At 50.6% G+C, this 52,286-nt stretch overlaps 1 protein-coding gene across 1 annotated transcript; it reads right to left on the reverse strand.

The window, feature by feature from the left end:
* Positions 1-1,174: 1,174 nt before the first annotated feature.
* On the reverse strand, positions 1,175-50,288 carry SYT12 (synaptotagmin 12). The gene is made up of 8 exons (XM_074997941.1): positions 50,014-50,288; positions 39,123-39,190; positions 37,288-37,481; positions 33,656-34,048; positions 10,076-10,291; positions 9,282-9,402; positions 7,875-8,008; positions 1,175-4,535 (listed from the first exon to the last, which is right to left on the reverse strand). The coding sequence occupies exons 2-8, from the start codon at positions 39,154-39,156 to the stop codon at positions 4,362-4,364; spliced, it is 1,266 nt and encodes a 421-aa protein (XP_074854042.1). The 5' UTR covers positions 39,157-39,190; positions 50,014-50,288; the 3' UTR covers positions 1,175-4,361.
* Positions 50,289-52,286: the final 1,998 nt, after the last annotated feature.

Genomic DNA, 52,286 nt, shown 5'->3' on the forward strand with positions numbered 1-52,286 from the left:
TCTCCAGCTGAACTGCTCTGGGTTTACAGTGCAGGGCACAGAGCAGACTGTGGCCCCTCTACTCTGGCTACAGGACCCCACTTGCTTCTATTTCCAGCACCAAGGTGAGCATAACAGATGTGCAGTGGCCTTTCCCTTTGCTCCCAAGAGCACGAAAGAGCATCCCAGCTCCTACCTGGATGGTTTCTACTGGCAGGTGTCCCGTCCTCACTGTCCTGACCCCCCGACGTCTGAACACTGACAGATGCTTGTTTGGAATTTTGTCTTCCTCTTCCCTGTTAGTGGCGCAAGTGGCTCAGGGAGGTGCTAGGGAGCCTTCGCATTTGTAGCATTGCTCTGTGTTTGCCTGGGAGCCCGAAATCTTGACCATCTCACAGCTCTTTGGTGGTCCACATAAAGAGTTGTTCTTGTGAGGGGATGGCTCTAAAGAGGTGCACCAACTCCTCAGCCCTCCCCTCAGGGGGCCATTTATCCCAGGTTTTTCCCATGCTGATGAATTCTAAGAAGAGGGTCTGTCCCACAAAAGCTCATCAGCTAATAAATCATTGTTAGTTTGTAAAGTGCTACAGGACTGCTGATTTGTTTTGTTGAGATACAGACTAACCTGACTACCTCTCTGTGACATTTAAAATGGTTTTTAAGGGGGACATTCAAACCAAGAAGCAAACAGTAATTAAGACTTTGCTCCTCTGTGATGTCTTTTATCCAGAGAATCATAAGCTTTCATGGGCAAAGACCCACTTCGTCAGATGCATGTAGTGGAGATTGCAGAAACAGCTCTATATATGCAGGCTCATGAGAGGTACTCCCTCCTTTTCATGATCCTGTTAATTTAGAGCTGACTCTGAAACCTCCACTCCATGCAGCTGTTGAAGCAGGTCTTTACCCACAAAAGCTTATGCCCCCAAAAAATCAGTCTATAAAGTGCCACAGGACTTCTTGTTTTTGCAGATACAAACTAACACAGCTAACCCTTCTGATACTAATCCAGAGAGCGTTATAGACTCTGATGAAGCTGGCCTCACAACCCCTCCTGGTAAGGATTACTGTCCCCCTTTTAAGGATGGGGACACTCAGGCCCCCTACCTCTGGTCACACTCCCACAACCCCACACACTTTATAATTGCTGTCAGGTATTAGCACCTGGTGCCAAAGAAAACAACTCTGATTGTTTTACTCAGTCCCCTTGCTGTTTATTTCTGATACACCCAGCTGGAACGAAGGGCAGGTGCTCTAGTGTTACACAGCGAGGATGACAGGTCTTTAAAGTGATAACAACCATTTAAATACATATCACAGCTATGGCATGATGCGAGATACACTTTTCATATAAAACCTCCACTGCTGTCATGTTGCTTTACTCAGCTATGCTGAAAAAACAGTGGCGTGGAGAGAGCAGAATATTAAGCATTCGAAGTACAAATCTATAACTACAGCCATTGTTCCTTTTTAATTTTGTTTTGGCCAGTTCCATGCTTCTGAGCTGAACATGATCACAGCCGGCGTTTTGGCCCTGGTCTTCTGTTCCTGAGCGGATCAGGTGCTATGGGAAGGGCCTTTACAACACACATTTCAAAGCCGGAGACCATCGTGATGGCTTTTTCTGACTCAGACAGCTCCAGGAATCTCACCCAATGGCAGCTGAATAAATAAGTTGATGGTTGGATTTCAGCATCTTGCTTAAAAAGCCAATGGGACAGACCGGCTGATAGCTCAGTATCACGTAGCTCTGTACGAGAGCCAGGGCTTTCCCTGGGCTCCAGTCACAGCCTTAATCGTAAGACATCCTTGTTCTGCTTCCCTCATAGAGGGAGCCACACGTGGGACAGTGGGCCAGGGAAATAAAAAGGTGTCTAACCTTTGCCTGAATGCAGACATGGGGCAGAGCCCACTGAAGGCAGACTTTAACGGGCTTGGGATCAGGCTGATAGCGACCAAAGCTCAAACCCAACAAAATGTACCCTAGAGATGTGCGAAACACATTCACGGGCAGGAAGAAGGTGTTTCACACAGGGCCAAGCCCACAACTCAGTGCTAAGGAACAGGGGGAACCCACTGGAAAGTCGGCGAGTCTCATAATCACAAAGCCGCAGTTGTTGGGACCTGACAGCTATTTGGCAAGGGTGATTCACACTGAAAACAAGCCTGTTTCTCGAAAAGGAGGACATTCACCCCTGCTTGGGGAAGTGGCGCTAGGGATGTGGCATGCTTTAAAAGCTTGGCCTTGCCCTCAGGCGGGTAGATGCTGCTGTGTAAGAACCCAGGAAGCTGGGTCCTTGCACCACCTCAGGTAAGATGAGGGGATAGGGGGCTTCTCTCAGAGCGCACCAATATCTGGGTCTCATCTCCTGTAAGCAATGAGGCCACAATCTAATGATGCATTTTGGAGCAGGGGAGGATGTTAGTAGCTTCACACGTGCCAAGAACTGCGTGCCTCCTCAGTGCCCACAAGCCATCCAAGCAGCAAAGAAACTATGTGCAATTTCTTTAATCACCTCTCCCTCAACTAGTTTGGACATTCCTGGCCCCTCTGTACTTGGCAGTACAGCCCTATCCACATGCCCACCCACTGTCATTCCCTCCCCTCAATTCCAAAGTGAGAATAAGGAATCTTCCCGGGAGCCATGAAGCATGACTCTTCAACCAAAACAATAAACTTGTGGTTCTTTGTATTTGCCTGGTGGTACCTGAGTCCCTGGTGCTCATGTTTTCAAGCTTTTCTCCATTACCATGAGGGCTACAAACTGAATTTTTGAAGCGGGGGAGAGGGAAGGTTCCAGGGTTTTTTTGGCAGGGGGAGGAGTTAAGTAAAATTAACAAGTAACAAAATGATTCCAAGAGCCATGGCTTTGTGGAAAAACACCTAAAATAATAATAATAATAATAATAAAATAATGAGCTGAAACACTGTGAGAGCTCTCCCTAAGGGTTTATCTTGACTAGGGGGTAGTAGTTGAGTTTAGGATGGGATTAGCTGCCATGTGCTAAACTTGACCTCTAGGTGGGAACTGAGTAAAAACTGAAGCCTGCACTGAGAGATGCCAAATAAGAGAGCTAGGTTCCCGTGGGCCTGGCTGCCAGGGGTACTGAGCACCTATAATCCCAGCTGAAGGTCTGCCGAAGATGAGGAGCTCTAGAAATTAGCACCAGTGTGTCTCAAGTTGGGCTCCACAATTGGTTGAAAAACGGGAGGAAAAAAGAAACCCATTGTTTTGTGTGCGGACATTTTCCCCACTTTTAGGGTTGGTATTTGAAATTTAAAACATTTCCTTCCATTCCAGAGCTCGTCAGAAGAACAGGAGGCCCCACTGTTTTATCCAACTCCACCCCTCATGCCCATCTGTTGCCCCAATTGGATTTAGATAGCATTTTTAATTGCAATTTGAAGGATTCCAGCCCAATGCAAGCATGGAGGTTCCCAGAATCCAAGCCACCAAGACAGCCTCCTGGTTGATGCTGAGGTCCCTCAACAGCTACTGCCTTCTTCTGACAGCAGAACCTAGCCTTGAGGGAATGGAAAACAGTGGCTTCATTGAAAAGGTAACGTGCAGTAGTGTTTTTCCTGAAGGAACTCTCCTCCACGCTCATATTTGCATTGGGGAACACCGTTCTTTGTTAAAGAGGCTGCTCCTCTACTAAAAATGCCAACATTTGCATTCCCATGGCTCACAGTTTAGCTCAGCCTGCCCCGTAACTGGACAGGGAAGACAAGCACCTGCTATTTATGGAAAAGCTCACTCTGCCGGAAGCCAAATTTTTAATGAGGAGCCATCCAGTGGAGGACCCAAAGCACCCTGCTTGGAGAGGGCACAATTGTAAGGGCAAGACTACGTTAAAAGCCTACATTTCCCTTTGAACACTGCACTGAAAACAGCTGTTGGTTAAATGCCAGCTTGGCCATTCATTTGGCTAAACTACCCTCAGGCCCGGTGTTGGAAATCTGTGGGGTGGAGCCCACCCTGGGTGTGAAATCAGAAATTTAGCACTAACTCTCTGAAGTCAGTGGACAGACCACGCACTCCTGGGTAACATTAACTGGAAAATAAAAATCACAGGGCTGAGGGGCTCTCAAGATGGTGTCATGGGAAAGGAAGTGCCAGGAGGGAAGGGTTTATGCACAGAAGTAGGTTCTCAGCAATCACACCTGAGTTGCTGCTTCTCTCAAATTTTCGTCCGCTGAAGCTTTTCTCAAGCATCTGATTCAGTGACTCCCACTGCTGCTCCTTCTTGCTAAATGGAACTTATGAGCATATGGAAAAAGTAATGTATGTCCCATGTACCACTGTCCATTGGCCAAGAATATTTGCTTATGGGAAGAGTCCAGGCACCAGGCAAGAGGCCCGCAGGGGGTAACTGTGCTCTTAGCTTCGGCGAACTGGGTGCCACATGGACACCGGCTTCCTTAAGGTGGCCAACATCTGGTTCCAGTGTGTGATGCCCATGCCACTGGCTGATGGGCCAATGATGACATGGCCAACGTTTTCAGCTCTTCCATCTTCACAACACTCTGCCACTGTCACCCGGAGAGACAGATCCTGGAAGGGCCCAGAAAACATGATCAATGTTCCATTGTATTATTCATTTGTGCTGAGGTAGCACCTGGGAGCACCGGTCATGGATCAGGCCCTATAGTACTCACCCCTATCCTGACCCCTCCCTTCCAGATCATGCACCCCAAACTCTCCTGCACCCTTTCTCCCACCTAGATACCTACACCCTCAGCACAATCCTGCACCCCCTCCCACCCAGGCCCCCTCCCTCTCCTGTCCCCTGACCAGGCCCCCCCAATCACCAGCTTGCTCCTGCGCCCCCCTACCCAGACCCCACACTACCAGCCCACTTCCTAGCAGTCCCCTCCCACACTGAACCCCTTATTTTGGCCCCACCTTAGAGCCCTGCAGGCCCCCCAAAGTAGTATCTATACATGCCCCGTCTTATTGAACACAGAATATGCTAATGAGGCACGGATGTAAATTTCCCCCACCTCATTAGCATATGGCCACATCATTTGGAGTTCTGAAAAAGCTCTTCCAGACTCCAAAATAGACATGTATACACACAGTCTGCGTGGATCTTGCAGAAGGAAACCCTCCTCCCAGAAGCCCTCTCTTCCTCAATCTTTTAGAGGGTTTCCTTCCGGAAGGTCCCTGTGGGCTGCATGTCTACACATCTGTTTTGGAGTGCAGGCTTTGGAGTCTGGGCTGCATTTTCCAGGCTGCTCATTACAATGCCCCTCCCAGAAGAAGGGGCATGTGTAGACACAGCCAAAATGTACTAGCTCTGGCCCCCCTGGGCTCCAGTGTTCAGGGCATTTTTTTTCTCACTTGTGTGGCCCTCGACCAATTTTTCTGTGTGTCTGTGGCCCCTGACCCAAAACAGGTTCCCCACATCTGGCCTAAGGGCATAATTAACATTGGAGAGCATAACTCAGGCCCAGTCCAAGGAGTATTTCCACTGTGTACTAAGACACAGCCTCCCCTTTTCTCACATGAACTGTGCCAGGCAACTGGCTCTGTGTGAGCCTGCATATGACGTGAGGATTACTCGGAGAGTTCAGCAATCCAGCCCAGCTTTTCAGCCTTCCCTACGCTCCTTCCAAAACCATCACTAACTAACAACTTGCTTTCACTTAAAAAAAGTCTTTTCTCCACTGGAGAAAAAGGGGAGGGAAAAGTGGGACCAAGTGAGTTCCTCCTCCACGGAAACAAAACTTTGGACTCGTTTTTGGATCAAACAAAAAAACATTTTCCACAGAAAAAACATCTGGTGGTCAATTTCCAACCAGTTCTAATGAACACTCCTCTGATTCATGTCTGCCTGGGCCATCCAATTTCTCTGGGTGTGCCTCAGTGCACATAACAAAATGCATTCCACCCATCGACGGAGAACGAGGGGAACCCTGAACCCAGCTATTCCACGTACTGGGCGCAGCTGATTTCATTCCAACAGCCCGTCTCTCCCGAGCATTCACCCACAAATTCCCTCACCGCAGGCTAGAATCGTTTACGCAGGAGGGACATCAGGCTAAGCAGAGGGCAATTTCCTGCATTCTCCTCCCTGCACAAAGCCCCAGCCCCAGGTTTGCTTCTTCCCAGCCATGAGGGGCTGTATCTCCGCCCATAGGTGACATGGGGGGGGGCATATGCCCTGCAAATGCCATGAGTGGGAGGGCAAGGGGCTGGGCAACAGCCAGTGGGGCCAGAGTCTCTGGGTATCCAGGGGAAGGAGGAGTGGGGCTCGGTGCCCTCAGCAGGGGTCCAGCCCCCCACACTCACCAACAGTGTGGGGGGAGCAGAGCAAGGCCACCCCAACCCACTCTGCTCTCCCAGCCGCATCACTTGGGGCAGGGGCGTGACACCCCCACACCCACCATGCAGAAGCAGAGCAATGGAGCAGAGTCAGCCATCGTTCCGCTCCCCCACACTGCCAGTGAGTGCACAGGGCTCCTCAGGGGAGGAGTAAGGGCAGGGAAGAGGCAGCAAGAAGGCAGAGCAGGGGGCAGGGCCTGGGGCAGATGGGATTTGGCCCAGCCCTTCCCTGGGCTGGGTGGTGTGGGGGGGTGATCTTGTGGCTGGTAGCTTCCCGCGGTTCCCTTCAACAGTTGGCCGTCTGTCTGAGAACCTTGCCCAGCCCCACCACTGCAGCACTCCCAGCCTATAATGGACATATCCTTATGGCCATTTCACAGATGGGTACTCAGGTGGCACAGAGACACCAAGCAACATGTCCCAGGTCACGCACAGTCTGTGGTGGACTAAGGCACTGCACCTGGGTTTTCTGAGCCCCAGCCTGGCTCCCTCACCACTGACCCATCCCTGAGCCCTCGGACTTACAGAAGCTGATTATCTGAGATTCCTTCTCGCCGTTGCTTTGGAAAGTCTCAAGTGTGTTTCAGTGGCAACTGCAGATCTCTAGGCTGCAGATCCAGCATTCACTCACTGCCTCTCTAGCCATTATCACCAGCACATTCATTTCCCTGCTCTTTGTCCAGTTCTCCCTGATCTCAGCACTATCACCGACATGGTGAGAACAGGAGGAGACCCCTAGAGATGTTGTTATGGCAACCACCCCTTAAAAGGCTCTTTCTTGTTGCCATGCCAGTGAAGAAAGCTTCCTCATTATCTGCCCTTTGTAGTCTCAGAGGAGTAGCGGTGCTAGTCTGTAGCTTCACAAAAAACAAGCAGTCCTGCAGCACCTTAAAGACTAACGATGTATGTTCTGGGTGTTGGGCTTTTGTGGGTAAGACCCACTTCTTCAGATTTTAAGGTTGGAGAATCTGAAAATCTGAAGAAGTGGGTCTTATCCACAAAAGTTCATTACCAAATAAATACATTTGTTGTTTTTGTTATTCTTTAAGGTGCTCCAGGACAGCTAGTCCTTTGAAAGTGTCTTCTTCAGACACTTTGATTAGCTGCTAACACCCAAACCTCTGACTTGCTAAATAAAATTACTCTCTGCTTCCAAACTGCAGTGATCCTGGTTAGATCTCAGCCACCGGCCCTCCTCTTTCAGCAGCAGGATTTCATTTGAATGTTCCTGCTCTGCACCTCAGAACTCACAGCCCAAACTTCTTCCCTGGTATAAGCAGCACTAAAACTCAGGGCGATTTCAGCAAAGCTGTGAATGTCAGTGCAGTTAAGGAGGAGTGAAGAGTTACAGTTCAATCTGCCATTCTAGCTACATGCCCGGGTCCTGGTGTACTGTCATTTCCTTGAAGGGGGAGCCCAGTTATTGACAGCGAGTCTTGAATGCACCTTGCTGGGGAGAACCAAGAGGCAGGTTTGGGTGGATCTCACAACCACTTTGAAGTTTTCTGGCTTTAAAAAAAAAAAAAGTGACTGCCCTTCCGTTGTGCCGGACTGGGAAATACTCACCTGTAGGACAATGGCAGGCACTGAGAAAATCATGGCCTCGTTAAACACCGGGTTTGTGTCATCTCTCTTGACGGCCGTCTTCTTCTTGCTGATCTTCCTCCCATCCTGAAGCAAGTACACTTTGACGAAAGGATCTGCTTGGACAATGGGAAACAAAGGACCATCACTCGCCAACTGCTCCCCCGCCCATAAGCAGAGGCTGAGCCCAGGGAACATGGATCTCAGGGACAAGGGTTATATGCACATTAGCTCAGAGATGTCGTCTAGCCGGTGAGAGTGGGACAATTTCAAGACTATGGACTGCGCCAGGCATAACCTCTGCAGGGGAGGGGAGTGCCTGGTGGTCATAGGAGCAGGCAGGCAGGGACAGACATGTTCCTGGCCATTTGCTCTGCTCTCCCCTTCTGCCTAATGGCCTTGACAAGGCCCTGCCTCCCCCACCATTGCTCCCCATTGTGCCTCCGACCCCAGTCAGCCCCACAGCAGCTAACCCAACACATACCAGCCCCACCATGGGCTGCCTCAAGCAGAGAAACCAGAGATGCCACCCCTCTCCCAGTGAGGCAGGGGCTGGGGCCCTGCACAGCAGGGGACAGCATTTGCCACTAGTAACGAGGCTGGAGCCCAGCTCTCCACGCACCGGGGGCTGTTGGACGTGGGATACGCTGACTAGTGGGGCTGACAGCTGAGGTGAGTTGGAGGTGGAGGTGGCGCTCTTTCCCTGCACCCGGCCATGCAGGTCAGGCCTCGCTGCTCAGCTCCCTGACCGTTCACCACAGGGGGTTGTGGCCCTTTGAAAATCTCTCAGTAGAAGCTGTTATTAAATGGAAGGCCAAAATCTGTGGGGAAGGGGGTAACGCTCTTGTGTGACCCCATAGCCCCACCTCTGCATTAGCTCTTGGGGGCAGGGACAATCTGTGCGCTCTGTGGACGTACAGCACCTAGCACACCATGAGTGGGGCTACCAGGCACTGCCGCAGCAGTAAGTAACATAAGGCGTTAGTATGCCAGCGATGGGGAGACTTGACTCAACTCCCCATTCACCTGGGGCAGAATGGGCCCTGCCGATTTAATAGGGGGCCTGGTGCGACCGTAATGAGGCAACAGAAAACCTGTGCCTGTGCGCGCTGCTGCCTCCTAGCGGTGATTAAGCGCCATTGCTACCAGCTTTCCATTGCCACCTTGGCTCAAGTGGAAGAGGCTTGGAGCACAAGCCCTGAGCTTCTGGTCTGAGCTCCCCAGAGCCACAGATAATTTAAGTGTGTGCCTGGACTCTCTGCAGCAGTTCATGCACTAATGCCAGAGATGCATCCTGGGCCGCAGTTCTAGCAGGCAAGCCGCAGGCAAGCAGGAGCTGCATGGAACTGGCCCCTCGCGGGAGCGGCTCCTTCCTGGCCTCACACTCACCTGCTGTCATTTTGCCATCAGTCCACACAAGGTTTTTGGCTTTAACCACAACAACTGTCAGCCTCTCCGCTGTGGGCAGGTAACTAAGAGACAGCAGGATCTCTCCCACTGAGTCAACTACCTGCAGGGTACATAAGGCACCATCCGTCACCCAACAGCAAACGTCAGCAGAAACAACTCGCAGAGAAGAGGGGAAGGAAAAACACCTATCTAGCCGGGCAAGTTTGTCTCTGACTGCGGGCAGAAGCCAGGCAGGGCTATAGCCTACAGCGGCTGGCTTACTCCTTAGACCAGTGGCCCCAAACTTTTCAGTAATACGGCGCACTTCCATGAGCCAAGCAATTCCACAGCAAACCCACTCTTCTCAGCTCAATCGATTGCTCAAACACTGCCCTCCCTGCCAGCCCACTGGAGCTGGGATGTGGTATTTAAACCCCGTCCCAGCTCCAACAGGCTCCCTCCCTCGCGCCCTCCCTCCCTTGTGATATCAAGAAGTACAGGGGTCGACTCTCTGCACAGCAGGAAATATTGCCCAAACCAGGGGTGACGGCATAACCTGCTGAACCTCCAGATTCTGTGCCTGAGCATCTGCTCTGGTTTCCCAACTCAGCAGTAACGATGCAGTTCTCTTACTTCGTGCACTGGATAGCGCCCGCTGGGGAGGTAATCTAACCTGGCAGTACCTGTGGCTGATCCAGTAAGTACAGAAAATACAGCGCTTAGCTTCTGCGCCCCACTAACTCTCTTTTCCAGGGAGCCCAGAAAGCACCAGCATGCAGACAACGAGCACTCACCTTGTTCATGTCCTGCAGATAGAGCCAAGCATTGAACGGGCGGCTGGCCAGATCAAGGTCTAACAGCTTCAGCTCTGCTACCCCAGTGCTGATGTTCCTCTCATCCTCGTCAATGCCAAAGACAGAGAATCTCAAGCTGTTTTCCTCCAGTGCAGAAGGGTCCAAGGGAATTGAAAACTTCTCATCAAAGAAGACGGAAAAGGCACTCCTTTGAATCTGCCGAGAGAACTGGGGGCATTAATTGGGGACAGGCATGTCCCTTTAAACAGCTGCCAATGCCACCTGGATAGCTTTGAGAAAGATTCCTTTCAATGGCAGGAAATTAGCTGTTTAGAAGGTCTAAGTGGACAGAGCCCTGGGTTCAAATTCCACCAGGATTTACCCAGCCCTTTGTGCTTTCCGAGAAGAGATGGACAGAGCTTCATGCATTTTACTGGGTGGGAGACAAGATCTTAACAACCAAGGTTCTCCCAGCTTGGTAGAAAGCCAGGGCAAAGTTTTCCAAAGGGCTGTCTGCTGACAGTTGTTCTGCCAGCCTCACAACTATCCCCCATTCCCAAGTTAGCTATGTGCTTATACTGCTGTGGGTGCACCCAGAAACCAGACACATCTGTGGCCAGCTTTACAGGCAGCAATGAGGATAAGGCAATGCCTGTGGGTGAAGCGCTTTGATGAAAGGGGCTATCAAAGGTAGGAAAGTCCCTCTGTAAGGAGCAGAATTAGGGCCAGTTACTGCATCTAAAAGATGCTCTAGGTGGCACATAGATGAAGTCGTGAGGGCCAACAGAAGGGCAAACATTGTTTCTACCTTTAAAAGGAGGAACAAAGAGGATCCAGGTAATTACACGTCATCCAGCCGAATTCTGTTATCTGGAAAGATGCTGGAACAAAACATTAACCAAGCAATTTGAAAGCACCTAGGGGATAATAGGCTGATAAGTAATAACCAACACCGATTCGTCAAGACTAAACATGCCAAATCAACCTCGCTCCTTTCTTTGACGGGTTACTGGCCTAGTGTTATTTGGGAAAGAAGTCGACACAATTTATCTGGGGCAATGTGGTCTAGATGAAATTGCTATCAGGCGGGTGCATGGCTGGTTGGAAAAGAGGGCCTGACAGATCATTCTTACGCTGAACTTAGCGTGGGCTGTGAGTGCTCAGAACCACGCAGGATGTGGGCATGGGCAAGGGAATGGGGGAATGCAGGGGCAGAAGGGAGGACAACTGTAAGGAGTGAGTGTGTGGGGGAATGGAAGGGGAGAAATGGGCCCCTTCCCCACGGAGGTGTGGTAACAGGCTAACCTGTCCCACCAGCTGCAGAGCATTGGATGTGGCTCGTCAGACAGTCTCAGGGACACTTGGGGAGCAGAATGGTTCCAGGGTGAGAACTCCCACTGCCTCCCCATTGCTCCCAGGAATGCTTGGGACCAAGAAATGGACTTCACTGACAGGGCAGGCAAGAGCACATTGGGTTCACCCTCACCAGCCGCACGGGGTGAGCAGCAATGAAACCTGCCCAACCAAACTGAACCTTGCCCTGTGCTTGCTGCATCCATTTCCACTCCCTGAGCTGCTGGAGATGGGGCCCTGCCCCAGGGCTTCCCACAACTCCTCTAGTTACCATTTTAAGCCATCCTAGGAGGGACTCAATGGTCAGAATCTGACCCTGGATTGTTTTCCCGTCCCTGTCGTAAAGCCAGGCCTGGTCCTACACACCCTTAACCCCTGCCCACAGCCCCTCACTTGGGGGAATTGACTGAAGAGACTATGTGACTGGATAAGGATTTGCACGACCAGACCCCAGGTGTGCAGCAATGCTGGGCACTATTAAGCACCTGCCACCAGAGCCCATAGGACAAGGTGGGGCAGCTGCCCCAGGCCCCACGCTTTTGAAAGCCCCACGGTGGCTGCCCCAGCCATCCTATGGATCGGAGGGGGAGGGTTACTGGGGCAGGGTGCAGGCAGGGGGGCGCAAGTGGTGGCAGCAGCCACCTCAGGGGGTTGCCTCCCCGCCTCCTCCCCCCGTCCTGGACTCACCCTGTGGAGTGAGCAGCAGCCTCCTCCGTGACACCCCTGAGCCCTTCTTCTCCACAGGCCTCCGCCCTCGGAGAAGCAGGGCACAGCGGCCTGTGGGGCATGGTGGAGTGCAGGTGACCCTTGTGGCTGCTGCCGCCGCCATCTACCTCCCACCGCTTACCACAGGCAAACCCCGGCCAGGCTGGCTGGGGAGTGGGGCCAGGGCGGGGCGGAGCAGGGAAGGGGTGGGCATGCAGCATGAGGGGGGCGGTTGCCCGGGCGCTGCCCTGGGCTCTCGGAACAGCCCTACCTGCCACCCTCCTGCATGGCAGCAGCTGGATTTTTCAGTGGCAGGCAGAGACACTCCTGCACGCCTGGGTTGCTGTAGCAGTCTGGGATCCTCGGGAAAAAATCTGCTAGAGGAACAGAGCTCTGTGATAATGTACAGAGCTGTCTGTCTTGTGAGAAGGGGAGCTGGACCCAGCCCTGTGCTCTCTAGCTTTAGCACCTGCAGCGCTAATGGGTTTTAATATCACAGTTCACGAGAAAGTGAAAGTAATTAAACGAGGAGCAAACCAGCAGCCAGCAATGGGCTAATGCTGATTTTGTCAGACCTCTGACAGCAGGTGTCCCCGTGAGCCTCTCCCGGCCCTTTCCCTGGCAATGCCTCAGGGCTTCCTGTCTCTTCTTGTGCTGTTGATTTTTTGACTGCCCAGACATTGCTCCTCAGGTCTGCAGTGCCATGGGATGGCTCCCCGGCGGCCGCCTCCATGCCGAGCATCCACCGCTCTCTCCAATTCCCCACTTAGCCTCTCACCAGCAGCTGTGCTCAGGGCGAGACATCCTTCCCCTCCCCACAGGGCAAGTTGACAGGGAACTCCCAGTCTTCACCTGTCCTCAGGGCGAAATCCACACAATGGGCCTACTTCCTTTCGAAGAGCACGCTGGGCTCCCTTTGCTGACCGGAGCGCTCCCAGCACGTTTACTGTGCCCTGAGGGCATGTCTGTACTTACCCGAACGTGGACCCCATCAGGGTCGACCTTCCAGGGTTTGACTGAGCGCACTTAGTGGGGACCCACTAAATCGAACCATCAGCAGTCAACCCTGGTACTTCCCATTTTCACGAGGAGCAAGGGAAGTGGAGGGGAGAGTTTCTCCCCTCAACCTCCCTCTGTGAGAGCTGCCCGATAAATTGGTATGTCAGTCTGAGCCGCCCGGCTGTTGCAGCTGGAACCACGACTCTAAGATCGATTTTCAGGTCTGGTGGAGACCTGCCCTGACTCACTCACAAGCTCATTACTGAAGCAATTTAACAGCCTCCGAATTGCTTGTGGCTTAGAGAGGATGAAGGTGGGCAGCAGAGTCCAGCAGAAGCCTGACTGTGTGGTTATTTCAGCTCCTATAAACTTGAGCTGGGCCTGACTGACTTCGCGGGGTCTAACCTCCCTGCTCCCATCATAGTGGATGTCCATGGCCAGGACGGTACCGACCCTGAACTCTGTAACTTCTCTCTCTCTGTAGGGAGCCAATCTGCAGCGTCAAGGCCGGATTCTGCTCTCATGTTCAGGTTTCACTCCCCCGAGCTCAATGAAACCAGCTCAGATTTTTCACTAGTGTAACTAAGATTCCAAAGGAGGCTTATCCTGGCCGGCTCCTGCCTGCAGAAGGCTGGCCTCAGAGCAGATTCGGCACCCAAACATGCTGAAAGGAGCTCCAGCAACCGAACCGAAAAGCTCGTCCCCGTTCCCTGCTGTGGGGTCTGGAGCAAGCTGTGCTGCCACTGGTGCAGGCGTCCCAGCAAGTACTGGCCAGTCTGCCGCCAGCGGGGAAGCAGGGCTGCCTGCCCACCAGGAGGGAAGCACTGCAGCAACTGCCCTGAGAAAAGGTCTCCTTTGAAGCAGGAGGGCGAGAGCTTTCTCTGAGAGCAGGCAGAGCCCTCCCCCCACCGCCTTGCTCCTAGTCCCAGTGTGCGTGGGAGGTCTGCAGCAGAGGAAAAAGCCTGCTGCAGTGCTAAGTCAGGGACTGGTGCACTGTCCCTGAGAGGCAATTGTTGTCCACTGTGGAACCCCCCCGCACGCGCGACTCCTCGTCCGCTGCTGGGGAGGGGCTCCACTGGGCTGGATTTCTGTTTCAGCAGCTTCTACTGAACAGAGGAAAAAGACGCAGTTTCAGGCAAAATCTGCTACAAAAGAGGCGTGCGCCCAACAGCAAGGTCATGGGTGAAACAGCAGCGTTTGTGAGCAGCAGAGCTCTCCCACGCACGGCGCTGTTCGCGCTTCCGCCTTTCCACTACGTCTGGCTGCCTGCTCCCTCTCCCATAGGTGAGACACTCTCCTCTGCTAACAGCCTGGCAGCGAGGGGAAAGTGCTCTATGCCTGTCCCTACACAACTACTGAGGCTATGGCTACGCTACGGGAAGAACGACCCAACTCAGGGTCAATTTTCAGAAGCTCGATTTTGCGCGCCTGGTAGAGTCAGACAGAATCAGACTGTTTGGGGTCAGCAGTCGATCCCTGTATGCTGCAATGTCGCGAGGCGTAAGGGAGGTCGACAGGAGAGTTCCTCCCGTCATCCTCCCTTTGGTAAGTCGATCACAGATAAGTCGATTCTAGCTACTCAAGTGCCATAGCTAGAACTGCGTATCTGCTGTCATCTTACCTGCCTAGTGTCGCCTAAGCCTATGGCTCTGTCTCCGCTACAGCGGCACAGCTATGACGAGGAGGTCGCACTGCTGTAGCATAGACACTTCCCATGTAGACAGAGGGGGGTTTTCCCCATCAATGAAGTTAATTTGTCTCTCCAAGAAGTGGCATCTGGATGGACGGAAGAATTCTTCTATCAATCTAGCTGTGGGTGCTCAGGGCACAAGATTTTTCAGAGCTCTGAGCAATGCAGCCAGCTTTGTTTAATTTTTAAGTGTAGTCCAGGCCCATGAGCTCTGGTCTCACCTCTACTGGCTGTTTACACCTCACTCATTAGAGAGCAAGGCCTTGTTACTCTCTGGAAGGGAGCCAAGTAAACACCCTTGCATTTTACAAATGAGTTACATGAGAGGCTGCACAGATCTCACCAGGCAAAGCCGGGATTAGAAGCCAGGTTGGTAATACTGCAGATGCTGAGGCTTTTAGCACCAAAGAGCTCAGGTTGCAGCCCCATCCCAGGGAGCTGGGTTACACCTGTTTCTGGCAATCTGGTCCCTTTCCTTCTGTGGTTTGTCAACAGTCTGAGGGGCTGTAATTCCCAAACCTGGCATCTTAGATTTGCTGTATTCATTCTGAGACAGAAACAAGACAGAGCTGAAACACCGTTTGTGCAAGGAGGGAATTGGTACCTGACAGGGTCCAAGTTCTGCAGAGAGTCGATAAAGCACAAGGGAGGTTGGAGGGCGTGTTAGCCATCTCCCTCCCCGGCTGGTAGTCTCCCACTGTCCCCATCCCAGGCGAGGGAGAGGAAGCCCTGAGGGCACAGAGGGATGAAAGCAGCTCAGTTAATAGACACTGACAAATTTCAAGCCATCCAAGCTGGGTTGCTGATTTGATTTGATGTGTCTATTCCCTGAGAGCTGCAGGGACTAGTGTGCCGGTTTCAGAGGTCCTGGGCAGACACATAGCTAAGAAATCAGGAGTGCTCCTAAGTGCAGCTAGGTTGCCAGTGTAGTAATGCAAAGAAGCTACATGAAACAGGATCTGGTGAAGCATCCACAAGCTGGAAACTGGAATGTGAAAAATGGAGCTGGAAAACCAGGGAGGAGAGACTCACCCAATCACAGGCACTTTGTACCCACCCAGGACCAATGCCTGTGCTGCTCCCATGTCCTGCCCTGGAAGCACCAACAGGAACAAAATCCACCCATTAATTTCAACAGAAAATGAGCCAAGGTTTATTTTGAACCCTCAGGACAGTTCAATTCAGGGGCCAGACAAAGCACGAGGGGCTCCCGCTGCTGGCTGAGCTAATCCCCCATCTGCAAGAAGAAGGGTTGGCATCACACACACACACTCTCTCTCTCTCTCTCTCCCCGGCAGGTATTTGGTGTAGTGCTGTGGGAGACCCTGACCACCTCAGGCTGCCAACTTTGACATGCTGTAAATAAGCACTCGACTTTCAAGCTAATCCCATTTCAAAACAAGCTAGTTCCAAACAGAACCCAAGAATCTATGTGACTGCATCCCCGCTGCCCTGCAGTCTGGGCTCTGGAACTGTGGTGGCCCACTGTGCACCCTGAATGCCCTCCCCCTTCCCCTGCTTGCTGGGCCCCAGTAATAATAATAAAAAAAGAGGGGATGTGCCAAAACAAGCTACAAGCCGAAACTAGCCAATGCTCAATTGACCAGGCAATTAAAGGTGAAACAAACCTTATTTCTGTGGGTTTTTTAGCTGCTCTCTAGCAGTTCTTCTGGCAGGCCCCAAACACAGCAATTCCACCAGAGTAAAGCCCAGAAGTGCTGCATCTGCCCACTAGTGACAATGGCAGTCATGTCCTGCCATGGGACAGGCGAAAGGCCATTCCTGCCTCTGCTCCATCCTATCACATCTGGAGCGCAGGGACCTGCGAGAGTTAGTAACAAGGCATGCGGCTGCAGCTGTCTGGGGCCAGGCTCCCGGCTCTGTCTTGCGGCTTTGTGACGCCATCACTCTCGAGTAGCTACTCTCAATTTACTCAGCCCCCGTTAGAAAAGCAGTAGGAGCCAGGCACACTGGGCTGGACTTGTGTCAGCTCCAAAGATAGTCTGGGCGGGTCAGCCCCAGACAAGAGAACTGAACCAATGCCCCATTGGGGGGGAGGGGCTGCACGCACTAGAAATGCAATGTCTAGATCACTCGTGGTTGTTAAAGCAGCTCTGGCCTTCTTCACAACCAGCGCGTGAACCCTCGTGTCCTGGTCAAATTACGCAGTGAGTAACTGCATTGAGATGTAATGCCCTAAGCACCCAGAATGCAGAACTGCAGTGAATGGACCTTGCATGGTCATCCAGTTCTAAGTATTCACACTTCCCTCCCCCACTGTTAATCACCCGACTCAGGCTCCCAGGAGGAAAACAGCAGCATCTGCGCTCCTCTTGCTGGGTTTCAGATGCTGTGAGAACTCCTGTACTGGTATTTTTAGCCCTCCAGCACAGCCCCTGCAAACCCAAGTCAGGTGATTCCTTGCCAGGGATTTTTACTGCAGCATAGATGAAGCCCAAGTGACTTGTCCAGGATCACACATGGAGGCTGTGGCAGGAACTGACCCAGCTCTTCTGTGTCCTGCCAAGTCTGAATCACAAAGCCATCCTTCCACTTCATCCAGGCAGAGTGGAGTAGAGTGGCAATGCACTGGAGAGGGCCCAGTGGAGGGCAGACAAAATGCTTAGGGCTGGAGCACATACCTATGAGGAGAGGCTGAGGGATTTGGGCTTATTTAGTTTGGAGAAGACAAGTGTGAGGAGAGATTTGATAGCAGCCTTCAACTTCCTGAAGGGGGATTCTAAAGAGGATGGAGAGAGGCTGTTCTCAGTGGTGATGGATGGCAGAACAAGGAGCAATGGTCTCAAGTTACTGGGGGGGGAGGTCTAGTTTGGATATTAGGAAAAACTACTTCACCAGGAGGGTGGTGAAGCACTGGAATGCGTTGCCTAGAGAGGTGGTAGAATCTCTATCCCGAGAGGTTTTTAAGTCCTGGCTTGATAAAGTCTTGGTTGGGATGATCTGGTTGGAGTTGGTCCTGCTTTGGGCAAGGGCCTGCACACAACGACTTCTGCGATCCCTTCCAGCCCTAGAATTTTATGAATGGACAGTGAAGCCCAGTAGCTTGTAAATGAACTGGGTGCTTTGAAAGGCATCGTTCTCCTTCCTGAGCTCCAGCCGCCCGAGGATTGCAAGCAACCCTCCTGCTCTCCTCTGTGCTCACATGCAGCACCCAGGCGCTGACGGTCTCAAAAGAGACTTGCCGGCTTTTGCCTGCTTCTCTGTGCTCTTTCCTCCAAAGATTACCTCTCTAATGAGGGCTTTACGGCTCAAGGTATCAATCAAACTACTGTGGTATCTCTCCCATTCCAGTTCCTTTGATGATGTGACACAGGCCCTCCTGGGCACTCTGAAAAGATGGAATTAGCCTAAGAACGTAGTAACAGTCTGAACTGAAAGGCACATTAAAAATTCAACTCAGTAGCAAGTTGCATTGGGAGGGGACACCAAGATCAAGGGCTTTGTGCTGGTCCCAGCAGTACCATGGTGGTGGAGCAAACCCTCATGTAGCCCTCAACCTGATTTGAACCTGTCTGGAGGAGCAGAAGATATGTAAGACATTTCTTCCTCCCTACTTGCTGTTCTGCATTCCCAGAGCACAATACCCAGAGAGCTGCTTTCATGCGATCAAGAGCTTGCCCCAAGTGGCAGGATCAGAACAAGGACAGGAAAGTGGGGAGAGCCAGACAATGCAGGAGTCCTACAGCTGGGTTGAGTAAGAAGGAGCTGAATGGAGGAAACGTCCCTCTGAACCCCAACAGAGTGAGCCCAATTCTAAACTCCCAATGGTCTCCCAGCATCAGCTGGGAGTGCACAACGAGGCTGAGGTATAGCAGTGCTGTCTACATGCAGAGTTAAAGATTCTCCCCACTCATCTTTCCCACCTGCACTGTCAGAAGAGACTTTCTGACACATTGATACACTGACTTGCAGTGTGCTTTGAATTCAGCCACTAGATGTCTGTTCACTTAAGAGAATTCCAAACAAGGAATGGTCCCTGGCAAACAAGGGACATCTCGTAGAAGTAGAAGGCTCAGTATTGCCACCTTCAAGCTTTCAAAAATCATGATCAGGCCTCTAAAAAGTAAGCTATGAGACTGGTGGAAAAAATAATAAGTTTGTCTTTGCCTTCTGGTTTCTAAGTTGTAAGGTCCAATCTAGCCATATCTTCAGGGTTTTTTCTTTGCAACTATCTGTGCCAGAAACTTATTTTAAAAAAATAAGCAGAGATTCCATTCATAACTCTAGAAGCGTGGGCTTTAAGAAAATATTGAATACTGTCAGGCTCATGATAACATTGTAGCAATGGGCCACATTTATATTTGCAGCTGACTTTCTAACTAAACCCATTTTCAGTTTCAGACTGATTCCATATAGCACAAACACGTGGTTATTGACAATAACCAAACACAGCCCATTCTATTGCAAGCACCCATAGCCCTAGTGGGCTTCAACTGGGAGCAGAGAGCTCTGCATTTTTACTATTCATACCTACATTACAAAACAGATCTCATCACGTGTGCTTGGAGGGTGGGTGCGTGGGGCGTTTCTCTGCTTAAGTTTGGGTGTAGCAGTCTTAGAAACTTGAACCCACAAACAAAACTTTGGGGTTCTTAAAAGTTGATATTAAGCCTTCCTCTCTTCCTTCTGGGCTTGAAAGGTTCTGATTTGAATAGCTAAGAGACTGTGCAGATGCCTGTTCTCTAGGGAAAGGTCTCAGCCAGGCAAGCTGAATGTCCTTCCACCTCTAAGTGAGCTGTGATGGAAGAGTTTAATTTGAGAAGCCTCCACAGAAGGAAGGGCACTGCACAAACTGAATGCTACCTAACAAACCTGCCAGCACCCGGCCCTGCCCTTTCAATGCACAGGGACCTCTCCCAGGGCCTGCTTGGTAACCGCACTCTCAATCTCTGCCTGCAGCACAAGGGTGCTAATTATTTGAATAACATAACACTACTTCTGTGATGAGACTGCTTAGGCAGTTCCAGCTCACCAGCCATCCAGCAAGGCAAAAACTGCCTCAGCTCTTTCTTCAGACTGTCCTTTTCATGGCCCTCTTCAGTGTGGGCTTCAAAAAAAAGTGTAAGTCCCTTTGCCCCCAAGCCGGTGGCTCATCACCTGCATGCAGATACGGCACCTCATTAGTCCAAGAGCACAAAAGGGAGTGACGCAGCCAGCATCACATCGGCCTGCCCTAACCCATAGGATCGGGTGCCCTTTTTGCAGCTGGGTGTATGGGAGGTGGCCTTTCAACGCACGATCAAAATGAGGCAAAGTCACAGCTATCAGGACTGAGGCTAAGACTCCTGTCCACTCCACCACTAGACATTTTAAAGAGAGGCCCCACATTTTGTGGTCACTCAGACTTCCCCCGTGTAGGAAGGCTGGGGATTTTGCGTAGGGAACATAGGAATGACTGGCCATACTAGGTCAGGTCAGACCGAAAGTCTACCTAGTCTGGTATCCAGTCTTCCAACAATGACCAATGCCAGGAGCTTCAGAGAAGGTAATCACCAAGTGATCCATCCCAATACCCATTCCCAGCTTCTGGCAAAACCAAAGCTAGGGACACCATCCCTGGGAACATAGGGTTAGGCCAAGGAGAGCGAACATGCCTTCGGAACTCTGGGCCTGATTATTTCATCCATGAAATCTTTTCATTTCATAATTAGAGTTGTATTTGTGAAAAACAGAATGATACACCTTGGTGGTTTATAGCTTCAAGCTTTACTAACACTAAGTATCATTCATTATCATTAGACTGGGCAATGGGCTTAAACTGCAGCAAGGGAGGTTTAGGCTGGACATTAGGAAAAACATCCTAACTGTCAGGGTAATTAAACACTGGAATAAACTGCCTAGGGAGGTTGTGGAATCTCCATCTCTAGAGATATTTAAGAGTAGGTAAGATGGACACCCATCAGGGATGGTCTACATGGTGCTGGGTCCTGCCATGAGGGCAGGGGACTGGACTCAATGGCCTCTCGAGGTCCCTTTCAGTTCTGGTGTTCTACAACTCTAAAACATTCACACCAACGTGTTTTATTGCTTAATGGAACAGTTCCTGCTCAATACAGTACCAGCTAGCATGGATGGGGCTTTGTTCTTATTTATCGTTCTGTTGCCATAATGCCTTAGACCTCAGCTGCCTCAGGATCTAAAAAAACAAAACAAAAACAAAAAAACACCCCATAATGTAATGTGTTCTTAAAAATCAGTTTTGTTTAGTCTGACATCACAAACACTAAAATGCCTTAACTGTACAGTTATTGCAGGATATCACTACAGGCCAAAGTCAAGTTTCTTTATGTACCTGAACTTTGCAATTCTTACCTTAATGTGTTTGAATTTCAGTTTAAATATACTGTTAATTCTGAACTTCCTGTTTGTGTAAGGTTTGGTTTTGGGAAAATTACAGCGACCTTGTGGGTTGTTTTTTTATGCCCTGAAGTTATAGATCCATATTCTCAACCTTTAGTGCCATCTATATGAAGAATTTTTTTTGTGTGTAAATAGGAAATGACAGTCAATGCTCCAAAAAGTATACAAGTGCGAAAGCTAAGATACAGGTGACTGAAACCAGTAAACAAGTGGGGAGGGAGCCCACAGTATCACAAAATGGGCTGTTTTAGTGTGATTCACAGCCCACCAATAGCTCTAATTTCAGCTCATGAACTGCCTAGCTTCTGCCTACTGACATAATTGGACTTGAGATAGGTTTTTAAGCCCAGGTGAAACGTGGCAACATACTGACAGCTTTTAAAGCTAGAAGAGACCATTATGATTATCTAGGTTGATATCACACCTAACATGGACCATAGAATCTCACGCAGTGATTTCTACATCAGTCACATCACACTGGCATATTACTGTTTTTAGAAAGCCAGCCAGTCTCAATGTAAAGGTTTCTGATTTAAAGACTCTCCTCCTTATGTGGTTTTCCCAGAGGAGTAGAAAGGGTTTTGGTGTGTGTGGTGTTTTATAGACAAGCAAGACTAACGGTTTGTCTATGCTGTCGAGTAATGTGCTCTGCAGGGGTGTGATTTCTAACCATGTGAATGTGCTGCATGTTAATTGGGCCATGTAGACCTGGCTGACATGCACTAAAGGCTTCCTAGTGCACAGAACTCACACTCCTCTAGAGCACATTACCCTACCATTTATATAAGCCCTAATTCAAACTCATTTCATATGGTAGGCCTGATCTGGTACCTGCCACTTAGCCCAGGCCACATTCAGCAAGCACTAGTCAAACAGAAATAGCTAAAGATAAGCCACGGTGGTTACTACTTACATTCCCCCTCTGGCAGCTTTGAAATTTCCTTTTCTTCAACATGCCAGGTTGGGGCACTTGTCCTCCAGCTGGCAGGTAATTACACTTCCAGGGCCCAGGAATAATTTTGGGGATTGGGGTGCACCCTCTCACTGCTGTCTGCACCCCTCACCAGCCCCATGATCTATGACCAACAATTGGAACTCTGCATGTGGGGCTGTGTGGGAACCTGTATGTAGGACCCAGTGGTAGAGCCAGTGGCTGTGCAGTACCTGGGGCTGGCAACTAAGCCTCTAGGCATCAATGGGCCCAGCAGCCAGGACCCTGGCAAGCAGGGGCGTGTTAGTGGGATGCCCCAAACTTGCACTCCTACCTCCCACATCTATGTATGCTTCACAGCCATTTCCCCTCATCCAGCCTTGTATCACACGCTGCCAAACTTAGGTTCCTCCAGAAAATCTTCAACGTGACCCCATGACTTTATATTGTATGAAAGATTTTGCAGCTCCCAAGCCTGGTGAATAAGGCACACTGGTGTGGTGTGCTCTGACTCCCTTATATAGACTCTACCAGCATGCATGAAATGTCCTTAATGTCCTGTCTTTAGTCCAGGACTACCTCAGTGTACGTGAGCAGGGTCTGTTAGCAGGGCCTGTCGATTTTTTAAGTCAAACACTCCCTTTTAAAAATATGTATACGCACGGCCAGACCTCTTTCCCATACGCCTATGGGTCCATGTACCACTGGCTGAGAAACATGGTCCCTGGGAAATCTGAGGACTTGAAACAAGCTCGTTATTCAGCCTTTCCAGATGACTGTCCCCTTTTCAGGAGGCAGATTTGTTTTGCCCACCCCCCAGCTATGCCTCACTTAAAACCTACTTACTTACAAAACATGCACAAATATCATAGACGACGACCCCTGAAAACTTGCTGACTTTCTACTGTCTTATTATCAAGTAAATGAACCGGAATAGAAATATTGTACGTACATTACAGCATAAGGGTTATGAAGCCCATAGAAACAAGTCATCGTCTGAATGAACTTTCAGACTGTACTGACTTTACTAGTGTTTTTTATGTAGCCTGCTGTAAAACTAGGCAAATATCTAGATGAGTTGATGTACCCCCTAGAAGACCTCAGTGTACCCCCCAGGGTACTGGAACTCCTGGTTGAGAACACAACACATTGTTGCACCTACAAATCACACCCCTGCAGTCAGGACCAAAGCTTAATTTTTTGGCCCTATCACCAACTTGTAAGAGGGGCCTCCTCCCACAGATATACCATAATTTACAGCCTGGGCCAGGTCCCCCCAAGGCCTTCAAGCCCTGGTAACAGTACACTGCCCCCCATTCCTGTGGCAGACTCTGGGGCCAGAAACAATCCCAAAGATACACGTGAAGCCCGTGGCCCAGATGAAACTGTTCGGTGAGCTATACATTTGATGCTTCTACCCTAAGCATTACAGGTGTTGCCTATAAACAAGATACATCTGAACAGGAGAGACACTTAATATAATGGGTACCATCTACAGGCTCACAGGCTGTGGGCCAGGCTCAGGAGCACACAGCCGGCTGGAATGGGGTCGCTCTGCTTTCCGCCATGACGGTGAGCACCACTGGCCCCTCCCCAGCAATCCCCTGGATCACGTTGCTCAGGGGAGGAGGCTTGTGGGCTGAGGGAGGCTGGCCTGGGCCCCACACCACGCTGGGGATGGTGCTGATGATAGGAAGGTTCGGGTACAACTAACTACACTGTAAAAACAATCCCCATGACAGGGAATCTTGGAGTCTGGATAACCCACTGGGGTGATGGGGCTTGCGCACTGCGGCTGGAAACAGCACTGTGGACCGCGGTTAGATGTTTGGCGGCGAGTGTGTTCTCTGCCTGTGTTGCCCCAGCTCTGTCCAGGCAGCCAGCAGCCAGCCCAGGCAAGCACACGCAGGCTCACAAGGCTCAGAGATCCATACAGCTGCAGCTCTTAGGCTGGAGCCGGGGATCAAAGTGTGCGGTTTCTACCTCAGCAAAGACGCACCCTGAGAGCCCTGGCTCCAGCCCCAACAGGAACATCTACACAGCTACTTTAGCCCCATAGCACAAGCCCTGCACACCCGAGTCAGCTGACCGGGCCAGGCATCGAGACTCCTTGCCAGAGGGGTGTTTTTGTAGTGCAGCTGCATCCTTAAGGGCTGAGCATTCCCATCCCCATTCTAGCCTTTGGAGTTCTGTGGTCAGCATAATAAATGGCCTTTGTTTGCTTTTCTTCCCCTTCTGGCCCCTGTTAGTTCACACAGTCAGTCCAACGAGCTGAGATGCTGCCGAACATGATGCCTTTCACTGGGCATCTGGCTCTCCTAAACATCTCCCTGAAGCTTCCCTTCACTGCTGTACAGCATGTTCCACTGACTGCTCTAGAGCAACACAGTGCAGTGCTAGCTACACCTTGGGCGTATGTCTACACTGCAGTTACAAGTCCATGGTTAGCTTCTGCCAGCTGACTCAGGCTCAGGGGCTGTTGAATTGGGCTGTAGATGGTCCAGCTTGGGTGACACCCTGGGCTCTGGCATTCCCACCTCACAGTCTGAACTCAACCACCTAGTCAGCAGTTTGACAGCCCTTTAGCCCAAGTGGGCGGGCATGGGCCAGCCACAGGTGCACATAGACCGAATACACACCCCTGCACACCAAGAGCACATTGAGTTAGATGGGGCTCTGTCATACTGCCAACCCCAAGCATCCAAAACTCATGAGATCATTCAAAATAATTAACCTCAGGTTCTTTTTCTTTGCCCCAGTTTTGAGCCTTTAGGATGCTCTGGACTCGTATTTTCCAGTTTTATGCCACAGCTGTGAAGGCTAGAAAGTTACTTTCTCTTTAAATGAAGACTCAGGTTCTCCTCTAACCACTTGAATCTAGGGACTGGAGCTTACAGAATACAGCAGACACTGAGAGGCTGTTATTGTGAGCCGAGAACACTGGGTCTGCTTGTACAAAACCAACTGCAGCATTAGGTTGTCTACTGTGTTCCCTGAGTTATGCACAGCTCCACTGAGATCACCAGGAGATCTGGCTATGCTCTGGGAGAAGAATGGGATGTCAGAAGTGGCTCCATCTCCTCAGGGGTGGAGATATCCCTGTATAAATACCTATGGTTGCTACAGCACTTTGGGATCTATGAACAGAAAGATGCTACATAAAACGTTTGTTATGTTTTTCAACAGACCGCAGCACACTACAGGAAAGATAGTTGTCTCAGGCCAGCACACATCTATAAATAATGCTAGCGAATTATAAACAGTCAATAAATAATAACTAGAGCATAAATTCAGACAGTCTGGTCTTTGCGCTGAAAATTATTCTTAAAAAGGGCATTGTCAAAATATTTCAAAGACAATATTTTATACTTGCTGGAGTCTTTTACGCAGCTCTCTTTGAAAGTCAAACATTTGCCACCAACACAGATGATTTTTCCCATGCTTTTGCAATTGGTCATTGAATGTCCAGAGAAGCAAATTGATGAGGCCTGAGTTAGAGTCGTAAGTATGCTGCAATCAGTGCTAAACAACATCATTTTTATACCACTGCAGTTAAAAAAGAATCCAAAACCACTAACTGTTTAAGCAGCAGGAGATCTGGTGCTAAGGAACCACAATAACAACCTTAACTCTAACCCCATGATTTAGGGTTGTCAGCCCCCAGGATTGTTTTGGAGTCTTTAGGAATTGAAATCATTCTTCAATGAAAGTTTGTCCTGTTATGAAGCTTCCAGGAATATGACCACCCAAAATTGAAACCCTGCCTATCCAAGGTGGATACTGGTACACCGCAAATAACTGTGGTCAGAAGGTGCAGGTGAAAGCAAACCTTCAGTAAAAAACAATTTGAAAATGTTTCCAACCCTCTCCTCCCTCCCAACCACTTCTGAGCCTCCTACAAACTGAAAACGTAAGAGTCTGCATGCAGGCTTTGTTGAAGAATCAGAGAAACTAGAAAAAGAGCATCACATTTCTGGATGAATTAGAGGGGTGAAGGCCCAGGAGCTCTGGAAGGCAAGATGGAGCTAATCTGCAGCTAGGCAAATAGAGACTGCTTGGAACACTGGCCTCTTGTGTTCAGTAAAGCTCTACTTCCTGCATCACTACGTGCCTTTGTATCTCTTACTGCTCCGAAGCAGGCTTCAGTGTGTCCTGGTGCAGGGCTCTGACATCTGCTGCCAGACTGCAGAAAGTGAGCAGGATAATGGAGTGTGGCAGGGCAGGGTCTGAGGGAGCCGCTTGTCAGCCACTGTGGCGCAACAGAAGTTCTCTTTTTGGCTGGCCTGGGCGTACCTTGTAAGTGAAGGATCCCAGTCTTTGGTAGTGGCAGCCTTGCCTAAGCAGTTCATCCTGAATTTGATGTGTTCAGTAGTGTCCCACCAGAGCATGCCTTGTTATAGCCTCTTGGAATCAGTTCACAGCTTTATTCTGGCTGGCTTTTTTAAAAATCCAAAGCTTAGCATGGCACAGCTGCCTACCCATCAAATACAGCAGGACCAGAGAGACCATTCAGGATGTCCAATCTGGAGAGTGAATAATTCCAGAATTAACCATGCCTCTGCTTTCAGTGCTCAAACACTCCCTTCTCACTGGGGACAATAGAGAAAAGCTGGCTTGCAAACACCAGAAAGACAGAAGCATCACATGCCTTTTTCAAAAATGTACGAACTTCATCTCCAGCTTCATTACCTCCAAAATGCACGGCCAACAAACCGCAAACTTTGCAAAAGAAGCCAGCAAAAAATAACCGCTAACTGAAGAAACCCAAATGGACAGAGACGAACCAGGAGAAAGTCGAGTATTAAGAATGTCTTTTACTGGGGCACTTGGAGGGTATGGTCAAAAGTCAGGTTTATAATGGAAAGCTTTTTGACACCTTAACAAGCGGCTTTGGAATGTGGAGCTGAACTTCTCACAGCAATGGGGTAGGAAGCTTTCCAGCTGTAGGGTCCTAATCGTGCAGTAGTTGAAGACCTGCAAATAGCTGTGCGGATGATGTCCTGCACCTGTATGGAGCAACACAAACTTCACCTGGATGGCCAAAGAGGCTCACCTGCATGGAGACTTCTGGAGAAATAGAGCCTTGGGGACTGATCCAAATCCAGCCCAGAATGGCAGTGATCAGTCATTAACTTCTGATCGCTGTCCGAGGTGGCCTGTGTTGTATGAATTCACTATTGCGGTTTGGGCTCTACAGGGCAGAATTCCTTGGCACAAAAGCCAACATCTCCATCCGTATTAAAGGGCACCCTTGCAGGCAGCATCCGCGGAGAGGCAAGGGACTGAATGATCCTGGGGACTGCAAGGCGCAGATGAGAGTCCAGGCAGGTGGGGATGGGAAACAGGGGAGAGGCAAGCAACCGCAGCTGTCCCAGTTCCCTGGCAGAACAAGGCTGGAATGGCTCAAACTGATCATCTTGCATCACTCATCAAAACCAGATTTATTTAAAAATTGTCCCCCCAGAAAAGAAAAGGAGCAAAAGACTTTATGAGCACAATTACCAGGAATTCAGCACCTATAATAGAGGAAGGATGGTACAGTGAGTAGGGCACTAGATGAAGACCCAGGTTCAATTCCCTGCTCTGACACAGATTTTTCTGTGACCTTGGGCAAGTCTCTTCATCTCTCTGTGCCACAGTTCCCCATCTGTACGATAGCCCTGTACTATCTCCCAGAGGTAATTTAAAAGAGTGGGAAGTATTCTGAGATATCTGATGTAAAGTGCTATAAGAAGTAGGTCTCTATTAATTGGGTCCAGATTTTGCAAACAGCTCAGCAGAGCTGGGCTGGTCCCAGTTGTGGGTGCTGGGCACTTAAAAATCTGCAATTGGGTTTTCCCTATCTCAGGACTAACTCAAAGGAAACTGTGCAGTGGGGAGATTGAGGAGGAAAAGATCTGAAAAAGCACACAGTGAAATCCAGACTCCCTGTGTGGGTAGTTGTTTTATTTCTTCATTTGTTGAAAGTCTGAAACTTTGTGCACAGGGAGGTAATTGGGGGTGTTGACATGTACAAATTAATACACATCAGGGCAGAGGGTTGCGAGCAAAGGGCATCATTGTCCTGGAGCACAGGCACATGCGAAACATGCCTGCACATTCCCTCGGATGGCTGCGAGAGAATTGCCTCCTGCCTGACATATACAGGAGCCATCGGGATCACCAGCTGGAAGAACACGCCAGTTACAGAAACCACCTACGACTTCCAGCCCCAATTCCTCACAATTTTAATTGTCTTCCTGTTTTCCATATCTAGCCTTGCAGGGGCTTCCCCATCCCGGCCACATTCAAGTCAGCTTGTTCGGAAATCAAACACACACCCACGCCACTGCGAAGGACTTCAGCCCTCTCCTGCTGGAAGCGGACAGCCATATTCCAATGGGATGGGGTGAATGGGGCAGCCATGGACGGGCCACATGCAACAGAAGGAGGAACAGGATGGATGGCACCAATGCTAGCCTTTACACCAGAGGTGGGGAACCTACAGCCCGTGGCCTGAATCCGGCCTGCAGCCAGCCTGGCTCCAGCTCCCAAGGCTCTCCCCAGCATGCAGGCCAGAATCAGGCACGCCAGTGCCAGATCTGGCCCATGGGCTCTGCCTGCAGGGAAAAGAACCAACTCTGGGGTTCCGCATGGCACTGCCGCTCTCCGTCTCCAGCTTGGGAGAACAGCAGCACTGAGCGGCACTGCCAGGAGAGGCTTTTCCCCCCTGCTCTGACTGGCTGTAACTGCAGCCAATCAGAGCAGTGGGGTGTGATGCCCAGGAGCGCTGAGGGAAATGCAGCCATGTGTACCTCTGGAAAGCTGCACCAGGTAAGCACCTCCTGCCCAGCCCCGCACCCCAACCTGCTCCTGCACTCGCCTCCCACCACCCCTTCTCCTGCACCTCCTTCCTGCATAGACCCTCACCCCAGCCTGCTCCTGCACCCTCCCTCTCGCCCAGACCCTGTACCCCAAGCCCATTTCCTGGCAGCCCCTTCTCACACTGAACTCATCATTTTGGACCCCACAAAATCTCCCAGGGCGGTGAGAGAGAGGTATGAGGGGAGTGTCTTTTTCCCCCCCTCCTCGGTGAGGTGATTTTTTACAACCCCCCCCCCTTTTTTTTTTTTTTTTTTTTTTTTAATTCTCACTTGTGTGGCCCCCAACTGATTTTCCTGTGGTCAGTGGCCCCTAACCCACAAAAGGTTCCCCACCCCATTGGAGCAGCTGCCTACTGGCCATCACTCATGATCCACAGAGTACTCACGGCCAACGGAGCTTGTTGTGGCAGGGTGGGGGGGAGAATGTGGCCCTCTGAGTCTAAAACTGGGAAACTTGTTAGATTTGCTAGAAATAGACTAGCCATTAGTAATAAAACACAAACTGACCCCTCCAAACCCTGAGAAGCGTTAGGCAGCTGTTGAGCTCCAACCATTGTCTATAACATGCTGATCTGTACTACCCCATTGCCTCCTTGTGCGTCCCCACCTGTTGTCTTTTCTCACATGGCTACTGTAGGCGGCTTGGAGCAGGGACCTTTACTGTATTCTGTATTTGTACAGAGCCCAGCACAAGGAGGTGGGGGTGGAGGACTGGGACACACAGATAACACAGCAACAACAAAACTACAATGCAAAAATCTTACAGAAGCTTCAGCTGTTGCCCTCTCAAAGCCCCCGATACAGCAAAACGCTTTAGTAGGTCATTAACGTAAAGCAGGTGAGCAGCTCCATGGACGCTCAACAGGAAGACTCACATGCTTCAACTTAAGCAAACGTTAGGTCCCAGTCTAATGCCCCCAGCCCTTCATTTCTTATCTGACCTTTCCCATCTCCAGTCCCTCACTTCCCTTGAACATTCTTCCTTTGACTCTCCTTCCTCCCCTCCGTCATCCCTCTCCCCTGCCTTCCGGGCTGTAGAGCACATAGAATACAACCAGCAGAGCTCCAGCCAGAACCAGACCAGCCCACTCTCTGGGTCTGCCACAGAGACTATATATAGCCTTATAGACTTGCTCTGGGGAAGGCTGAAGCCCATTCACTGCTCTGTGCTTTCCCCTGGCCAGCAGCAAAGCAGAGCCACTGCGTGTGCTGAGGGGCAGCTCAGTCTCTCCATACTTGGAGGCTGAGGTGCTCCTGTTGCAGTCAGTGTTCCCTGGGTGCTGGCTGGAGAGCACAGGCTGGCTCCTGGGGCGGGATACGAGGCCATGGTCCGTTATAAGGGCTATGAAGTACATAGAACCTACCAGCAGCCAGGAGAGAGAAGATCCTGGGGCCCTGGCTTCCTCCTCAAAGTGTTCACTCACAGGCTACAGCACAGCTGGTGGGAGTCAGTCCCTCTTCCCTGGGCCTGCCTTTGTGGCGCAGTACAACAGGCAGCTTGAGTCAGCTGGAGAGGGGAGAGGCTGGAGATGGCCAGATAAGGTGCTCTCCAACTTTGCTGGCATGAATTGTTATCGCCCCCCTAGGAAGTGGGTCTGGATCACTCCGCCCACCACTTCCCACTCTATTTCCTTCACCAGGAGACAGCACCTCCCAGGCCCTCAGCAAGCTGCTCCCCGACCTGCCTCCCGATAGCGGGATGCACACACCTGCTGCTCATTGACTGGGGCAGTGAGTGAAACAAAGCCCTTTCCATCTCGTACAACAGGCTGAACTGCTCCCACTGCTGTTAGTTCATGGACAGATGGCATCACAAGCAACTTCCAAAGAAGCAGCTTCTGAGTTATACCTGGGTCTGTCTGGAGCTCCCCATGCGCCAGCGGAGATTTCTTGCAGGGTTAACCCATTATTTGCCGCTGATGCAGTCTGTGGACAGGAAGAGCTAGTGATGAGCAGTGGGGGTGACGATAGTTCCTCCTGCCCACACAGCCATACCAGGTTCACCGTCCACCTCCCAGCTCACTGCAACACCTCAGGGGCCTTCGCCAACCAAAACCAATGGCTTCCGTGGGCTGCATCAGCTCTGAAGTGGGGAAGGGAAGAGACAACGCCACTTGGGCTGGGGAGTGGTGTCCCTCCATCTACTCCCTTCAAACAATTCCACTGACGCTGACTCTGAAGCCAGAGGGCCAATTTCTCTGCGGGGAGAAGCAGGTGTGGTGCTGCTGACTTGAAGGGTGTTTTGCCTGCTATGACAGGACTGACTATGGCCCAGAGATGTAGCTTGGCTGCATCCCCACAGCCCGAATCCCACCCGCACCCCGAGCTGCGCCCCAGCAAGAGCAAACACCTAGGACAATGCTCCTTGAGTGTCCTGCTCTAGCAGCTCAGCGTTCCAGAGCCAAGACTGAAATCTGCAGGCAGACAGGCCTTCGAACGCGCGCGCTGCAGGCAGCCAGGGCTGGACTGATCCACGCGGCCCAGCACCCCATGACCCTGTCTGCTGCTTCGCCTTCAGCAGGCTTTTGAATTACAGCCCTCTGAAGGCTGTCTCCTTCTTCTGTTAGAGAGCAGCCATTTTACCACGCTCAGCTGACAGGCAATCACAGGTAACTCCCTTCCCTCATCCTGTCAGGGGTTTCTCGAACCTCTCAGCTGACAGCACGGGCTTGTTTCTTAAAGAGGCTATTTGGATTACGGTAGCACCTAGAAGCCAAGCCAGGATCACAGTCCCACTGTGCTGGTCACTGTGAATACACACAGGAAGAGACAGTCAGAGAGACAGGACAAAGGCAGGACTATTAACCTGGACAATTAACCAGGAACTAGCCACTTCCCCAGAGTCCCACAAGAAGCATGTGGCAGAGCCAGGAACGCAGACTTCCTTCGTTTCAGGTCAGCACCTGGACCATCCTTCTTCTCTCAATAGTGAAAACATGTATCATCAAGCTCTGAGCCTCAAACAAGTGTGACATGAATCACTGAGTCTACACCAGACCAGGAGAATAATAATGGCCCACCTTGCATTTGGCAGGACAGACTCCACATCTGATGAGGGGCTGAGAAACATCAGTACAAATGTCCTGGGAACTGGTCAATGTAAAGTGCTTGCCTGTATCTAAATAGGCTGGAGGCCCATGCTAGCAGAACCAGGGAGAGTGTGCCGAGTTTTCTGTGTCAATGAGATTCCCACAACAAACGGGTCCTGGTCTCAGTGCACAGAGAAGTGCAGTCGACCTTTGGCTTGCTGCTCAGGGACACTCACTCAGCAAACTCAAGGAGCGGCCAAGCTACAGCAGAAAAGAAAGTTGATTTGTCACAAGTAACAGAAACTGGGGCTGTCAACTGTAGGATCAGCATCTGGATTTGCAAGGGCCCTGGGATTTCTGCCTTTCATAAAACACTAGAACTGGAAGGGGCCTTGAGAGGCCGTGGAGTCCAGTCCCCTGACCTCAGGCAGGACCAGACAGATCACTCCTGGCAGATGTTTATCTAACCTCTTCTTACCTATCTCCAGTGATGGAGATTCCACCGGCTTCCTAGGTAATTTATCCAGTGCTTAACCACTCTGACAGTTAGGGAGTTTCTCCTATCGCCCAGCCTGAACCTCCCTTGCTGCAACTTAAGCCCATTGTTTCTTGTCCTATCCTCAGAGGTTAAGGAGGATAACTCATTCTGAGCATGGGCAAGGCTGAGGGTTCAGAATGTGGGAGGGGTCTCAGGGTTGGGGGAATGAAAGCTCTGGCTGGGCAGGTGAAGGCTCTGAGGTGGGGCTGGGGATAAGGGGTTTGGAGGTACAGGCTCCCCCCAGTCTTCTCTCACTTCAGCAGCTCCAGGCCATGAGAGAGGTGCCTCTCTGCCAGCCATGGCAACTCCAGTGAAGCTGAGCTGAGCTGGGCTGGGCCAGGGGAAGAGCACTTCTCTCCTGGCTGCAGCAGGTCTGTGCTGCTGGGGACAGAGGGGGTCAACTTACCTGGGCTGTGGCAGTTCCAAGCCCCTGTGTCAGACTTATTAGGCAGCTGGGCTAACACAGAGCTTAGCAGGAACTTGGGACAAGAGAGTGGCTCTGCATTTGCCAATGCCTTCAGCTGTAGGTTTATGGAAAGAGTGACTAAGTGTACAGAACATTACACCAATGCCTCTGTAATTTCCACTCCATACATCTGATGAAGTGGGCGTTTGCCCAGGAACACTTATGCCCAAATAAATCTGTGACACCATTAAGGTGCCACAGGCACCCTCGTTGTTTTTGCAGATACAGACTAACGCGGGGATGCGCTGCGACCTGTCTCAAAGCATTAGGAGGCCTTAAGGTGCAGTGAATAGCAATACACACCCCGTCAACTGCTTCCAATGACCATACTCCTTCCAGGGCTCCCAGATGCCCTGCCTGCTTCTGTGACCCCCTCCTTACAAATCATCCAGCCACCCTGAGCCTACTGACGCTTGCTGCCCTATTGCTGTTTGCTCAGGAAGGAAGAGCAGCAGGAAATGCACCCTCAGATTTGATTCTAACTGCTCAGTCGATCCATCACGCGGAGGTTGAACATCTAGATTGTCCGAGGTCTACAGAGCCCGAACAACAACTAGCGCCATACATACTTCACTTAACATCCACAGCTCCCGACACGGGGCAAGAGAAGGTGACAGACACTTACCCTGGAAATGCCAACGATTTGTTCATCGGGCAGCAAGCTAATGCGCACAAAGCAAGACTCAAAGTTGACGTCCTCCTTCTCCAGGAGGTCCTTCCCTTGCAGCAGCGTGACATGCAGGGTGTTGGAGTACACATCATATTCCATGTTGACTTCCACCTGGCCCACAGTGAAGTCCTGGCCAAAGTTATTCCCAATAGAGGAGATGGAGCTGAGGGAGTCGGTGGACACGGATTTTTTCAGAGGCCCGAAAGGACCCAGATCAAGGTCTTTGCTCATCAACTCTAAGGTACCCAGCTCATTGATGTTCTCAAAGGTGTCATCCATCTTCAGGCTAGGCTTACGGACAGGGGATGTCCTTTCCCCGGGCTTTCGGAGATTTGAAGTTCCTCCTCTCTGCAGACACAGAAAAGAATAGAAGAGCTACTTCTGTTGGATTAAACCCTTCTCCTCAGAACTTCTTACCTACATGTGAAATATACCATATGAAGCTTTATATGCAAAGAGGTCTAAATATGTAACTGCCATCAGATAGGAAGGTAATGCCCTAACGAGATCTACCTCAATAGGCTGTGGTACAGTCTACCAGTGCTTATGTCATTTGAGAGAGACTAGATAAAGCACTAGCACTGCCAGTCCCTAATTGCTCCCTTTTTTGTTTTGCTGCAGGGCAACTTTTCATTAGTCAACTAAGTGAAGGTTTAATTATTTGTAACTATAAATATTCAAAATAAATTACGCATGAATTTGTTCCATTTTGGAACTAAAAAGTGATGAAATAGCAAGAAAATGAAAAACTGTTAATTTCAAAAACTAATCGTAATTTTGCAATTCTTCTACAAACCTGTCCCGTTCTGTTTTTTGGGCCACCTCTAATACACAACATGTACCACTGTGACTTATTCTTGTTCATAACACTGTTACCCAGTTGCATTTAGCCCATAAATAAGAGATAGACTAAAATTTCCTTAAGTGCTTAAGCAGCTTTGGAGCCTAAATTCCACCTATAAGTCCAAATCCCATTCACTTTCAATGAAACTTTGGCTCCTAAGTCACTTAGGTACTACCAAAAAAGTTGTCAGGCGTATTATGACCTATCGCTCACAAAGATTCTCATCTGAACTAGTGTGTACCATTCTGTCCACCTAGAGGGACGAATTCACACTGGAACAGGTGCAGAGAAGAGACACTACGCCAATCAGTGGAAGCCTGTCTTAATGAGGGAAGACTAAAAGGACTAGCACAAGAGTGGGGAACCTCTTTTGGAGTCAGAGGCCATGAGCCCACAGCAAAAAAATCAATTGGAGGACACACACAACTGAAAAGCAAAATAACCAACCAACCAACCAACCTCCACCCCCAATGTAACCAAAACCTCACGGATGTGACCGCCACCTGAAGAGCAGGAAAAAAAGGGGGGATGCCTCACTCCCCAGGCATTCTGGGCACCAAGGCTCAGGGTTCCCCCAGGCTATATTAACCCTTCTGGGCAACCCCTGAGCTCGGGGGGATGTGGGGTCTGGGCAGGAGGTAGGGCACAGGAGCCAGCCGAGAGTGCATTCTCCGAGTGGGAGATAGCGTGAAAGTGGGGGGCTGGTATGAGGGAGGGTGGAAGGGTGAAGGAACTGGGGTTGCCTACCTGACACAGTTCTGGAGGGGGAGCCGGGGAAGGTGCCTCTGTGTTGCCCTGCACTGGCTTCTTGGCTCCACCTCAACTGCTCTCATTGGCTGGGATGGGGTGGAGCCTGCAAGCCAGAGCAGGGTTCAGCACTTCCTTGCACTGCAGCTCCTGAGGCAGAGCTGCTTCCACCGCCCCGCCAGGCAGAGCCTACTGACTAGATGCAGCCAGCACCTTTCCTTGACCTGGCCTGCAAGGCTCGGGACTCCCCCCAGCAGTGGGGAGCTGGTGCGGGTCCTCCAGCCATGGGGGAATGGAGCACCACACTTTGTTGTGGGTGGGGGAAGAGGGGGGTACACTCGAGCCATAGATTCTCCGCTCCTGGACTAGCAAAACAAAAGGCTGAAAAGCCATAGGACTGCGCTCTGTGAATATATCCGGGGGAAGCAACAGCAAGAAGGAAGAGCTATTTCAACTGAAGGCTAAGGTGCCACAAGAACAAATGGGTATAAAGCAGCCATGAATAAATGCAGGCAGGAAAATAGGTTTCTCACCATCACAGAAGTGACGTTCTGGGGCAGCCTCCCAGCAGGAATAGGGGAAACAATCCAGCTGGTTTTATGATGAAGCTCGATCAGATCATTAACAGGACTAGAGGACAGGGTTCCCCATCATCTCAGGGGACTGGAATTGAGGACTGAAAGGGATCTACTAGGTCATATGTTCCTTTAGCACAGGAACCTTCCCAAGTCTGTCTGTCTGATTGCTTTGTACCTTTCTTTTTTTTAGCTCTGCCATGTAACTGTCCATCTCACCCAGGCCTCGTCCAGCACCTCCCCGAGTTCTCCTGCTTCCAATCAATGTAAAACACATTGTACAATTTGTTTGTAAAACTTTGGCTACTAGCTGTTCAAATGAATTTGTCATCTTCCTAATTACTCTCCTGCATTTTTCTGCATGGCTTATGATGCTGTCCAGTGACTACACTAGGGAGGGAGAGCCATTTCCTAAAGGATACCCGTTTAACTCAGAGGCCCTGCCACTGAGGTCTGTGGGTACCTTTCCATTTACTTTGGTGGTGCTGGATCAGTTCCCTGCCTTCTTGCACTATGGCATCAGACAGTCCTGGGACTTCTTTTATCTCCCCTGGCCCTTGCTTCAGCCTATGCACATCATCTCCTTCTGTTAAACACACCACCCCTCTAGTGACTTCTGTTTCTTGTCTCACTTTAGGGCCTCACTGAAGTTGATGGACAGACACTCAGTGATATCAGTGAGCTTGGGATCAAGCCCTAAGTTGAAGTGCCTGTGTTACTCTGTTTGCTCTAAATGCCCTTGTGCCTCTTGCATTTCTATAGTGTCCTCTGTGATAAAGAGGCTAGAACTGCAGCTTCCTGGCTTTTACTCCCCATCCAACTCAGACTTACAAGCAATAACCCAGCCTTGAGTTCTCCTTTCTTTGTTGGTATAACAGCTACTCTCATGGGTTTACCGTTTCTTTTCTGAATCCCCTTTCCCTCCCGCCCCTGACAGCAGCTTGGCTGACCAAGCTTCTATTTCCACAACGTGAAGACACGCCCTATTTACAAGGCAAGAGTGGCATCATGAGCTAAGTAAACTCCAAAGTAGGCGCCAGGCCCAAAGCATATGCTTTCTCTTTGTCCATGGAAAACAATACCAAAGAATGCTGGCGACTAGGATGGAACAATGTAACAATGTTAGTGTATTCCTCAGAAGGCTGATGTCCTATTCACATGCAGCAAAGAGCCACGCTCACCTCTGCATCCTGCCTGGTGGTAACAACAGAATGTGAGGCTTTGGACCCAGTGGGCCAGATCCACAGCTGAGGTAAGCAATGGAGCCCTGACCCCTTCCCCTGCTGCCCAATACATGGTGCTGCTTCCTGTATAGGAGACCTGGCTGCCTATGGTCTCCATGACACTATGAATGTATAAAAGCTCAGTGGCTGGTGGGAATGTTGAGGAATCTGGTCACCCTGGAAACAAAGGCCTTTTACCTTGTGTTTGACATCCGAATACGCAGTCCCATACTTTTGCTCCAGGTATCGGTAGTCGTAGTTTGGGAATGGCGATGGTGCTGGGTAATTCCCAGATTTCCATAGTTTCCACAGGTTCAGTGCCGCTATTCCCAGCAGAACAAGCGCACCAGTCACGTAGAGGCCTATTTCCCATCCGCGTGGGCTTCTTATGACTAGGAAAGAGGGAAGCTACTGTCAGCAGTGGGATCCTGGGGCAGAGATGTTAAACCCCAGGCCTCAGACCTTAACTAATCTCAGACTATTATGAGGATGATGAGAACTAACATGTGGCAGATGGTTCCACATCAGTCTGCTCCAGGCTCTCTCATACCTTCCTCTACAGCACCTGGTGCCGGCCCTGGTCAGAGACAGGGTACTGAAGCAGAAGGACTTTGGGGCTGATTCAGATTGGCAACTCCTGGGAAAGCTGTCTAGTGATAGCATGTCACTGCCCAGCAATAGCATCAGGCTTTTACTGGAGCCCACTGCCAAATAAACTCCTGAAGAGGCTTAGGTATCAGCATTAAGTGAATCAATCACATGGGTATCAGAAGTTACACTAGATAGGGGCTCTCAATCCTCATGCTTCAGAGCATAAACCGACCACCAGCTTGGGTCAGGAAGGAATGCTCATTCCCAAATTACAGGAAAAGAAGGAGACTGAGTTTAGCCTTCTTCTAAAGTGTGTGGCACTGACCATGGTCAGAAACAGGATATCAGACCAGATGGGGTCATTGATCTGCTCTTATAAAATGCCAGCTCCTGTGTCCTTATTGCCCACCAAAGATCTGTGAAGCAAACTGCAATCAGCATGTCACTCGCTTATGAACTAATTTGTGTATGGTCACTTTTGTACATTTCAACCCCCCAGCGTAAACACTAAGCGAGTCAGACGCTCAGCTGATATAAATGTCAGAGCTCCATTAAAGTCAATGGGACTATGACAATTTACTTCAACGGAAGGTGTGGGGCGTATCTATAACATACTCTCCAGGTGTAGGAAACACATTGTCCCTTCCACAAGGCCAATTACAAAGAGGTTGGTGACTCCAAATAGATTTGGGTGTAAACATCCTATGCCTATCTGGCAATACAGAAAAAAAATCTGCATTCTTCACTGTCAGCCTAAGAGAATACAGGACTGTGAGCAGGGTATCTTTTAGAATTTGTGCTGCACTGTGCCAGCATCCATCACTCAACATGCAACAAGAAATTAAGTCCCTGTCCTGCAATGCCACCATGAGATCCATGCTTCCAGCAGCGCAAACAGAAAGCTGGCCTTGTCTCTCAGAGCAGACCGTTTCCTTATGACTACATTCTGGTCTACCGGCATAATCTCGTCAAGGTCTTAAAGACATATAACCAAAACTGACTATTTTGCTAGTCTTTAAAGTGCTACTTGACTGCTTTTTGTTTTGATAGTGTATAGACTAGCACGGCTTCCTCTCTGTTACTGTTCATCTCGGACTGTGAGCCCAGGACAACAGCAAAATCTTCATTCCCCAGTTCCCAGCTTGCTAAACACTGGAGAGTTTATTAACCTTCCAAACTACTGGTATGCACTGACGGCCTTCACTTTGGTGGTTTTTGGGGAGAAATAATCTCATTCTACAAACGTTTCCAAGTTAGTAGCCTCCGCAATGCCCTGCAAAAGTGAGTTCCACAGGTGCACACATTGTGTTAACAGCACTTCCATGCAGGCCACTGAGAACTGACCACTGTATTGGTCCCATGTGATACACAGAGAGGCAGTGGGGTGAATTACAGCTCAAATCAATCCAAAAGCCACCCAGTACTTGTTTGGAGGTACTCACCGCTGAAGCGGTATTCAGCTATATTACTGTCCATGTCCAGCTCTGTTACTCTCAGCTGGAGAGACTGCCTGAAAACACACAAACACAAGTAGTCAGGAGACAAGCAAGGAAGACCTGTTGCTTTATCGAGCACACAGAGAAGAAAAGGGCATTTAATCTCTCACACAAGAGCTTTTCCAACCCATCACTGGATTTAAATTCTGCTCAGTGACAGTGCTATGACTAAGGTGATCAAACGATCCCCATGAAAAATCAGGGCATCTGCCACAAGCTGTACACAGGGAAGGGTCTTGGTGAGCATCAGGAAGTGCTGGGAAGGGTTAGCAAAAGGATTGTCCATTTCTTCCTCTCCTCAGCTATGCAGACTCTCCCTGGCCTGCTGCCCTGCATGGGAGGTGCTTGTTCAAAGATCGTGGAGAGTGGGGTGCAGGCAGGGAGGCAGAAGACACTGGGACCCTACCTGAGGGGAAAAGCGGAGCATCAGCTCATGGAAGACCCAATGGTATGGACATCTACTGTGCCCCTCAGGTCAGCCAACTCCTTGTCAGTTTCGCAGCCCAGCTGGCTGGCACACAAGGGAGTTTACCAAAGACAGGACTGGCCCTGCCCATAAGGACACTACCTGATCTCAGGGACACATGGCATCCTATATGTGACCAATATAGTGGTGGACTCAAATCAAACCCTGGAGTAAGACACAGACAGCCACATTTTCTGGAAGGTTGGAATCCAAACCCAGACCTTGCTCTGAACGCTGGATTAAACCAAAACTCTGTGTGTGACAGCACGTTAGCAGCTCCAGCCCCAGACCTGGATTTCTCTTTAATTCAGAAAAGGGGTGATAGGGCATGAGCATTAGCAGAGAGGGGGGTCTAGGCACTGCAGTCACATTGGCACTGTTGGTCTTTGTTCAGAGCCTGCTCAAACTCAGATGGCTTGGGTTTGACTTTCATGCATCACAGAGAGAAACTGGATGTGCTCTGGATCAGCTGGAGAAAGCTGGTTCTCTCTTAATACTGATGCACAATAGATACATGGGAATATACTTGTGACTGCAGCTTGATGTAAGGACCAGGGAAGTAGGCAGCACCCCAGGGTAGCACCAGGAGCATCTGGCCTTTAAGAAACACACTTCTTGAGTAGACTCTCCTGTTTCACTAGGGAGAATTATGAGTCACCCCCTTTACACTTCCCCCATGACCAGCCCACTCCACTGGCTAATGCATAGTGAGGGCAGTATCCACCCACACTACATCTCCCCCACTGCCAATTTAGCAGGCATGTGGGGATAAACCCTTTAACAGCTATGACACTCTTGGGGTACCTCAGTAAGAAGAGCCATCTAAATACCCAAGACAGCTAGGAGGAGGTTGGAGACTCAATGAACACAGGGCATCCGTCCCTGAGCCTGGTGGGAAATTCCAGGAGAATAACGTCCCACAGGTGTTCCAGACCTCCTGCTCCTGCAACACGGCACAACATGCAGGTGGTCTCCTGGGGAAAGTCTTGATCAAAGCCTGCCTCATGTCTTGGCTTGGCACCTTGCTAAACTACTACGCTCTGAACTGCCAGTCGGACTCTGGTGTAGCCCTCATTGCTGGAGTTTTCTTCCTGTGTGGAAGACGAATTAAAGCACCTTCCAATTCGGTGGTTGGTTTGACAGGATCTTGCCTGTTTCTCTTGGGTTTGGCCTCATTCAGTCCTTAGAGAGGGTAATGGCTCTGTTGCCTTTCACAGCAGATCTCCCCTCTCCATCACCCTCGCCGCTTTTCCCAGCTTCCTGCGTGATGGAAAGGTTCTGCTGGTGCTAGGAGTACATGTCATGGTAATCTGCTCGTGGGAGGCCTAAAATTTAGATCAAATTTAGATCACTCTTCCGCAGACAGCCAGGAAGGAGGGACCTCTGGAGTGACCATCGCTGGGTTTCCGTTCCTCATCTGTACCAAGGGGGATACCATTTCCTTTGCCTGTGTCTATTCAGACTGTAAGCGCCTTGGAGCAGGAGCTGTCTCTTACTGAATGTGTGTACAGCGCCTAGCACAGCCAGGATCTGAACTTTTCGGGGGACTCTACACACCATCATAAATCTATTAACAAACAGCCATTGAGTTGCTTTCACCATATGCAGAAAGAGCTGTCGTTTGCACGTGGTGAACCTAGCTGGCGACATCAGCCCCTAGTTCTTTTACATCTCTCTTTGGATGAACTCCTCCAGGCCAGAGCCCACGGGGGCGTATTAACCCCACACTTTTCAGACTGGCTCTTGTCCCTTTTCTACTTTGTTTTGGCTGTTGGATGGTTCAGCTTTCGCTCTCGATGCAGCTCATATTTCACCACTGTCTGGCTCCTTGCTAAGCTTAGACAGCCCTGTTTTGGAGAGCAGACAGCTTGACAATTCAATAGTGGGATGGTGTTATTTCTAAATCATTCCAACGTATAGATTATGTCATGCCCTGGTCAGATTCTTGCAGCAGGGGCTCTTTATTATATGTGACTTAGAAGAACTTCCCCCCATGATGCCTGGCTAATTTGCTGGACCCATTCTGAACTTTCGTGGACTTTCCTATATTTAGGTCGAATCTTTGCAAGGCCATTTATTTTTATGGTGCTTTACCCACCAAAGTTGTGCAAAAAGGCCCTAGCCAATACACTCGCAGTACAAGGCCTATTGCAGACCATGAGAAGGTACCAACAGACAAGCCCCAAAACTTTTTAAGTGTATGCAACAGGGAAAACATTCCCTTAAAATCTCTGCTTGAAAGGGCAAACTCCATGACCTTCTCAAGGCAGTCTCTGGGTTTCCCAGGCAGCTAGTGGGGCTGGATTTGGTCTGGGATGTTTATGCTGCCATCTTACAATGCCATTATACTTGATAACGTAAAGTCTCTCTTGCAAAGAGCCTGCTAGTTAATCATTATTTCACCAGGGGGCTTGGCTGCTCAGGTAGATTGTTTCCATCACCAGTATTCAGCTGAGAAAAAGGCTTGTGGCTTCCAGCGCTCGTGTTTTGTTATGTTATTCGTCTCATTGTCTCATTTAATCTTTTCTGACACAATGAGGAAAATTTGCAGGATTATTAGCCTGTCAGAAACGATCCACATCCCAGGATGCACTGCATAGTCATCTTCCTCCAGCTGGGCCGGGGGGCCTTCACAGTCACATACGCACATTAAACTCTTTTAAGCACAGGGATGTCAGAGGTAGGAAGCACCACTGGAATATCAAGTGGAGAGAATTGAAGCTACAATTGCATCAGGGTTAAAGTAAAAACTTGCCTGGCCTCCCCAGAGGATTGGGTCTATAGGTGGGCTGTAAACTGCAAAGCTATTCTGAAGATAAGCAGCTCTCAAATGAAAGACATGCATGAACAGCTAGAAAAAAACCTGGCACTTCAGCTGCACTCATTCAGAAAAAATTCTCTCTCTGTCACTAGTGCCAAGTCATAACAATGCTCAACTTGGATGTATAGGACATGCAACACTCAAACTTCATCCTTACATTAACACTTCACTCACAGAAGAAGCCCATGTTCATCTCCTTCTAGAGCTGTGAGCAAGTTACTTTGCCCCAGTTTTCCTATCTGTAAAATGGGGATTTATCAAAGCATCGTAGTCTCTGGTTTTATGACGGTGAATCTGCAGCAGGGAGAGGGTAACTGATTTGTCCAGCGGCAGAGAGAGTCTGTGTCAGCAGGGGAGTACAAGTTGGGAGTTCTTGGCTTCCAGTGCTGCACTCAGACCAGAAGAGATCATGTCTGTCTGAAAAATCAGCACTTCTGGTTCTGATCGGCCTTCACATCATAGTAATGGCAGTCGCACTGCGGTGAGTACAAACCTGGAGGCTGTTGTCCCTTTGGTAAAGCTCAAGATTAGGCAGGGTTTTTTCCACCCCTGCCCTGTAACTTTGTCTGGTCCTTAAGAAGTTTACATTGCAACAGAATCACAAGTACTACACAGCAACAGGAGAGAGCCAAGTCTGGCTGTCATGCACCGATGTTAAGGACTGGTTGTTCTCACCCCAGAGCTCCTCCAATAGGACTTGGCCCCTCTGCTCTCCTGGGCAAAGAAGACTGACCTATGGGCAGAGAACAGACGTGCTAGAGATTTAGGTGAGACTGGGCTAAACTCTTTTCACACGTGACCTTATATGAAACAGTCTACTGCAAATGGAGCACAGCATAAAGCTAAGATGTTCTGCTCAGTACAGCCATTTGCTACAAATCAGAGGGAACATTTTCCACTAAATGTATTTGGGAGACATTGCAGAGGGCTGAAAAAATGCCTTTTTCCCTAAACCATTTTTTGTGTTGTTCTACAGTTTGCCCATTTTTTAAAAGACAAACTAAGAGTTATCTGGGAAAATTTTAATTAAGAACTTGGAAGTTCTTGCACCATTTTTAAACCATCCCCCCCACCCCTGAGCTTTTCCTCTTTCAGACTTTTTCACTGAAATCCTCACCCGACTGTATGCCTAAGACTAGACGCTTTGCAGGTTTCTTGCACATCTCAAGACAGAAACACTCTGGAGTTTCATGTAGGAACCGGGTTATTTTGTATGGTCCTTGCTGCATAAACACTGGACTTCAGAGCATGGGCAAAAAATGCCGAGGGGGGGGCAGAGCGGGAAGGGGAGAAATAGGGGAGAACTTAAGCATTTTATTTTAAGCCCCTTTCCTCTGAGCACATCACTGAGCCACTTTGTGGCTTTCCAGCTCTCCTGGCCAAATCCCATCCTTTGAATCCATGGATTTATGGAGGAGAGGCACCTACAGAACCAGATACTTTTCCATGCCCTGCAGCGTGTACAGAATTGGTCTTACTGCACAGATAGCCTGCAGATTTAAGGGCCAAAGCCTCCAGCTAGCGTAAATAGCTCCATCAATTTCAGCTACATTGATTTACTGCAGCTACAGATCCAACCCCCCTGGGTTCTGAATAGCTCAGACCCTCCGGGGACTCCCAGAGCTGAGTGAATTCCTGCTTTCCTTTAGGGCTGTGGCATTCGGTGCAAAAGAGTTACTGCTAAATGTTCCTATCCCTCTCAGTCAAACCCATTATTTCATTCTGACAATGTGTGTCACCAGCAGTTTCAATGAAGTGCTGGCAGAGCCAGTGGAGGCTGATGACAATCTAATGAAGACGAGGCGGTTAGAGCTGGATCCTCGTTAGTTTCTTTATGAGCAGCTGCAGACTGGGGAGCTGGCATGGAGAGTGGAGCCAGGGAAGTCACATTGCACTTGCAGCAGAGAAATAAATTGCTTGCGATTTGCTGGAGCAGAAAACAGCTCTTAGGAGACATGCTGGCACTAGGGGACATTTATCCCCTTGGGAACGGAGAGCACAGCCCACCACCAGCAGGCTTTGGCCAGACCCACGTGTTGTGAACTCTGTCCCACTCAGCACCATCTTCCATTAGAAGGGGGTTTAAATTCTAACACATTGTGGAGGGATATTATATTATTATTATTTGTACGTGGTAACACAAGAAGCCAGTCAGACCGGGACCACCCAGCACTAGGCAATACAGAAAGACAGCCCCTACTCCATAAGTTAAGGTGCCATGCAGCTGGCCCTCACTGAACGTTAATTCCATCCCTTACCCCAGAGCTCAACCCCACAAACCACCTTACTCACAGGTCACCAAAACAGTTCTTTGTATCCATTGCCCAATTACTAAACCTCTTCCCGGTTGTCATCCCACAGACACAACTGAGCGTTGTGCTCCAGCAGACTGAACGTGTGGCTAAGAACCTGTCCCTCCTTCCCAGCTTTGCCATCAGTTCTCTCTGCAGTCTTAGATCAGTCACTTTATTCCTCACTTTTCCCCATCTGTAAAATGGGGATAATGGCACAGGCATGTTGTGAGGATAAAACCATGAAGCACTGTGAGAGAGATGCTTAAGACACTACGGTGATGGGCACCAGATAAATACCATAGAGAAATTGCCAGACTGGATTAAAATAATGGTCCCACAAAACCATTATCCTGCCTCCAGCAGTGCCCACAGTCACCAGATGTACAGACATTCCCACTGTTACCTGGCTAGGAAGGAGACAGCAGCCTGAGCCAGGGCTGTTGGCTACCTTGTGCCTTTATGGGAGTGTGCAAACAAAGCTCTCTCCTTCCCCATTCACCCCCTTTCGGCAGCTGCCCGATTCATTCAGTGGTGCCGTGCATTTAGTGTCTGTAACATCAGAGGGCTTCGGTGGCAGCGAATTGTGGGTAGGAAATCCACGGCACAGACTGACCCACAGCAGAATAGGAGAGAGCCTCTGCTGAGCACACAGCAGAGATGTGAAAGCCAGGGCAAGCTATTGGAAACCAGGCCTGCATGTGTTATTCATTCAAGTCTACCAGAGGGATTCTATACAAGGGCCAGATTGTGCCCTCACTTGTAGGGAAGTAAATCTAGCTTAACTCCATCCATTTCCCCAGCACACACTTTCACACAAGCCACTAATGTGGGTGATGCCTCCCTGGCTGACAGCCAGGTGCATGGGGAACAATTCCCTGACCCAGCCTACTCCAGTGTGCTCAGGACAGAAAGAACCTGGCAGGAATAACTGAGCTGATCCCCCACCCCCACCCCCAGCCCATGTTTACACTTTAAAGTAACTGAACTCTAAGCATCATGTGCATGAGGATACAGATTTCCTGACACTCCCCACACTCAGTGCATATTGTAAGTAAACAGAGCATGTGAGATTCCCATCCAAAAAGGGACCTACAATTGACGCCGATGGGTGGCTCAGTGCAGACAGGCCTGTTTTTGACTTTCAGAAGCCCTGGGCAGGCTAGCGCTAACTGCTAGCTTACTGGGAAGACTATTTGGTATGTGGCACTGGTGTGTTGGTCCCTGGAATGATCATTACAGTAGGTCATGCCCACAATGATGCCCCAGACAAGAGAGGGGGAAAGAGGGAGGAGTTTCAGTAGTAGACAAGTGGCCAGGCAACGGCAGGGTGGTGGTAGTCCCTATGCTGGCTCAGCTGAGTGGCGCTTCCCAGGGATTTCAGGCTTAGTGTGGCTGGCTTGTCGACTGCACCAGCGTGAGAGAGAAAGCGTGAGATGACGCCAGGCTGAGGTGCAATGTAACAGCAGACCTGAAGGAAATCCAAGCTGGAGAAGAAACTAGGAAAGAACAGCTCATTTAAGAACCCTTTCCCTCAGAGAACTTGCAGCTGGGAAGACCCATTATCAGAAGACAGACACTGTATATTCTATTTTCTAAGCAAAAACAAGTTCACCACAGGGTGACACTTCTTTGGCACCACTGACAGCCTTTAGTCCCCCCAGTGCACAATGTCTGACCTGCCCTAGCTGGTGTGATGAGACCTAACACCACCAGGAAAACTGCATGGCTATTTGGTTTTGATCAGCCTTAATACTTATATTCCTAACTGCAGTCCTCCTTCAGCTGAGGTGGGGAGGGTCTGGGCTTTTGGAGGCAATCTAGATTCCATCCAGCGGCCAACAGTGACCTCTGGGAGGACATGGCATCATTACAAAGCTTTGGGATGGAACAAGGAGGAGAATCAGAGACCAGAAGCAAGGCACATGCATATGCCAGGTGTGGGACTGTGGGCTGGACTAGCAGGGGGGACTGTAACTCAGGACAGCAGTGCATTGGCAGCATTGGGTGGTGCACAAGGCCCCATGCCCAGCATTTACTTACACATTCCCTTCCCATGCGTGAAATTCACTTCCAAGTTTTCCAAGAGACAGCACTACTTGCAGGTGAAGTTCCTGCCTTTCAGAGTGATGGCCCCAGGCATGGATTTCAATTTGGCAAGTGGCAGATGTTCTGGGAGCATCACCCCACATTGTTCTCTCAGAGCGAGTCATGGAGATTCACCTGCGAGGAGGGCAGCGCTGTTCCAGAGCACGCTACCAAAATAGCCAAAACCTACTGGATAGTGACACTCAGTGGTAAGAACTTGCAGCAAGAGGCCTCCTTCTAGGGTTGCTCCAGAACGAGTTGTACAATCTATTCTGTTACTGCCACAAGTAGCAAAGCACAGTCTGAAAGGCAGCTGAGATAGTAATACTAAAGAAAATCAGTATTAAAAGTATGTCCCTATTGTGCTAGGTGCTGTACAAATGAAGTGAGAGAGAGTCCCAGTGCCAAACAGCTCACAGAACTACAACTGCGATGTTACCAAAGCCCCGGAAAAACCTGGCATCCTCGCTGCCTGGGATGCAAGAGGCATAACATCTCTGGAGTCCAGACTAAACTGAGGGCTGGCTGATTCAGGAGCATTCAGATTAAACCATCTGCCCCAAGAGGAATGGCACCTTTCCCAAGGGGATCCATCTTGCAGCAGGGCTGGTTCAGTCCCAAATGTTAGTGAGCTCTCAGACTCCAGACTGAAGATATTGCACCCAAGGCTGCTTCCAGGGGGCTCCAGCCCAGCTGGAAGCACCGGCGGGAATCTGACAAGACAGCCTCTCTTCCAGTGATTTCCAGCCTGGATTTGAGGACCCGTGGGGCCTGACAGTGCCGCTGCTAAAAGCAGAGGGGAGTCCCTATCTCATTCTGCCCCAACTTGGCTGAGCAGTGGGCACCCACAGATCCCCCACCTCTCCCTGTGAGTGACAGGCAGTACCCACAAGCAAACAGACACTGGGATGCCCCTCCACACCAGCAAAGGGGTTCTGCCTGTCTGGGGGTGGGGCGGGCACCATTTGTCTATCCACTCTCCTTACAGGCTCCTGCAGGGGGTTGCAGATACAGATCAGCAATAACCTCATCTCCCCCTATCAGCATGACATGTTCCCCCTCACAGCCCACCTCCCCTCCCACTATTCTGAATGGCAGGCCATTCAGATCCCAAACACTCCCCCACCTGGCATTCAAAGATCCGGCAGCTACCTAGCTCACTTTCTGCCCCTTTCCCACCCACCCCGAGTCCTGGGATCCACACTCCAGATCTTCATGGGATGTTCAAGGTGCTCTCCTGTTCCACCTTCCCATTTTGACCATCTCTCCCCTGTCTTTCCATTGCTGTAAAAAGGTAAGAAAGTAAACGAAAGCATCAGAATTGGCTACAGGAAAAAGGATGTCCCATAGGCCAGGGGGTATCTGCAAGCTAGTAAGCATTTCACAGCTGTTCCTGCTGTGTGCTGCACCTGCTTCAAATCACTGCCCACGGGATTCTTTGAGGAGGCCTAGCCCATCATTATCCCCATTTTGCTGATGTGGAAACTGAGGCACAGTGCAGGCAAGTGACCAGTCCAAGATCACCCAGCAGATCTGCATCAGAGCCAGGTATCCTAATGTCCTAGTTTGCGGCTATAATCACTAGGCAACCACCCTCTTAAACAACAGGAATTTCTTCTGGCCAGCTGTAGAAGTCACTGCTCTCCCTGTCTTCCCCTTCCCTGTGCAACTTCCCTCCCTGCAATGCAGTCCCAGCCCCACTTCCACGTAGACAATTTGGTCTGAAATGCAGCAGTATGGTTTCACTGCAGGATCAAGTAGGAAAGAGAAGCCTGACTGGTGGGGCAGCAAAAAGTGCATGTTAAAGTTTCTGGTGATGTTATGGACACATAAGACAGGCTTAGAGACCTGACCAGGCTCCAGCTGTGGAGTCTGCTGGGTGAGGAAGCTCTGATGTACAAAGTGCTCATAACAGGGACTGGGTGGAGGCCGCTGAAGCCAGGAGAGTGGGGGATACACACATTCAATTGCTTCTCTGGTCTGAGTTCCAGAGGACAGGGCCCCACATGCAGATTAGAGGCGCCCTGCCCCTGCCTCAGCAGAAACCACCTGCCAACACATGGGGTGGAACCTCCTCAGTGCCTGGGGCAGCTGGCCCCTTCACATGCTGCACAGAGTGAACATGGTGGGCACGCATTGGTAAGGAGGCAGAGGAGGAGGCAGAATAGATGAATGGTAAGTGCCGAGGTCTAGGAGGGCTTTGTGACAGGAGAGCGACCTGGAGAAAGATTCAGGTCACAGCTGTCCCCCCCTTGACAATGAGCATTAAGCTGTGGCCAGAAGCTGTGCTTAATTTTTAATGAGAGAGAAAGTGATGTGGCAAACCCAGAGGTGCAGAGACTGAACTGCTGATCCCTGGTACAAATTAAGCACTGGCTGGAAGTACTTAGGCAAGCACCTCCTAAAAACAGTTCCGCTGTTATCCCCTCACTGTTCACAGTGAATGGGTGTTTCCTCGCCCAAATTCCCAAAGGCAAACAGCTGCCAACAGAACCCCTCCTGATGATTTCCTCAGTGGTTGACACCACTATCTGTGTCCCAACATGCATGCAAACAAGACAGAGGTTTCAAGTGCACCTTCTTGCACAGTGGGCAGCATTTCACCCAAAGGAGGGCTTGCTCTCTTGGAGAATGTGCATCCCACCAAGGACCTTAAACGCAGCAGTGTCTGGGAGGGCAGCATGGAAGAGTTCACTGGAGAAGCCCTGGAAGAATTTCTCTGAGATTTAGGATTGTCCCTCCTTTACAAATAGAACTCACTCAGAGACAAGAGCCAGTTAGGATCCCACCCCCAGCTGTGGCCCGCAGAGCCCGTCCAGCGCTTCCCGCACCCCAGGGCCCCGCGGCTCCGGCCCCGCGGGGGTTAACACGCCAAGCCGCAGCACTCCCGCGCCGGCGGGGGACGCGGCAGCAGCGGTGCCAGCTGGTCTCTGACCGCTGGGGCGGCCTGGAACTTCGCCCCCGGGACAAGCGCGGCTCTGGGCACTGCGGGGCAACCCCCGGGCCGCCCGTGGCTGCGGGCAGCCGGGGCCGGGCAGCGTCGTCCCGGCTGGCAGCGCCTGGCTTCCCCCCAGCAGCCCGCCCCGGCAGCAGCAGGAGCCACGTAACGACAGGGGGCGCCCGGCTCGCCGCGCTGCGGGCTCCGCGCCCCGCCGGGCGGGCCCCACTCACCTGCCCCGAGCCTGCTGCAGCGCCGCCCGCCAACTCCGCAGCGGGGCTCGGCCGCCTCACGGAGCTGCCGTCCCGCGCGGCCTGGCCGGGCGCCTGCCCAGCGGCATCCCGCACCGCGCCGGAGGGGCAGCGAGCTGGGCTCGGGGTGACCGAGCGGCGCGCCCCCTTCTCCCGCCACACACACACGCACACAAGCGCGCGCGCCGCGGACGAGCCTTGCCCGGCTCCGCCCCGCCGCCCCCAGTCTGCGGGAGTCCCACCCCCGGGCCGGTTGCAGGGAGCCCGCCAGCCGCGGGGCGGAGCCACGCGGGCTGCAGCACGTGCTCCCCAGCTCGGGCGAGCACGGCAGGCCGGGAAGGGCTCCCCGCGACAGCCCCTCCCCGAGGAAGGCCTCGCGTCGCCAGTGCCCGCTGGCAACCCCCCCCCCCCGCCCCTTGCGCCCGCCCCGGGTCCGGAGAGCGCCCGTGGCCGCTCCAGGCTGGGCTCTGGCCCCACGTGCTGCTGATGGGGCTTTGCAGTGGGCGCCCCTGCGGGAGCCAGGCCGAGCCTTCCCGCAGCCCTAGTGTGGCTCTGCTGGGCAGGCTGGCGGGCAAAGCAGCTCCCCCGGTTAGACCCCGACGCATCCTGAGCAGCTCCACCGCCCAGGCACTCTCCTGCTTCTGGCTTGCGGCTGGATGCTGCTACGCAGCCCAAGCCCTGCAGCCATTGCCACCATCTGAGGCACAGAGTCACAAAACCGAGCGTAAAACCCACCAGGCTGGGCCGGACCAATCCTCCACCCAGCCCCATGTCCTGTCTGCCAGCAGGGGACCTGCCAGGTGCTTCCCAGGGAAGGAGCAGAACAGGGCAGTTTTCACAGGACCCACACGCTGTTGTCCATGGACAGCTCTGGCTGTCAGACAGAGGGACGCTTAGGGCTGAGTTTGCATCCCCTGGCTTGGCTATCAGCCATTGGGAGACCTACCCTCTTTGAGTGCATCTAATTCATTTAACCCAGTTACACTGCTGGCCTTCACACCATACCCCAGCAGAGCCGTCCTGCACAGAGGATGGTGCAGGGCAGGGTCCACTGTTCTGGGGGTTCTCTGGGGCTCAGAACAGCCTGGGAGATTATTGGGGACCTGGTGCTGGCAGCAGGGGCTGGCACATCCTTGCACTTACCAGTAGCAACGGCTTGGGGAAGTGAAGCTGGCTGGCATCTGGCTGCTCTGTTTCCTGTTGCAGTGAGCGCAGGGGAGCCCACCCACTACTGCTGGCTGCAGGCACCAGCTGTAATCCTACCAGACTGTGTCACGCAGGGAAGGGGGCATGAGGGACGGAGTGCCATGGAGGCAGCAGGAAGTGGGGGCAGGGCCAGTGGTGGATGTGTGGGACTGTCCTGGGCCTTGCATCATCCCCCCATGTTCCCCGTGCAACATGTTCTACAGGTTGACTGTGAGTGGCATGAAGGAATACTTCCTTACCTTTGCCTGAAACCTGTTCATATTAATTTAATTCAATGACCCCTTGCTCTTAAATTAGGGAAGGGCAAGAAGCAATTTTATTTCCTTATTCATTTCAAAACACACTGATGTTATAGACCTCCATTATATTCCCTCTTGGATGCCTCAGTTCTAAGCTGAACAGTCCCTGTCTTTTTTGTCTCGCCTGGTATGGAAGTCATTCTATATCTCTGATCATTTTGGTTCCCCTTCTGTGTTCTCTTTCCAATTCTAATGGATCATTTTGGAAATGGGGTGACCAGAACTGCATGCACTGTTCCACGTGGGCATAGCAAGGATTTATATAGTGGCATTCTGATATTTTCTGTTATCTGTCCCATTCCAAAAGATTCCTAACATTTGGTTGGCTTTGCCACAGGACTTCTTTGTGTTACTGCACATTAAGCAGATGTTTCCAGAGAACTGTCCACGATGACCTAGTGACCTTGGCAAGAGCTAATTTAGACCTCCTAATTTTGTTTCCATAATTCGGTATTATGTTTTCTAATGTTCATTACTTCACACTTACCGGAATGAAATTTCAGCTTCCATATTGTTGTGTCCCAGACTAGTCATATCCCTTTGTAACTCTCTGCAGTTGGTTTTGGACTTAATTATCTTGAGTAGTTTTCTGTTGTTTGCAGTTTTTGCCACCTCACTGTTTGCCCTTTCTCGAGATCTTTTATAAATATGTTGAATAGCATAGTCCCAGTACGGATCCTTCTTTGACCCCATTATTTACCTCCAGGGCTCACCCTAGAGAGGTGCTGGGCCCAGGACAGCCCTCTCCAC

Source organism: Carettochelys insculpta, chromosome 6 (assembly GCF_033958435.1).
Source record: "Carettochelys insculpta isolate YL-2023 chromosome 6, ASM3395843v1, whole genome shotgun sequence".
Classification (NCBI taxonomy): Eukaryota; Metazoa; Chordata; order Testudines; family Carettochelyidae; genus Carettochelys; species Carettochelys insculpta.

Excerpts from the sequence above, each read along its gene's own strand:
- SYT12 (XM_074997941.1), bottom strand. The coding sequence starts at position 39,156 with ATGGACAGTAATATAGCTGAATACCGCTTCAGCG. Across the intron at positions 10,292-33,655 it reads AAATCGTTGGCATTTCCAGG|ATTCAAAGGAGTGCCTTTTC; the intron begins GTAAGTGTCTGT and ends TTCTCTCGGCAG. Across the intron at positions 9,403-10,075 it reads ATCTGCAGGACATGAACAAG|GTAGTTGACTCAGTGGGAGA; the intron begins GTGAGTGCTCGT and ends TGTACCCTGCAG.